Raw genomic sequence first — 72089 nt, 5'->3', positions numbered from 1 at the left:
TAGAGCTTTTCTTCTGAAATCTTTAGAATTATTTAAACACACAGAGAGGATCCTGACATAAGAGTAAAGTATGAAGATCACTGGAGGAAATACAGCAATGCTAAAAATAAAAAGTCCATATGTGTTATTAAGTGATGTTTCTTTACAGCTTAATTTCACAACTGAATAATTATCACAGTATATTCTGTTCAATTTAAATTTACACAGTTGAAGTTGGGATGCTAGAATAACACCGACACCAACTTCACAAGAAGGCAAAAACCATGATAAAAATAAGAGCTTTCTGACCGTGGTCATTTTTACAAGAGTTGCATATTGTAATGGTTTACAGATGGATACATATCTGTCATAAGCCATAGTCGATAACAGTGTGAACTCTGATGCAGCATATGTGTAAATACAAAATGCCTGAAATAAACACTCTTTATAAGACACAGTTTGTTTTTCAGACAGTAAATCAATGAGCAGTTTAGGATAGAGAGCTGTTGATCCAAGGAGAGCATTACAAAGCAATGCAGCAATCAAAATGTACATGGGCTCATGGAGACGTTTCGTTTTGAATATGACAGAAATGATAACAGTATTAAAGCAGATAATCATTATATAGACAGTGAGTGTAAATATAAAATAAAGATATCTGTAATGCTCTAATTCAACATGTCCTTCCAGTGTTAAATATGTAAAATTGGTAGAATAATCCATTAATTTCTGTAAAGTAATCCATGTGATTTAATGGTAGTCATTCAGAGAGCAGAGTGCAGATAAACCACAGTTGTGGTGAGGAAATGAACTTCACAGACTTTTATACTATCTCATCTAAACACATAGTCCTTAGTGATTTGCTGAGAGCAACTAAAAGAAAATTCCTGCCTCCTTCCTGACATTTGCTATCATAAATCTGGCTTATCAATAATGTCAATGGTTTACATTAGAAAACCCTTTTTTTTTTTTTTTTTAAGTCTTTTAATGTCCTTCTCCTAAAAACTGCAGACTTTTTGAATTCTAGTGTATGTCTTTCAGGAAACATTTTTAAAATGTAATTATCATCTTTATAATAATTGTATTAGTCTTTTTATTTTTTATTTTTTATTTTTAAATTGTGTCTTGCTTTTATGTTACATCATATTTATTTTTTTAATATACATTTAAATTTTTGGTCCAACAATATTCAAAGGTCAGTCTAACAGCTAAAACTCTCTTGTTTCTTTGCATGTAACTGAATACAATGCAAGTTTGCTGAAAAGTCAGAGGGGGCGGGTTTAACTGGCAGGTAACACTTAATAATCCTCACCTATGTCTTATTACTGCCAATCTACTTATGTGTGTTTCTTAGTGCTTTCAGAAACTACTGTACAGAGAGAAGGGGGGGAGAGAGAGGCTGGTATAGCTGGTGGAAAATGCAACACATGCAGAATCAGCAGGAACACTGAACCTGGATCCCTGATGCACCACAGCCTTCCCCAAATCGAGCAGGAACATACAGTGTGTCAGTGAGTATACAAGGAATTACACCTCAGGTATTGGTGGACTCAGGGTGTAACCAGGTCACCGCCTATCGAAGCCTGATTCACTGCAGGCATTGGGAGTTTCATGATTAGTGAAGGTGAGGCATGTGGGTGTGGGACAATGTGACACCTGGAAGCTGTGGCTCTTTGCAACATCTCAGCATGCAGTGCTGTGGAGGCACCCTATCTCCTGAGTCGGGAACCCTAAAGAGATCCTAACTGACCAGGGCTCTTCTTTTATGTCAGCAAACACTTTGCAAACTGTACAGATTATTAGAAATTAACTCGATTTACTCCAGCGTTTACCATCTGCAAACAGATGGGTTAGTCAAACAATTTAAATAAATGTTTAAAAATATGATTTGGAAGTTCATTCAGGATGATGCTCAGAATTTGGATAAGTGGCTCAAACTCCTGTTTTCTGCTATACGAGAGGTCCCCCAAGCCCTCAAATATACCACCTCAATCTCCTGAAACCGTAGAGAGAAGAGCATTCCTGTGGATCTGGCGATGGTGGTTCCAGTAAGGGAGGAGCTGGTACTAGAGGTAAATCTAAAAGGTGTGGCTGAATTCACCCTGGTTCCCTTATGGAGAACACATCTCGTTTACCCAAACACAAAAAAATGTGGTTTGGGATGAACTTAAAGCTATGCTCACCAAGGGAGTAATCAGTGAGTCCCACAGTGACTCTTGCAGTCCCGTGCCCAAGGATCAGTCCGTTTTTGTGTGTACTTTAGAAAAGTGAACACGGTTTCTAAATTTGATGCTTATCCAATACCACACATTGATGAACTTCTCGTTAAGTACAGCTTGCATTTATTCGACACTGGATTTAACCAAGGGGTATTGGCAGATTCCCTTGACTCCAATAAACCTGAGAAAAAAATGTCCTGTTCCACTCCATTTGGGTTACACCAATTTTCACCCTTCCATTTGGTTTGTTAGGAGCAACATCCAAACATTTCATGGACAGAATACTCCACCTGCACAATGTATATGCCAGTGCTTATCTAGATGACTGTGGCAGTGGGGGTGTGTTCAAGCATCAGCTGCGGACAGAGAGGAGGGTTGAACCAGCAGGTAAAGCGTGATGATTCTCACCTGTGTCCTATTACTGTTAGTCTATTATTTGTGTCTCTTTGTGCTTTCAGGGACACCCATAAGTGGTGAGAAAAAGACTCTCTCCATCTTGACCCATCCCGATGCCCTACTTCTGGTTGGAGTTCTCATCGGTTGAGTTCGCTCGCTGCTGCTGGGGCCCCATATGGACGGCCTGAAGAACTGTTTGGATTGCTGGGGATGGTGCCACCTGGGGGCTGTGGAGATGGCTTGGGGATCACATATGGGGAGCTGTACTGTAATGGCTTGGGACTGCGATTGCTGTAGTGGCTTTGGGGCTGCAGTTGCCACGAGCACCTTCGTACTCAGGACTCCATCAGTGGATGGTGGTAGGTTTTAACCAACCGGACTTCTTGTGAAAACTGATGAATTTACTGGTTGCACAATTGCACTATTTGTCCATATAGTACACAATAATAGAAGGGATTTATTTATAATCGCACTATCTGTTGCACCCAGATGAGGATGGGTTCCCTTTTGAGCCTGGTTCCTCTCAAGGTTTCTTCCTCATATTGTCCCGGAGTTTTTCCTTGCCACCCTCAGCAGCAGTGAGCAAACTCAACTGGTGAGAACTCCAACCAGAAGTAGGGCATCAGGATGGGTCAAGCAGTGAGGAGGAGCAGAAGGGGCATCAGGATGGGTCAAGCAGCGAGGAGGAGCAGAAGGGGTCAGGATCACTGGCATCTCAGAAATAGCATGTGTAGCTCGACAGAGACTGAGGGAGAGAGAGATGGAGAGAGAGTAAGAGATTGTTAGGTAAGCTTTGGTCCTCTAATGGTTAAGTCAATGTACTTTGCATGCAGAGTGCAAGCAGGGACTCCAGCAGGACTAGCTATGACAGCATAACTAAAAGGGAGAGCCAGAAGCTAACACGGACATGAGGGCACCCTGGGACATAAAGCTCCAGCCACTCCACCGTCGACAAACAGCAACATCCAGACAGTAAGGCATTACAATAATCCAACCTAGAGGTAACAAAAGCATGAACTAATTTTTCTGCATCATGTAGTGACATTACATTTCTGATCTTAGCAATCTTTCTGAGATGAAGGAATGCTATCCTTCATCTACATCTATATTATCTATATGAGCATCAAATTAAATACTAGAGTAAATAATCATGTTAAGGTCTTTTACTGCTGCACATGATGAAACAGAAAGGCCATCCAGAGTTATTATGTAATCAGAAAGTTTCCTTCTGGCTGCATGTGGTCCTAGTACAAGTACTTCTGTCTTGTCAGAATTAATTAAACTGATACATTTCATGAATGTTATTCTTATGAAAGTATGATCATAGCTGCTGTTACAACATTTTGTAAGATCTTGGAGATAAAGGGGAGGTTTGATATTGGTCTATAGTTGAACAGCTGATAGGGATCAAGTTTAGGTTTTTTTAATCAGGGGCTTGATAACTGCTAATTTAAATGATTTAGGTACATAGCCAGAGAGAGAGAGAGAGAGAGAAAGAAAGACACTACACAAATCCTGAACCTTATTGTCTCTCCCTTGCTGAGCTACATTCCACACTGAGTGACTCCTGTCTTTTTAGGAATGACTCAATTCCAAGTACCCATCTTCTTCACTTACAACAAACATGTTTTATTTACATATTTATTTATTTATTTATTTATTTATTTATTTATTTATTTATTTATTACATGTTAAACTGTAATGGTACCATGTGTCCATTGACTCTCTAGAGGAGTATGAGGATGAAATTTGGAACACGAGCTAATTTTCGAGCATAATCCCATAATTTGGGATTTTGTTGTTTTTGTTCATACGAATCTGGACTTCATGGTATGGTTAAATCCCAGCTGTCTCATCTAGTTCCCTAAAAAGTGCATTAAACCAATCAGGGGTGTCCACCATGTTTAAAACATCCTGTGAGTTTAAATTTAACCCTTTCTCCCTGTACACTGGGGCTCCATTCTGCTGGCTTAATGGAAATTGATTTAGTGGACATTTTCTGTCAGTATAAACAAAAGAATTATTTATCGCCACAGGTCTGTTATAAGATTATTCAGGACACTGTTGGGTTTCTGTGTGTAGAGTATCATGACTTTGTGTTTAGTTGCTGGTGAGCTGGGTGATGGGGAAAGAGGAAAGGTGTGAGCCCCCTGCTGGGCAAACAGTTCATACCTCTTCACAATAACAATTGTACAGAGACAAAACAGACAGCAAAACTAAAGCCTTTTTGGTAGTTAAAAAAACATGTATATAACTGCCACAATAATTTTATGATACTTAAACCTCGTAAGCTTGGTAAAAAAAAAGAAAAAAGAAATACTTATGAAAGATTGTAAATTCTTAAAGCCTTGAGTGTCTGTTTTCATATGAGCCATTAACCACTACTATGGAGTGTGACATCACAAATTAATTCAGTGCTGAACATGGGCATGCCCAAAACAGGCACAAATTCCTTTTTTTTTTTTTTTTGGCGTCTGGTAATATAAGTGGTCTGTTCTGAAGAAAACTAAAAACTGTAGTTTCAGGTTTGTCCAGTGGTGTTACACTGGAAAATCTCCTCATTTCCTCTCTTTAGTTTGTTAATGAAGTTAATGAGGTCATATAGTTTAAATGATGTTAATTACATGAATGTTAGAGGTTTACGGGTCTACATGGGGACTTTAGAGAAATGATTTCAGATTTTCATGATGACTGTTCTTCATCTTTATTTTAAAGGAAAATTAAAAGTTTGCTCACTCCTGACAGAGGAGTTCTTTTTAAAAAAGCATTCACCATAATTGTTGCCTGACATAGCAAAACAAACATAATGTTGAAAATGGTTTAATTCTACTGAAATCTGATTATGACTGTAATTATCATAGTTTGACTGGCAGTTCAATTGTCTTTACATTCAGCTCTGTGTATTTTAATGGCATAATAATCACCTGTTTATCCGAAGAGATTTTCATTGGTCAGCTTTTCAAGCAAGGTAACTCCTCTAGTGCTAGTTAGCAGGTTGCACACACCCCCACGAGACACTCGGGTTAGGGTTAGACACTGCGAGACACTGCGTCGAAACGCTATGGGACCTCCTTCAGCGTGACCACGCTCTGAATCACGTGTGTAATCAGTCCAATGGATGGGCGAGACATCACAGGCGGGGTGACATAGCGACCAGGAAGCCCAAAAGCACGCGCGGTGGATACAACAGCAGCTTCGAGAATGAAGCGGGCGCTCACAGGGATGCCAGAAGTATGGCCTTGAGATGCAGCGTCTCGTTCCCTCGCATGTCGAGGCCATAGAACCTGACGAAAATCAGGGGCACGGACCAACCCGCAGCGTTGCAGATGTCCTAGATAGGGACACCTGCCAGAAAGGCCTTGGAGGCCGCCACACTTCTAGTGGAGTGAGCCTTGACTCCCAAGGGCGAGGGGAGATCAGAGGACTCATAGGCCAGACGGATGGCATCCACGATCCACCGGCTGAGAGTCTACTTAGTAGCAGGGAGACATCGCTTAGGGGGACCATAGCACACAAACAAATGGTCCGCCTTTCTCCACAGGGCAGCTCTGTGGATGTATGCGTCCAGTGCTCGCACTGGACACATACAATTAAGCCTCTGTTGGTCGAGCTCCCAAAAGGGAGGAGGACAGAAGGCCTGGAGTACGACAGGCCATGGTGTAGAGGAGGGAACTTTAGGAACATACCCTGCTCAAGGGTAAAGAAATGCTTTGGCCAGACCGGGCGCAAAGTCTAAATAAGAGGGGGCCACTGAGAGGGCCTGTAGATCCCCAACTCTCTTGAGAGAGGAAGTTGCCAGAAAAAAGGATGCCTTTAAAATGAGATGATGATCAGATATCTTCTCTACAGGCTCGAAAGGAGGTTTACAGAAAGCCTCCAGCACCACAGCCAGGTCCCACGGAGGGACACGAGATCTTACTGGAGGCCTCAGCCTCAGCGCACCGTGGAGGAAATGTGTAACTAGGGGGTGTCTGCCCACAGACTGACAACCGAGGGCGGGGCTTCACGGAGACCTTCAAGGTGGAGTGGGTCAACCTTTTGGAGAGTCGGGCCTGCAGGAATTCCAGAACTGTACCAACAGGGCAGTTAACTGGGTCGAGCTGGCAGTCTCCACACCAAGAAGTTAAAAGTTTCCACTTCAAGGCATACAGTTTCCTCATTGAGGGAGCTCTGGATTGGAGAATGGTCTCAATAACCTTGGTTGAGAGACTGAAAGCTACGAGTTGTGCCCCCTAGAGGCCACAGCCACAGCTTCCACAATGTCAACAACGGGTGGAAACCCGCCTGTGAGAGGAGGTCCCTCCTGACAGGGATCGAGCATGGATGGCCGTTGAGAAGGGAAATCAGGTCCGAGAACCATATTCAGCCTGGCCAGAATGAGGCTACTAACCACAGGCGGACCCCGTCCCGGCACACTCTCCCCAGAACTCCTGGGAGCAAGCAATTGGGGGAAGGGCGCACAGACGAAGCCTCTGCCAATTATGTACCATGGTTTCTAGTCCGAAAGGAGCTGGATGAATCAGAGAGAACCAGAGGGGACACTGCAACATCCCCTGAGTTGCAACAGATTCACCTGAGCCTGGCCAAACATTCTCCATACCTGCCTCACCACCACGGGGTGAAGCCTCGTTCCCCAGGCCTCGGCCCTTGCCTCGACAGGATGTCCGCTCCCATACTGAGATGTCCAGGGGTCTAAACTGCTCTCAACGGGAGAAGTTTCCCCTAGAACCACACAAGGATCTGGTGTGCCAGCCTGTAAAGGGGGCGCGAACGCAGACCTCCCTGACGGTTGACATAAGAGACCACCTCTGTGTTGTCGGTGTGCACCAACACATGGCGATCTCTTTGGTCTGGGAGAAAGTGTTTCGATTCTCCAGGCAGCTGACGTGTCACGTGAAATGGCGGCCGCTCCACAGACCGATGGTCCTGAGCCACCACTGTAGGGGTCAGGTACAGCAGGCTAAATGGTATCACGTTTGCCATCAGACCCAGCAGTCTCTGGAACTACTTTACAGTGAGTGACCGGCCTTCTCTCACTCTCGTGACTGCTGTGAGGATCGACTCGATCCGAGCAGGAGACAGTCATGCCTGCATCATGGTCGAATCCCCACCACGTCCAGATAAGCAGTTCTCCGTACTAGAGAAAGCACACTTTTCTGGTGTTTAGTCTTAACCCCAGCTCTTTCATGTGGGTGAGAATGACATCCCGACACCAAACCGCCGCCTGCTCCGATTAAGCTAATATCAACCAATTGTTGATATAATTCAGTATGCGGATGCCCTGGAGTTGCGGGGTGAGAGTGCCAGGCCGAACGGAAGAACCTGATAGTGGTAAGCTTCGCCCCCAAAGCAAACCTCAGGAACTTCCTGTGTCAGGGAAGGATGGAAATATGGAAATATTCGTCTGTTAGATCGATCGTGACAAACCAGTCCTCGGACCCTGATCCGAGACATGACTTGATCGATGTGAGCATCCTGAATTCAATTCAATTCAATTCAATTTTATTTGTATAGCGCTTTTAACAATGGACATTGTCACAAAGCAGCTTTACAGAAATAAATGGATTCACAAAAATATATTGTAAATATTTAAATTTATCACTGTGAATTTATCCCTAATGAGCAAGCCAGTGGCGACGGTGGCAAGGAAAAACTCCCCGAGATGATATGAGGAAGAAACCTTGAGAGGAACCAGGCTCAAAAGGGAACCCATCCTCATCTGGGTGCAACGGATAGTGCAATTATAAATAAATCCCTTCTATTGTGTACTATATGGACAAATAGTGCAATTGTGCAACCAATAAATTCATCACAGTATTTGCAAGAGGTCCGGCTGGTTAAAATCTATCCACTGTCCACTGATGGAGTCCTGAGTACGAAGCTGCTCGTGGCAACTGCAGCCCCAAAGCCACTACAGCAATCGCAGTCCCAAGCCATTACAGTACAGCTCCCCATATGTGATCCCCAAGCCATCTCCACAGCCCCCAGGTGGCACCATCCCCAGCAATCCAAACAGTTCTTCAGGCAGTCCATATGGGGCCACCCCCAGCAGCAGCGAGCGAACTCAACCGATGAGAACTCCAACCAGAAGTAGGGCATCAGGATGGGTCAGGCAGCGAGGAGGAGCAGAAGGGGTCAGGATCACTGGCATCACTGGCATCTCAGAAGTAGCATGTGTAGCTCGACAGAGAGTGAGGGAGAGAGAGAGATGGAGAGAAAGGAAGAGATTGTTAGGTGAGCTTTTGTCCTCTAATGGTTAAGCACGATGTACTTTGCATGCAGAGTGCAAGCAGGGACTCCGGCAAGACTAGCTATGACAGCATAACTGAAAGGGAGAGCCAGAAGCTAACACAGACATGAGGGCACCCTGGGACATAAGGCAGCCAGCCACTCCACCGTCGACAAACCTGAGTGAACGTGTGAGAGTGGGGGGGCGACAGCATCCAAACATCCCATTTCACCACAACACTCTATGCCTGTCAAACCCTCCAGACCTGCCCCTGTACCTAAGAAAACTATTCACAAAAGGCTTGACTAAACAAATATGTTTTCAGCCTAGACTTAAACACTGAGACTGTGTCTGAGCCCCGAACACTAAGTGGAAGGCTGTTCCATAACTGTGGGGCTTTGTATGAGAAAGCTCTACCCCCAGCTGTAGCCCGCATTATTCGAGGTACCAACAAATAGCCTGCATCTTTTGATCTGAGTAGGCGTGACGGATCATAAAAGACCAAAAGTTCGCTCAGGTACTGTGGCGCGAGACCATTTAGTGCTTTATAGGTCAATAGTAGTATTTTATAATCAATACGAAATTTGATTGGGAGCCAATGCAGTGTGGATAAGATAGGAGTGATGTGGTCATATCTTCTGGTTCTAGTAAGGACTCTCGCTGCTGCATTCTGGACTAACTGGAGCTTGTTTATGCATCTACTGGAACATCCAGACAGTAAGGCATTACAATAATCCAACCTAGAGGTAACAAAAGCATGAACTAATTTTTCTGCATCGTGTAGTGACAATATATTTCTTATTTTAGCAATATTTCTGAGATGAAAGAAAGCAATCCTAGTTATGTTATCTACATGAGCTTCAAAAGAAAGACTAGAGTCGATAATCACACCAAGGTCTTTTACTGCTGCACGTGATGAAACAGAAAGGTCATCCAGAGTTATTATGTAATCAGAAAGCTTACTTCTAGCTGCATGTGGTCCTAGTACAAGTGCTTCTGTCTTGTCAGAATTAAGTAAGAGAAAGTTAATAAGCATCCAGTTTCTAATGTCTTTTACACATTCCTCAACTTTATTAAGCTGGTGTCTGTCATCTGGCTTTGCTGAAACATACAACTGTGTGTCATCAGCGTAACAGTGGAAGCTAATACCATGCTTACGAATAATTTTGCCCAGAGGTAGCATATATAAAGAAAAGAGCAGTGGGCCTAAAACAGAGCCTTGCGGAACACCAAACTTTACCTTAGCATGAGAAGAGAAGTCACCATTTACGTTTACAAACTGATAACGATCAGTCAAATAGGACCTGAGCCAGGAAAGGGCTGTTCCCTTAATGCCTACTACATTTTCTAGTCTATTGAGGAGAATAGCATGATCAATGGTATCAAAAGCTGCACTAAGGTCAAGCAGCACCAGCAAGGAGACACAACCCTGATCAGAGGCCAGTAGTAAGTCATTTACAACTTTTACCAGTGCTGTCTCTGTGCTATGATGAGGCCTAAATCCTGACTGATACATTTCATGAATGTTATTCCTATGTAAGTATGAGCATAGCTGCTGTGCTACAACCTTTTCAAGGACCTTGGAAATAAAGGGGAGGTTTGATATTGGCCTGTAGTTGGACAGTTGACAGGGATTGAGGTCAGGTTTTTTAATCAGGGGCTTGATAACTGCTAATTTAAAAGATTTAGGTACATAGCCAATGCTAAGGGAAGAATTGATTATCTTTAAAAGAGGTTTGATTGTTTCAGGAATTATCTCTTTGAGGAAACAAGTAGGTAAAGGATCTAGCATACAGGTTGATGATTTTGATGATGAAATTAGTGAAATTAGTTCAGTCTCTTCAAGGGGACTAAAGCGTTGTAGTTGTTTATCTAATATTATCATATTATCATCTACAGGGTTAGTTATAGAACTGTCCGGTTTTAAATTAATAGTCTGAATTTCTAGCCTGATCTTTTCAATTTTACCATTGAAAAAATTCATGAAGTCATCGCTGCTATATAATGATTGTGTGCGTGTTTCTATTGTGGTCTTATTCCTAGTTAATTTTGCTACAGTATTAAATAAGAATCTAGGATTATTTCTGTTATCTTCAATTAGGGTGGAGAGATACATTGATCTAGCAGCACTAAGAGCTTTCTTATAGCTCAATAGGCTCTCCTTCCATGCTATTTGAAATACTACCAAGTTAGTTTGATGCCATTTACGTTCTAGTTTTCGAGTGGTCTGTTTTAAAGTTCGTGTGTGATCGCTATACCAGGGTGCTAGCTTTTTCTCCCTAATTATTTTTCTTTTAAGTGGAGCTACCTTATCTAGTGAGTTGCAGAACGTTGATTCTAAACATTCAGTTGCCTGGTCAAGTTCTTCGGGATCAGACGGTGATCCAATCATGGTTGATAAATCTGGGAGATTACTGATAAAACTCTGTGCAGTTGTTGACGTGAACGTACGTTTGACACGGTGACGTGGCAAGGTGCATATACTATGATTAATACACATTTTAAATGAGATGAGGTAATGATCTGAGATAGCTTCAGACTGTGGACATGAGACTATATTTTCTATATTTAATCCGAATGTTAGTATTAAATCAAGAGTGTGACCACCACTATGGGTGGGTCCTATTACATTCTGATTAACCCCTACAGAATCTAGAATGGACACAACTGCTGTTCTCAGATGGTCATCTGGATTATCAAAATGAATATTAAAGTCTCCAACAATTAATGCCTTGTCTAAAGAAACAACCAGGTTAGAGATGAAATCCGCAAATTCACACAGGAATTCAGAATATGGCCCTGGGGGTCTGTAAATAATAATTACTGGAATCACCTGGGTAGACTTATTTTTAGTGGCTACGTATGTTATGTTAGAATAAAGAACTTCAAATGCGTTGAATTTATGACTAGGTTTTTGTGTGACGGCTAGATTATCATTATAAATGACTGCGACGCCTCCTCCTTTGCCAGTTAGACGGGGCTGATGTATGTAACTGTACCCGGGAGGACTAGCTTCATTTAATGCTACAAACTCGTTTGGTTTAATCCACGTTTCTGTTAAACACAGTACATCAAACTCCTGATCAGTAATGGTTTCATTAACAATAAGCGCTTTAGACGTAAGAGATCTAATATTCAACAGTCCTAGCTTCAGATCAACGGTGCTGGCTATGCATTCGGTATGGTTTAATTTTATGTTAATTAGATTACTAAAACAAACTGTCTGAGTATGTCTATAATTTTGTTTAGCTCGGGGAACAGACACAGTCTCAATACGGTGGAACCTAAACATGAACATCAGTGGCATGACTGAAAACCTGAACATCAGTGGCATGACTGAACGGTTCAAATGACACAATTCTAAAATGGGACGCAACCCTCCATCCTTCGTTGGAATGATGAAGCACCAGCTGTAGAACCTGGACTCCCTGTAACAAGGAGGGACCACCTCGATGGCCTCCTTTCTCAAGAGAGTGCTTACTACTTGTTCCATTACCAGAGCCTGGCTTTTTTTTTTTAAGGGGAAAGGATGCGGGGTATGAAAGATGCACATTTGCATCTGCTAGCATTCTACTTGTGAGCCCCTGGGCCCCACTGAGTGAGAAGAATGCCACAGAAACGAGGCGGTTGAGACCGGATTAATTCTGTAGCCTCTCTCTACAGTATGCAGGACCCATTGAGACACATCTGGCAGAAATTAGAATGTGTGAAACTCCACACAGGCAGTAAACCAAGCTCAGAATTGAACAAGACACCCTGGAGCCATGAAATGGCAAAGCTGCCCGCCTCTCCGAGTAGGATTCTATACCCACATTGCCAAGTAGTCTACTAAGGGAATCAACCTCTTGAGACTGACCTCTGGTGTAGTGAGAGCGGCTAGCCTGGTGCCCTGAAGCAGAGGACCGGCAGGGGACGGCCAAACTAGCTGCTCAGGAAGCCTCCGAAGAGGTAGCGAGCCTCCCAGTACCACGACATTACCAGGCAGAAACTGAGAGAGGCGCTAGCAGGAGACCGTTGCGCCCCGAAGCACCATGGGTGGCAGGGTTGGCAGACCGATCTCCTGAGGGCACTGAGGAGAGACGGTATACACCACTCTTCCCTAGAGGGGCCTGCCCTCAGAAGTCCTGGGCCCCAAGCATCAGGACTACCTAGTCGAGGTCTTCTTAGACTGCAGAACAGTCCGCAGATCTGGCCTTGGCCTAGAAGACCCCAGCTTAGAGCATCGCTGGGGCTCTCAGTCCCGATGCCGGGGAGCACGGGAGGCGACGCTCTGTCGTTGAGCCTCCTGGTACGAGGAGTTGGTACACAGAGGGGGCTGCCCCCGCCCGGCAGCCCTACGAGCTAGAGAGCAACGAGGGACGAACTGCTGAAACGCTGCCGCTTGTGCACGGGCTTCCTGATACCTGTCGACGACGGCAATGACGGCGTCGCCGAACAGGCCTGAAGGCGCAAGCGGGGCGTCCATAAGGAAGACCCTGTCCCTGTCTTTCATACCAGACAGGGTCAACCACAGATGCCTCTCCACCGCCACCAGTGCTGCCATGGACCAGCCGATAGCATGGGCGGTCTCCTTGGTGGCACGGAGAGACAAATCAGCGGCTCATCTGAGCTTGGCGACATCCTCAGATTTAATCTCCATGCCTTCGTCCAGCTTTCTCAGCAGAACAGCCTGGTAGGCCTGCAACACTGTCATGGTGTGCAGGCAAGTGCCAGCCTGGGCTGCTGCCGTGTACCCTTTGCCCACCAGCGCTGAAGTGGTCCACATCGGCTTGGAGGGCAATGTCGGAGCCTTCAGGGACGATGCCGAGCCAGGGGACAGATAGCTAGCCAGCGTCTGTTCAACCAGGGGCATCGCCCTGTAACCCTACTCACTCAGACCCGCCACATTAGCAAAATAGCTGGAGGTGGGACTGAAGATACAGGAGGAATAAGGCCTCCCCCACGACCTAGACACCTTGGTGTGGAGGTCGGGGAAGAAAGGTAGGCTCCGGCATGGAGGTGGTGGCTTACTCTGCAGAAAGCGTTCATCCAGCCTGCTTATCTGCGGCTCAGCCCGTTTCTCGGCGGGCCAGTCAATATTCAGCTGGGCCACAGCACAAGTAACCACCTCCAAGAGCTCCTCATACTGGGGAGATTGAGAGGGCGAATCCTCAACAACACCCTCCACGTCAACCTCCTCGGTGGAAGAGAGGAGGAGCATCGAGCCCTCTCCCTGGGGGGATGAAACTGCAGTGCGGGATTCCGATCCCAGACAGAGGACAGTGGATCTGGTGGGAGAGGGAGAAGATAGGGGCTGCCCCGTCTCCATTCCCTCCACCAAATCCAACTGCGATCCCCACGAGTGCAGCCGCCGCTCTGCCTCGGCAGAAGCGGGGCCAGCACCGCGAGGAACACTGGTGAAGGCTCCCTTCTCAAAAAGAGCCTTCCAGGAGCGGAGCACAAGCCGCAGCAAACACCCGCAATGCTCCGCTCCCAAGCAGACTACGCACAGACCATGTGTATCCCCATCCGTAATATAGCGCGGGCAGGGAGCCACACACGGCCTGAAACGCTGCCTGCTCTCACCCATATGTTTCGTCTTCGCGCTGGCTTTCGGCATGCCGCAGCGAAAGTAAAACAAGCAAACAGTATAAAAGGATTTCTATTGACACACAGAGCGCGTGCTGAATGAACGAAAGCTACCGCTGTATCCACCGCGCGTGTTTTTGGGCTTCCTGGTCGCTACGTCACCCTGCCCGTGACGTCTTGCCCATCCACTGGACTGATTACACACGTGATTCAGAGCATGGTCATGCTGAAGGCGTTCCCATAGCGTTTCGACGCAGCTCGAGTTCCTGAAGGGGAATGGTAGTGATGGGGACTAATGTATTTTAAAGGTGAAAAATTATTATAATACAGAAAATGTGGAAAGAAAAGAGCCTCTGACTCCTCATCAGTACATGCTATTAAACAAATATTCTAAATATGATTTCCTGTCTTTTCTTTTCTGTTTTTTCCTCTCTCAGCAGAAAGGGTTAGGGTTAGGTGCACATCCTTCTAAACAACACCATAATCGTTACCAATACATGCAAAATGTTTAGTATTAGAATAGTATAGAATTATTTTTTTTACTCTTTAAACTCTTAAACTTATTAACGCAGTTAGGAGTGGAAAAGTACGGGTATTGTGTCAAATCTTAGTCACTCAAAACTTATCAACACTTAAACATATGTAAGGATTCAAGAATAAATATAGAAAGAGTAGAAAGTAAATATTTTTATCTTCTAAAAAAAAATGTTCATCACCCGACTCCGCATGGTTTTTACATGACCAATACAGGGTGAGTCATCAATGAATTTTAATCATTTTGAATCATTTTCCCAGAAGTGATGAACTAAAGTTAAAAGGAGAATAATTTGTTTAATAATAATAATTTATTTTCTAGATATAGTGTATTGGTGGCTGTAACACTGGAACTGTTGAGTGGGTTGTGTTGTAGTGCCGTGGATAAGTTCTCCAAAACTGGATCTGCTTTATTTGTGGTTTGAAACATCTGACTAAACTGTCAGGTCTAAAATAAATTCAATTACTGTCCCATTGTTTGGGTTCTGGAGATGACATGCGGTTTTCCCGAAGTTCTGCAACACTTTCCAAGATCTCTTTCAGAGCAATTGAGAAACTGTAAAACAGTACAGAAGAGGGTATCAGCTGTCAGTGTACTTATAATGTTGCTTTACTGATGTGACAATGCCTGTTTTGATTGGTATTGTTCACTACACATGCACATTTACTCTAATTCCCCTATGCTGTAAAACATTTAAATCTTAGATAATATTTGGATTGTAGTAGAGTGTTGTTTAAATCTTAGATAACACTTATGATATTAGTATATCACTTCAAAAGAATAACTGTTGCCTCAATACTATAATTTTCCTCTCAATATTTTCTCAAAATTTTTTCTCAGTTACAGGCTTATATAGCTTTTATGACCAAACCATCAGAGCCACTGTTTATTATATGATGGTCAAAATGACAAAGAACGGCAAAAGTAAGGCTGTGACCATATGCTACGAACGATGGGCAGTTTGATCTTATGAATCTCACAAGAAAATTTTTTTAAAATTAAGAGTTGTGAAGATGAGATATATTACATAATAAATAAACAAATAATAAATACATAATAAGTAGTATTTTAAATTTAATTTTTTCATTATTTGTTAGTTTCAAAATCAGTAGATTAACAACAGTCTACTACAATCCAAAAGCATTTACTTTTGTTAAAATGTAATATAGAATAATATGAATCTCTGTTTCTAATGACAAATTGAAGAGAGAAAGAAGAGAACCTATATATTAAAAGAAAATTGTTCCCAATTTTTTCATGAAATCAATTTGCCGATGCTATTAAAAAATCTCCTTAAATTAAAAATTTTAATCCATATATAATGGAATTAATTGGGTCATTGTCAAAATAGTGTGATTTTCTGAACTACAAAATGTTTAATTTTTCAATTCATGTTTTACCCATAAAAGTTAATGATAAGTTTTTATTAACACCCTGACATTATTTTTAATCATATGGGGCAACTAGATTTTGTTCTTTATTATTTTGATTTTTATAACAAATGTGTTACATTTTGTCATTGGTGTTACAGCAATTAAAATTATCATTATTTGCTTATAAAATGTAATCTAAAAAATACAATGACACAGATCACATAATTTAGGAATTATTAATACTTATACAATGAAAAAAATTTATGTAAAGTTATTTTTTAAATATTCATGTATATAAGTCAATTCCAATGTATTTTTTAATAACATCAAATTTGTATTTCATATAAAACTGTGAGGAATTGAGAATAAATGTTTAAAATTATAATCTAGGTAACCTTATAAATTGGTTAATTTAAAATAAAGTCACTTTTTCTGATTTAATTAACAAAAGTATATTTTATGAGAAAATGTATATTTTTGTTTGATGACATTCAAAATTTTATCCAACAAGAGCAAATGCCATCAGTTTTTTCAATATTTCTCCCAATCAACCAACTTCACTTTGGGACTGTTGATTTTTTCCCCTTCACTCTGTAGATCTTTTTTTTTTAAATATTTTTCACATTGTTTACATCTTTTTTGGTATTTGTGTGCTTTGCTTTTCCACACTCCAGGTCTTGGGATCTGTTGCCTGTAAACGATAGAGAATATTTGATTATTTATTTCACAACTAAGATGCATAAAATTGTGAAAGTCTATTATAATTCCAGTATTTCAAGGAAAAATAATTAAGGAACTCCATAATATTGTAATACAACATTTGGAGCAATCTTATGTCTTTTCCTGAAGGATTTGTCTAGACAATGTGCAAAATGTCTTAAGAAATTTCATCAGTCAATGCTTTATACTGTTAAAGACAATATTTAAGACATTCCGTCATACAGTCTTTAATGAGGCCTAAGTGATTGACCTGAATGTGCTTTGTGGTTCTTCCATCAAGTGGGGTGTCACTACTGCCTTTAGTGTTTTAATCTTTTGTCTGTGCTTTGCCTGGTTCACCTTCCATGTCCTGCGCTACACTCTCTTGGCTCCTTTATTTTCTTTCTTTTTCCTGTTTATATGCCATGTATATATATTTGTTTTCTTTTTGAAGATAAGGTTCTCTACGAACATGATCTGCATCTTTTCTTTGCCTGTATAATCTCTGTCTCAGTATAATCTCTGCAGTCAACTTTGCCATAATGATTTATCATTAAATATAGTCACTGATGAATTCTCATAAAAGATTCATTTTCCAAGGTGTTGGCTATAGCATCTAGAAAACATACACCACTGATCAAACTGAAATCAATAAATTATACCATTCAATCATTGTTTTTCAATAGAAACCTTTTACATAAACATTAAACAGTGTTACACCAATGACGTGTAAATTGCCCCTGTGAAAAAAGTACATTTTAAAAGTAAATGAATTACTTTTTCAATTTGGAGGGAAAATCACCATGTCCACCCTTGAAGAACTGTTTCTTCCTCTGAACTTTTTGTATTTTCAAAATAAAGGTTTTTAGTACCCATAACACCAATGACATGAAATCAAGGGACAACAATTTTTTTTTTATTATTTATAGTATTAATTATTTATTTTGTTTTTATTTTGTACACATTTGTTAGACCTTGCACTAACACTTAACATAAGAAAAATATGAATTAAAAAATAAACAAATAAATAACTATAAATGTCATAGAAGGGGTGGAGTACATGACAGGGACATGGGATTTTTCAGGCATTTTAATTATAAAAACAAAAGTCTAAAACAAATGTAATATTAATTAATAAAGCATTGTGTTATATAATGATGCTTTAAAATGTTGTTTTTTTTTTATTGTACATGACTGAAATTCAAGGGACATGTTTGTCACCATATTTTGATAATGACCCAATTACAGGAGAAATAACCAAATTCTCAACTTACATGATCATGGTGAAGATCTATTACAATCAAATGTTATTAATAGTAATCTATAATTAATAATCATTCTGTTAAAACATAATAATATTATACTTAATAAAGTAGAGAACAATGTGTAAGAAAAAAATTATATATAAAATCTATAATCTATAAAAAATAATCTGTAAAAATCTATAAAAAACCTCATGCTCTCCTTTGACATGAAATCAGTGTCCTGACACAATTAAATATCCCCTGCAGTTTTAATCCATATATTATGGGATTAATTAGAGGAGTAATAACTAAGGGAATAACGGACATGATCATGGTGACGATGTGGGGAATTTGTTTTGATTCTATTCTGCTATTAAATATTTCAAAACCTGAAGTGACGGTGTAAGTGATTAAAATGAGAAGATGTGGTAAACAAGTCTGTAGAGATTTTCTTCTAAAATCTATAGAATTCTTTAAACAAACAGTGAGTATCCTAATATATGAGTAGATTATGAAAATTGCTGGTGGAAATGAAGACAAGCTGAAAATGAACAAACCATAAAAATTGTTTAAAGATATTTCACCACAGCTTAATTTAACAATTGAATAATTATCACAATATATTCTGTTCAATTTAAATTTACAGAGCTGAAGTCGGGATGTTAGTATAACAGCAATACCAAGTTCACAGCAAGGAAAAAAACATGATAAAAATATGAGCATTTTCGCAGTGTACATTTTTACAATCGTAGCATATTGTAATGGTTTACAGATGGACACATATCTGTCATAGGCCATAGCTGATAACAACATGAACTCTGACAATCCATATGTATAAAGAAGAAATGCTTGCAACAAACACACTTCATAAGTGGCAATTTGCTTTTCAGACAGTAAATCGGTGAGCAGTTTAGGATAAAAAGCAGTCGCTCCAACAAGGGCATTACTAAGCAAAGCAGCAATGAAAATATACATGGGTTCATGAAGACATTTGTTTCTGTATATAACAGAAATGATAACAGTATTAAAGCAGATAATCATTATGTACACTGTAAAAGTAATTATAAAATATATATATCTGTAATTCGGTAAATTCACATGTCCCTCTAGAGTGAAATATGTAATGTTAGAATAATCCATTAATTCCTGAAAAGTAATGCATGTGATTTTATGGTAGTCATGCAGAGCATACAGTGTAGATAAAGATAAACTACAGCTGTGGTAAGGAATTCAACTTCACTGATGTTTATATTTTCTCATCTGGACACATATTCCTTAGTGATTTGCTGAGAGCAGCTGGAAGAAAAGTCCCACCTCCTTCCTGACCTTCACCATTATAAATCTGGCCTATCAATAATATCTGTGATTTAAATGAGAAAAACATGCATTTTATAGTTTTAATGCCCTTCTCCTAAAACAATGCAGAGGATCCACATTCAAATACAGCTTGAATGTTATGACAGAGGCTGATGCTGAGACAGGCTCAGGAACTGTTCAATTCAATTCAATTCATTTTTATTTGTATAGCGCTTTTTACAAAGGTCATTGTCTCAAAGCAGCTTTACACAAACAAAAGTAAAGTGAAGTGTGTGTGTGCCGTCTCTGATGAGCAAGCAGGGCGACGGTGGCAAGGAAAAACTCCCTGAGATGGTGATAGGAAGAAACCTTGTGAGGAACCAGGCTCAACAGAGAACCCATCCTCATATGGGTTTACACTGTAGTGTGCGTGTGTGTGAGTACAATGTGTGTTGGTGTAGTCCATGGAAAACAGCTGAAGCCTTTTCGTGGCAGTATGAAGCATTGCCGGTGGACAGGTCCAGAGTGAAGGGGGGGAGGTCTGGATTACCAGCAGCTCAGGAGTGATGCTCATCTGGTCCAGAGCGTAGGGGGGTCTGGATCACCGGCAGCTCAGGAGTGTAGCTCGGCAGAAAGAGAAGGAAAGTGGTTAGGTACACTCACAGTCACCGTGTGGAGATAAAACTCAACATCCACGAGTCCCCCAGATCTACTCCTTGGATAAAAACACTAGTCGCTAAATGCTAGGTTAAATAAATGAGTCTTCAACTTTGACTTAAACACTGAGACCGTGTCTGCTTCACGTACATTAACTGGGAGGCTATTCCATAATTTTGGGGCTTGGTAAGAGAAAGCTCTGCCCCCTGCCGTGGTTTTGGCAATGCGTGGTACTGATAGACAGCCTGCATCCTTAGAGCGAAGTAGGCGCGGCGGAACGTAAGGTACTAACATATCGCTTAAATACTGCGGAGCGAGACCGTTTAATGCTTTATAGGTTAGGAGTAATATTTTAAAATCGATGCGGAATCTTACTGGGAGCCAGTGTAATGTAGATAAGACTGGCGTGATATGCTCATACTTCCTAGTCCTAGTAAGGACCCTTGCTGCTGCGTTCTAAACTATCTGAAGCTTATTTATGCATCTAGACGAACATCCAGATAGTAAAGCATTACAGTAATCTAATCTGGACATGATAAATGCATGGACTAGTTTTTCAGCATCACTTAGCGAAAGTATATTTCTAATCTTAGCGATATTTCTGAGGTGGAAAAATGCTAACCTGCTTACATTATCTACATGCGCCTCAAATGAGAGATTAGAGTCTATAATCACACTGAGATCTTTTACTGTTAGACTACTTGAAACAGAGAGACCATCTAAAGTAACAGTGTGATCTCTAAACTTACTTCTAGCGGCTTGTGGTCCCAGTACCAGAACCTCTGTTTTTTCTGGGTTTAGCAGGAGAAAGTTGCTTAGCATCCAGTCTCTTATGTCTATCGCACATGCCTCAACTTTCTTTAACTGGCTATTCTCATCTGGCCTAGCTGAGACGTATAACTGTGTGTCATCAGCATAACAATGGAAGCTAATATTATGTTTACGGATTATGTTACCTAAAGGGAGCATGTATAACGTGAAAAGCAGTGGGCCTAAGACCGAACCCTGCGGAACGCCATATTCTACTCGATAACGTGCTGAGTGGTCACCGTTTACATCTACAAACTGATAACGATCAGTTAAATAAGATCTAAACCAGTCGAGGGCTGAGCCCTTGATTCCTACGACCTTTTCCAGTCTGTGAAGAAGGATATTATGGTCGATAGTGTCGAACGCTGCGCTAAGGTCGAGTAAAATTAATAGACTAATGCAACCCCGATCAGAGGCTAATAGCAAGTCATTGACTACTTTAACTAATGCTGTCTCTGTGCTGTGGTGGGGCCTGAAACCTGACTGATAAAGTTCATAGATATTATTACTTTGTAGATATGAAATTAGCTGCTGCGCTACTACTTTCTCTAGTATTTTAGATAGAAAGGGAAGGTTTGAAATCGGCCTATAGTTAGTTAAGTCGTTAGGGTCAAGGTCTGGTTTCTTCACTAGTGGTTTAATAACAGCTAATTTAAGTGATTTTGGAACGTACCCATTGCTCAGTGAGGAGTTAATTATTTTAAGCAGGGGTTCAGTTACGGTTCCAACTATTTGCTTAAGAAGATGTGTTGGTACCGGATCTAATAGACAGGTTGATGATTTAGCAGAAGAGATGAGCGAGATTAAATCATTCTCTTCAAGAGGAGTAAAACTTTCTAAGCTCTGATCTATGGTTAGTCTATCCTCCCAGTCTATTGTATAATTTGGACTTTGGGCCTGTATCTTCTGCCTAATGTTTTTAATTTTGCTATCAAAGAATTTCATGAAATCGTTACTTTTGTATGTTGTTATTGTGGAGATTTCTGTCAATGTCTTATTCCTAGTTAATTCTGCTATGGTGTTAAATAAGAATTTAGGATTACTTTTATTATTTTCTATAAGCGTTGATAAGTAAGTGGACCTAGCTTGCCTTAGAGCTTTTTTATAGGCTAAAATACTGTCTTTCCATGCTATTTTAAATGCTAGGAGTTTGGTCTGGTGCCATTTACGCTCTAGCTTTCGGGCGTTCTGTTTTAGAGAGCGGGTGTGGTCGCTATACCACGGAGCGAGTTTCTTATCTTTAATTGTTTTTCTTCTAAGTGGGGCTACATTATCTAAGGTACAGCGGAATGTCGACTCTAAAAATTCTGTCGCCTGTTCGAGTTCTAAAGGGTCTGATGGTGACCCTATACTGGCGGATAATTCTGGTAGGTGATTAATAAAGCTCTGCTCGGTCGCAGGTGTTATTGTACGGCTAATTCGGTAGCGCGGTTCTGTGTGTACAATGCTACTGTGACGCACACAAAACGAAATCAGACTGTGATCTGATATTGCCTCAGACTGCGGGATTATCACTATATCGGTTATATTAACTCCAAAAGATAATATTAAGTCTAACGTATGACCTGCTTTATGTGTGGATCCTACAACACACTGATTGACTCCCAATGAGTCAAGTATGGATGTAAACGCTATCTTCAGCGGGTTGCCTATATTCTCAAAATGAATGATAAAGTCTCCGGTAATTAACGCTCGGTCCACAGAAATAACTAAGTTTGATAGGAAATCTGTAAATTCACTAAGAAATTCAGAGTACGGTCCTGGGGGTCTGTAGATAATAACTAACGGAAGGGACTGTGATGACTTATCATTAGCGACTGCACTTATGTTACTATAAAGTGCTTCAAATGAATTAAAGTTTTGTCCTAGTTTCTGTACGATGGTCAGATTATCCTTATGAATAACTGCGACGCCTCCTCCTCTACCGGTTAAACGAGGCTGATGTATGTAGCTATAAGCGGGCGGACTAGCTTCATTTAATGCAACATAATTGTTCTGCCTAATCCACGTTTCTGTTAAACATAACGCGTCATACTCCTGATCCGTGATCAGTTCATTAACTAAGAGCGTTTTAGACTCAAGAGATCTGATATTTATCAAACCTAGCTTTAGAGTAGAGGTGCAGGCTGCACTCTCAGTATTATTATCTAATGTAGGTATGTTTATTAAATTGCTAAAACAGACTTTAGTCTTTCTTAATTTTAATACAGCACGGGGAACAGACACAGTCTCAATGCTATGTACCCTAGGTGACGACTCTAGGCAGCTAGCAGGCGGTTGGGTTAAGCCAATTGTATCAGTCTGGTGAGTTGAACAGTAGCCATTATAATTGCAATCTAAGGTATGGCTTACCAGTCAGATGGTGCGTAGTGTCCTAGAGATGTTGTCCGAGAGGACCGCTGCTCCAACTCTGCTTGGGTGCAGGCCATCAGTGTGGTAGAGCCTAGGACGCTCCCAGAAAATATTCCAGTTATCAATAAAGGGTAATTTCTTGTTTTGACACCATGACTGTAACCATTCATTAAAAGCAAATAGCCTACTGAACCTCTCAATTCCTCGCTGGAACGTGGGAAGCGGTCCTGACACGATGATCCTCGTCGTGGGCGATGTGCTGCATACCTTCTCAATCAGGCTTCTGAAGTCCTTCTTCAGGATCTCCGTCTGCCTCAGCCTGGTGTCGTTCGTGCCAGCATGGAGGACCACAGCTCCGATGTTCTTCCCACTCCGGATCGCGGGTACCTGTGCAGCGACATCGAGAACACGAGCACCAGGAAAACAGCGAGTGCGCACCTTACCTTTAGCCGTGGTAGCATGGACGTGCCGGACGATGGAGTCTCCGATGATCACCGCGTCGCTTTCCGACTCGCGAAGTGGAGCGAAGCGGTTCCTGGTCGAGATCTCGAAAACGGGTAGCGGCGGAGGGGGAGAGGTCCTCGCCCGGGTCCTGGCTCGTGTCTTCCGCTGCTGCTGCATCCAGGCTCCGTGGTACCCCGGCGCCGGAGTGAACGAAACCTGGGCGGGCCGCGTCCTTGGTGCACTAGGCCTGGACAGAGAAATACGCGGAGTTGAGGTTTTGGGAGTGTTTGTTTCCCGCCGCGAATTTACCTGGGACAGGTGAGCGTCAGTCCGGGATGATTCCAGCGCAGCTTTCCGCTGTCGCAGCTGGGCCTGCTTCACCTGTAGGTCGCGGATCTGCTTCTCCACGGCCTCCAACTCCAGATCCACCGAGTGCAGCTCGGGTGTCTCCTCACCTGCACTCAAAGGCAGACACACAACCGACATGGTGTTTTAGAGCAGTAGTGTAACAGAAATAATCAGTGAGAAGCGTAAACAAACTTGTGGTAGCTGTGCTAATGGGCTAGCGATGCTAATGGGCTAACCGGCTAGAAGCGGGTGTTCTAGAACAAAATAAAATAAAACTAGTGTTATAAAAAGCGTTTTGAATGAGAATATTATAATATACTATCAGCTACTATAAATACTATAAAAAGCTTAAGAAATAGGACTAGATTAATATAAAAATCGAGAATTTTTTAGGTCAGCTTGGCGGAGCTCCTGAGGTAAGACACCAGATCACGAAATAGACCTCAGATATAACACTTTTGTGTTCAGTAACAAAATTAATTCTTTAAACAAAGCCAGATGGGTAGTAGTGGCTCAGTAGTTAAGGCATTGGGCTATTAATCAAAAGGTTTTGAGTTCAAATTCGGTATTACTAAGCTGCCACTGCTGGGTCCTTGACAAAGGCAATTTACCTTCAACTACTGATCTGTATTACACTTTGATTCAAGCAATCCCTCCACCGTTTGGTATTCCCCTCTGGGATTTCCCCTTGGAGCAGTCACCAGACGAGACCCTGAGGCATGCTTTTGAACAAGCGAGAGTAATTGATGGTCAGCAAATTCAGTCTAATGATGTGCTATCCCACCCAAATTTTGATGCAAATCAAGGAAGAGATGACCCAATTATTGGTACCGAAGAGTCGTAGGGGAAATGCTATTCCATGCTGCTCATCATAATCCCATGTCTGGGCATTTGGGTCAGGATAAAACACTAAACCATCCCATGGCCCATTTCTATTGGCCAGGCAGTTGTGGTGATGTTTGCAGGTGGTGTGCAGCATGTCGCGAATGTCAGCTGGTGAATCCACTGGTCACCCCAAAAGCACCATTTCACCCCCTTCCATTGATTGAGGTCCCCTTTGACAGAATTGGCATGGACCTCATCAGGCCATTAGAAAGGTCTGCACAGGGCATCGCTTTGTGTTAGTTTTACTGGACTAAGCAATACCCGGAAGCAATGGCTCTTCACAACAACTCAGCACTCTTCCGAGTTATCTCCTGAGTCAGGATCACGAAAGAGTTCCTGACTGACCAGGGCACTTATTTCATGTCATGCACCCTTCGCAAACTGTACAAATTATTAAGGATTAAATCGACTTGCGCCAGTGTTTACCACCTACAAAGGGATGGGCTGGTCAAACAGTTTCATTAAATGCTTAAAAATATAATTTCATTCACAATGATGCTCAGAATTTGTATAAGTGGCTCAAACCCCTGTCATTTGTAGAACGAGAGGTCCTGCAAGCCCCCACATGATTCTCCCCATTTGAATTAATGTATGGGCCCAAGCCTTGCGGTGTCTTAGATGTCATTAGGAAAAAAATCTTGGGAGGAGGAACTGTCTAACAGCAAAAATTAAATTCAGCATGTTCTATGGCTGAGAGCAAAACTCCACACCTTTAACCACCTATAACACAGGAACATTTGCATCAGGCCCAGGCCCTTAATTTTATTCACACTGCATTGGCTCCCAGTAAAATTTGCATTGATTATAATGCATTGGTTTACATTAATTTTATCCATCACACCTCTTTCTTTGTACCTAGAATAATCAACAGCAAGGGACAGAACTTTCTCTTACAAAGTTCTCCAGTTATGGAACAGCCTTCCAATTATTGTTAGGACTTAGACACTGTCTCAGTCTTTAAATTTAGGTTGTAATCCTATTTGTTTAGTCAAGCCTTTTGTGAATAGTTTTTTTTTCTTAGGGGTTTTCTGCTGGTGGTTTTGTTAAGAGCTTTTTTTATGTAAAGGCACAGATCTGCAGGGTTCATTGGCATAGGCTGTTTTGGTAAACTGAGATGTTTGGATACTGTCATGGTTTCACCTGAAAATCAATTAATGCTTAAATTCGATCCGCTTGTACTACAAGTGATGCCACTACTCCCTCTATTGGCAGGGTCAATATCAGTCCACTGAGCATTGCATGTAAGCATCTAAGTGACACAACAGAAAAGTGTTTGCCATATCGTCTGGAGATCGCAAGCTTGAATTCTGATGATGCCACAGCCATCCGTGGACAGGAGACCAAGAGAGCGAAACTGGCTGTGCTCTCAGTGTGGAAAGAATTCAGAATTTATTGTAACTTTAGGTTCCTTCCAACATCTCTACCCCTGACTGCAAATCATCTTTTTTTTTCTCCATCTACTTTGGACAGGGTATTTGAAATTTGGTCAAACCATGCCATTAAAACTCTACAATATTTATATGTGGCACTTTTCAGTATCTAGTACAAAAACTCTCAATCTCTAAAAGATTTTTTTTTTTTTTTATATTTACAAGTACTTACTTTTGCCCATGAAAAGAATCCATTATTCCCATACCTCCCAGAACCAGTCAATAGATTTTTGAAACCTCTCCTCTTAGCCAAGAATTACAGGGACAATTAGAACTTGATTGCAAAATTGAGGTTATAATTTGTTCTTTATCATAGTTACACCAAATCTAATTCATTAACATGCATCTCATACAATCACATACAGTGAACAATCGTTCTGTTGAAACTTAAAATATTACTGTTCTTGAAACTCAAATAAGAGTAAAGGAAGAATATATGTCTAAAAAGAAATTTGAGCCCTCTTTTTACAGGAAATCAGTCTCCTGATACTATTCAAAATCTCCTGCAGTTTTAATCCATATATTATGGGATTGAATAGAGGAGGAATGAGTAAATATTCAACTGACATGATCATGACAATAATGTGGGGAATATGTTTTGATTCTAGTCTGTTATTTATAATTTCAAAACAAATGTTGACAGAAAAAATAATGAAAATGAGAAGATGTGGTAAACAGGTCTGTAAAGCTTTTCTTCTGAAATCTTTAGAATTCTTTAAACACACAGAGAGGATCCTGATATATGAGTAGATTATGAAGATTACTGGAGGAAATACAGCAATGCTGAAAATAAAAAGTCCATATGTGTTATTAATAGATGTTTCTTTACAGCTTAATTTCACAATTGAATAATTATCACAGTATATTCTGTTCAATTTAAATTTACAGAGCTGAAGTCGGAATGTTAGTATAAGAGCAACACCAAGTTCACAGCAAGGAAAAACCCATGATAAAAATATGAGCATTTTCACAGTGTACATTTTTACAAGAGTTGCATATTGTAATGGTTTACAGATGGACACATATCTGTCATAGGCCATAGCTGATAACAGTGTGAACTCTGACAATACATATACATAAAGGAGAAATGCTTGCAACAAACACAATTCATAAGAGGCAATTTGCTTTTCAGACAGTAAATCGGTGAGCAATTTAGGATAAAGAGCAGTCGTTCCAAAGAGAGCATTAAAGAGCAAAGCAGCAATGAAAATATACATGGGTTCATGAAGACATTTGTTTCTGTATATAACAAAAATGATAACAGTATTAAAGCAGACAATCATTATGTACACTGTAAAAGTAATTGTAAAATATATATATCTGTAATTTTGTAAATTCACATGTCCATCTAGAGTGAAATATGTAATGTTAGAATAATCCATTAATTCCTGAAAAGTAATGCATGTGATTTTATGGTAGTCATTCAGAGCATACAGTGTAGATAAAGATAAACTACAGCTGTGGTAAGGAATTCAACTTCACTGATGTTTATATTTTCTCATCTGGACTATTCCTTAGTGATTTGCTGAGAGCAGTTGGAAGAAAAGTCCCACCTCCTTCCTGACCTTCACCATTATAAATCTGGCCTATCAATAATATCTGTGATTTAAATGAGAAAAACATGCATTTTATAGTTTTAATGCCCTTCTCCTAAAACAATGCAGAGGATCCACATTCAAATACAGCTTGAATGTTATGACAGAGGCTGATGCTGAGACAGGCTCAGGAACTGTTGTGTTCAGTAACAAAATTAATTCTTTAAACAAAGTCAGATGGGTAGTGGTGGCTCAGTAGTTAAGGCATTGGGCTATTAATCAAAAGGTTTTGAGTTCAAATTCGGTATTACTAAACTGCCACTGCTGGGTCCTTGACAAAGGCAATTTACCTTCAACAACTGATTTGTATTACACTTTGATTCAAGCAATCCCTCCACACTTTGGGATTCCCCTCTGGGATTTCCCCTTGGAGCAGTCACTAGACGAGACCCTGAGGCATGCTTTTGAACAAGCGAGAGTAATTGATGGTCAGCAAATTCAGTCTAATGATGTGCTATCCCAACCAAATTTTTAGGTTATATCTACTGATGCAAATCAAGGAAGAGATGACCCAATTGTTGGTACCGAAGAGTCGTAGGGGAAATGCTATTCCATGCTGCTCATCATAATCCCATGTCTGGGCATTTGGGTCAGGATAAAACACTAAACCATCCCATGGCCCATTTCTATTGGCCCGGGCAGTTGTGGTGATGTTTGCAGGTGGTGTGCAGCATGTTGCGAATGTCAGCTGGTGAATCCACTGGTCACCCCAAAAGCACCATTTCACCCCCTTCCATTGATTGAAGTCCCCTTTGACAGAATTGGCATGGACCTCATCAGGCCATTAGAAAGGACTGCACAAGGGCATCGCTTTGTGTTAGTTTTACTGGACTACGCAATACTTGGAAGCAATGGCTCTTCACAACATCTCAGCACTCTTCCGAGTTATCTCCTGAGTCAGGATCACGAAAGAGTTCCTGACTGACCAGGGCACTTATTTCATGTCATGCACCCTTCGCAAAAATTAAATTCATTATGTTCTAGGGCTGAGAGCAAAACTCCACACCTTAAACCACCTATAACACAGGAACATTTGCATCAGGCCCAGGCCCTTAATTTTATTCACACTGCATTGGCTCCAAGTAAAATTTGCATTGATTATAATGCATTGGTTTACATTAATTTTATCCATCACACTTGCAGGCTCTTTCTTTGTACCTAGAATAATCAACAGCAGGGGACAGAACTTTCTCTTACAAAGTTCTCCAGTTATGGAACAGCCTTCCAATTATTGTTCAGAACTTAGACACTGTCTCAGTCTTTAAATTTAGGTTGAAATCCTATTTGTTTAGTCAAGCCTTTTGTGAATAGTTTTTTTTTCTTAGGGGTTTTCTGCTGGTGGTTTTGTTAAGAGCTTTTTTTATGTAAAGGCACAGATCTGCAGGGTTCATTGGCATAGGCTGTTTTGGTAAACTGGGATGTTTGGAAATCAATTAATACTTAAATTCGATCCGCTTGTACTACAAGTGATGCCACTACTCCCTCTATTGGCAGGGTCAATATCAGTCCACTGAGCATTGCATGTAAGCATCTAAGTGACACATCAGAAAAGTGTTTGCCATATCGTCTGGAGATCGCAAGCTTGAATTCTGATGATGCCACAGCCATCCGTGGACAGGAGACCGAGAGAGCGAAACTGGCTGTGCTCTCAGTGTGGAAAGAATTCAGAATTTATTGTAACTTTAGGTTCCTTCCAACATCTCTACCCCTGACTGCAAATCATCTTTTTTTTCTCCATCTACTTTGGACAGGGTATTTGAAATTTGGTCAAACCATGCCATTAAAACTCTACAATATTTATATGTGGCACTTTTCAGTATCTAGTACAAAAACTCTCAATCTCTAAAAGATTTTTTTTTTTTTTAATATTTACAAGTACTTACTTTTGCCCATGAAAAGAATCCATTATTCCCATACCTCCCAGAACCAGTCAATAGATTTTTGAAACCTCTCCTCTTAGCCAAGAATTACAGGGACAATTAGAACTTGATTGCAAAATTGAGGTTATAATTTGTTCTTTATCATAGTTACACCAAATCTAATTCATTAACATGCATCTCATACAATCACATACAGTGAACAATCGTTCTGTTGAAACTTAAAATATTACTGTTCTTGAAACTCAAATAAGAGTAAAGGAAGAATATATGTCTAAAAAGAAATTTGAGCCCTCTTTTTACAGGAAATCAGTCTCCTGATACTATTCAAAATCTCCTGCAGTTTTAATCCATATATTATGGGATTGAATAGAGGAGGAATGAGTAAATATTCAACTGACATGATCATGACAATAATGTGGGGAATATGTTTTGATTCTAGTCTGTTATTTATAATTTCAAAACAAATGTTGACAGAAAAAATAATGAAAATGAGAAGATGTGGTAAACAGGTCTGTAAAGCTTTTCTTCTGAAATCTTTAGAATTCTTTAAACACACAGAGAGGATCCTGATATATGAGTAGATTATGAAGATTACTGGAGGAAATACAGTAATGCTGAAAATGAAAAGTCCATATATGTTATTAAGAGATGTTCCTGTACAACTCAATTTCACAATTGAATAATTATCACAGTATATTCTGTTCAATTTAAATTTACACAGCTGAAGTCGGGATGTTAGTAGAACAGTTATACCAATTGTACAGCAAGGCAAAAACCATGACAGAACTATGAGCTTTCTGACAATGTGCATTTTTACAAGAGCTGCATAATGTAATGGTTTACAGATGGACACATATCTGTCATAGGCCATAGCTGATAACAGCGCAAACTCTGCTGAACCATATGTGTACATGCAAAATGCCTGAAATATACATGCTTCATAAGAAGTGATTTGTTTTTCAGACAGTAAATCAGCGAGTAGTTTAGGATAAAGAGCAGTCGTTCCAAAGAGAGCATTAAAGAGCAAAGCAGCAATGAAAATATACATGGGCTCATGTAAGTGTTTGTTTTTGTATATAACGGAAATGATAACCGTATTAAAGCAAATTATCATTATATAGACAGTGAGAGTAAATATAAAATAAACATATCTGTAATGCTCCAAACCCACATGTCCCTCCAGAGTGAAATAGGTAACACTGGTAGAATTATCCATTAGAATTATCCATTATCCACTCATTTCTGAAAATGAATCCAAGTGATGTTAAAGCAGTCATTCATAATGTAGATATTGGAGGTGTGTTGAGGAAATCATCACATTTATACTCTTTCTGTGACGCATATTCCTATGTGACAGTAACTAGCTAAAGACTCACCCTCCTTCCTGACCATTGCTGTAATCTGATTTATGATATAATGTAATATGATTCATGAGGAAATACTTGTTTTATGCAGTTTTTAATGGTCTTACCCTGAAAATCAATCACAAAAAAACTCCATAATAATAACACATTTGAATAAAATTTTAAATACTTTATTTTAAATATTTCATCATACATACTGTATAATGTAATATAAATAATATGATTAGTTGTGAGTGGTATGATCCTACAGTGGGTACCCCACAGCTTCACAGTTCCAGGGTATGAACACTGATTCTGATCGCAGGATACTTCCTCTGGTGAGTTTCATTTGTTCTCCTAGTGTCCATCTTGGTTTTTTCTGGGTTCTCTGGTTTTCTACCACCTCCCAATACATGGCAGTAGGTGGAAAATTGCTATGCAAAATTGCCCCCTAGGTGTGAATGAGTGTGTAAAATTGTGTATGCAGGGTACCCTGCAATGAACTGCAATGAGCATTTTTTGATGATAGTGATGATATTTTTCCTCCATTACAGGAGCTCTATGCACTGGATTCTGGTATACCATTAATGATGAAAACCATATACATATATAAAAATTGGCTTTAATTGATATTGAAAGACTATTTGTTGTCCATCCTTAGGCCCTATGTTTGCTCTGTTTGGAACAGCCAAAGACAGGTGGAGAGCTGAAGACAGTTACAGTACGTGAAAACCTGTCCTGGTTTTAAATTTGCCTTTCTCTGCGCTTTTTTAATTAAAAGAAGGTTATGAAGCTGAAGATGAATGATGCCTGAGGAAGGAAAAACAGGATAAACATGAAAAATTTGACATTTCTTTTCAATGCAGAGGTCTATGCCTAGGATGGTGGAAGAGCATGTCACAGAAAGAGATCCTCCTAGCAATCATTTTGTGCAACTGCAACCCCTGTCTTTTAAGCATTTTGAGTGGCAGTGTAACAAGTGTGGCAAAGCAGAGCACAAAGCAGTGTGGCAAAGAGAAGTGACATCATTTTTTAAATTAAATTAAATGTATTTGCAACCTATTGTTACTTATTTGTTTATGCCATTTTAACTGTAATTGCATAAGTATTCACTGTTGCTGTAACAACCCTAAAGTAGTTCTGGTGCAACTGGTCACCATCAGAAGTCATGCAATTATTTGACTGGATTCATCTTGTGTGCAATTAAAGTGTCAAGTGATCTTAATATAAAAACACCTGTTCCTGACATAACCCATAGTTCTTAGACAACTGGTCAATTTTTTTTTAATTAAGGGTTTGATAACTGCTAGTTTAAAAAAAAAATAGATATATAGCCAGTGCTAAGGGAGGAGTGGATTATTTTTAATAGGTTCAATTGCTGCTGGTATTATCTTTTTGGATTATCTAAATGGATTGGAGTAAAATATTCTAATCGCTGTACTGATGTGGGTAAATTGTTATCCACTTAGTTAATCTGATCAAATAGTTTGACTTTAAGTTAATAATTTTTTGTCTAATATACTTAAATTTGTCATTGAAAAAAATATTAAGCCATTGCTACTGTTTGGTATCTGTGCTTCTATGGTTGTCTTGTTCCTAGTTAGCTTTGATACTGTATTAAAAAAGAACATAGGATTATTTTTGTTATCTTCTATTAGGGTGGAGAAATATGTTCACCTAGCAGCAGTAAAACAAGTCAAGTCAAATCAAGTGGCTTTATTGTCATTTCGACCATTTCGAAAACAACACGGAATCACATGAGACTACACATTACTACATAAAGTGCACTTGCAAATGTGTGCAAACACCACAAGGCAGTACAATAACTACTAAAACTGGACAATAGGCACAATTCAATTCAATTTTATTTGTGTAGAGCATAAAAGTGCAATTGTGCAACCAGGAAATTCATCACAGTTTTCACATGAAGTCTGGTTTGTTGAAGTTATCAACTGTTCAATGATGGAGATTTGAAAACCATGAAGATGGCTTTGGACCATCACAGTTTTCGCAAGAAGTCCGGTTGGTTAAATCTATCAACTATCCACTAATGGAGTCCTGAGTACGAAGGTGCTCGTGGCAACTGCATCCCCAAAGCGACTACAGCAATCGCAGTCCCAAGCCATTACAGTACAGCTCCCCATATGTGATCCCCAAGCCATCTCCACACCCCTAATCCCCAGCGATCCAAATGATATTAAGGCTGTCCATATGGGGCCCCAACAGCAGCGTGCGAACTCAACCGATAAGAACTCCAACCAGAAGTAGGGCATCAGGATGGGTCAGGCAGGTCAGGGGAGCAGAAGGGGTCAGGATCACTGGCATTTTAGAAGTAGCATGTGTAGCTCGACAGAGAGTGAGGGAGAGAGAGAGATGGAGAGAGAGGGAAAGATTGTTAGGTAAGCTTTTGTCCTGTAATGGTTAAGGACAATGTACTTTGCATGCACAGTGCAAGCAGGGACTCCGGCAAGACTAGCTATGACAGCATAACTAAAAGGGAGAGCCAGAAGCTAACACAGACATGAGGGCATCATGGGACATAAAGCAGCCAGCCACTCCACCATCAACAAACCCGAGTGAACGTGTGAGAGTGTTGGGGGGGGGCATCCAAACATCCCAGTTCACCACGACACTCTATGCCTGTGAACCCTCCAGACCTGCCCCTGTACCTAAGAAAACTATTCACTAAAGGCTTGACTAAACAAATATGTTTTCAGCCGAGACTTAAACACTGAGACTGTGTCTGAGCCCCGAACACTAAGTGGAAGGCTGTTCCATAACTGTGGGGCTTTGTAAGAGAAAGCTCTACCCCCAGCTGTAGCCTTCACTATTCAAGGTACCAACAAATAGCCTACACCTTTTGATCGAAGTGAGCGTAGCGGTTCATAAAAGACCAAAAATTTGCTCAGGTACTGTGGCGCGAGACCATTTAGTGCTTTATAGGTCAATAGTAGTTTTTTTATAATCAATATGAAATTTGATTGGGAGCCAGTGCAGTGTGGATAAGATAGGGGTGATGTGGTCATATCTTCTGATTCTAGTAAGGACTCTCGCTGCTGAATTCTGGACTAACTGGAACTTGTTTATGCATCTACTGGAACATCCAGACAGTAAGGCATTACAATAATCCCACCTAGAGGTAACAAAATGCATGAAGTATTTTTTCTGCATTGTGTAGTGACAATATATTTTTTATTTTAGCAATATTTCTGAGATGAAAGAAAGCAATCCTAGTGATATTATCTACATGAGCTTCAAAAGAAAGACTAAAGTCGATAATCACACCGGGGTCTTTTACTGCTGCACATGATGAAACAGAAAGGCCATCCAGAGTTATTATGTAATCAGAAAGCTTACTTCTAGCTGCATGTGGTCCTAGTACAAGTACTTCTGTCTTGTCAGAATTAAGTAAGAGAAAGTTAATAAATATCCAGTTTCTAATGTCTTTTACACATTCCTCAACTTTATTAAGCTGGTGTCTGTCATCTGGCTTTGCTGAAACATACAACTGTGTGTCATCAGCGTAACAGTGGAAGCTAATACCATGCTTACGAATAATTTTGCCCAAAGGTAGCATATATAGAGAAAAGAGCAGTGGGCCTAAAACGGATCAGTCAAATAAGACCTGATCCAGGAAAGGGCTATTCCCTTAATGCCTACTACATTTTCTAGTCTATCAAGGAGAATAGCATGATCAATGGTATCAAAAGCTGCACTAAGGTCAAGCAGCACAAGCAAGGAGACACAACCCTGATCAGAGGCCAGTAGTAAGTCATTTACAACTTTTACCAGCGCTGTCTCTGTGCTATGATGAGGCCTAAATCCTGACTGATACATTTCATGAATTTTATTCCTATGTAAGTATGAGCATAGCTGCTGTGCTACAACCTTTTCTAGGACCTTGGAGATAAAGGGGAGATTTGATATTGGCCTATAGTTAGACAGCTGACAGGGGTCAAGGTCAGGTTTTTTAATCAGGGGCTTGATAACTGCTAATTTAAAAGATTTAGGTACATAGCCAATGCTAAGGGAAGAATTGATTATCTTTAAAAGAGGTTTGATTGTTTCAGGAATTATCTGTTTGCGTGTTTCTTTTGTGGTCTTATTTCTAGTTAATTTTGCTAATGTATTAAATAAGAATCTAGGATTATTTCTGTTATCTTCAATTAGGGTGGAGAGATAGCTCAAAAGGCTCTCCTTCCATGCTATTTGAAATACTACCGTTTTAGTTTGACGCCATTTACGTTCTAGTTTTCGAGTGGTCTGTTTTAAAGTTTGTGTGTGATCGCTATACCAGGGTGCTAGCTTTTTCTCCCTAATTATTTTTCTTTTAAGTGGAGCTACCTTATCTAGCGAGTTGCAGAACGTTGATTCTAAGCATTCAGTTGCCTGGTCAAGTTCTTTGGGATCAGACGGTGGTCCAAACATGGTTGATAAATCTGGGAGATTACTGATAAAACTCTGTGCAGTTGCTTACGTGAAAGTACGTTTGACCTGGTGACGTGGCAAGGTGTGTATATTATGTTTAAGACACGTAATGATCTGAGATAGCTTCAGACTGGGGAAATCAGAATATATTTTCTATATTTAATCCAAATGTTAGTATTAAATCAAGAATGTGACCACCACTATGGGTGGGTCCTATTACATTCTGATTGACCCCTACAGAATCTAGAATGGACACAACTGCTGTTCTTAGAGGGTCTTCTGGATTATCAAAATGAATATTAAAGTCTCCAACAATTAATGCTTTGTCTAAAGAAACAACCAGGTTAGAGTTGAAATCTGCAAATTCACATAGGAAATCTGATTATGGCCCTGGGGGTCTCTAAATAATAATGACTGGAATCACCTGGGCAGACTTATTTTTAGTGGCTACGTATGTTATGTTAGTATAAAGAACTTCAAATGCGCTGAAGTTATGACTAGGTTTTCATGTGATGCCTAGATTATCATTATAGATGACTGCGACGCCTCCTCCTCTGACAGTTAGATGCGGCTGATGTATGTAACTGTACCCAGGAGGACTAGCTTCATTTAATGCTACAAACCCGTTTGGTTTAATCCACGTTTCTATTAAACACAGTACATCAAACTCCTGATCAGTAATGGTTTCATTACCAATAAGCGCTTTAGACATAAGAGATCTAATATTCAACAGTCCTTCAGATCAATGGCTACGCATTCAGTTTGATTTAGTTTTATGTTAATTAGGTTACTAAAACAAACTGAGTATGTCTATAATTTTGTTTAGCTCGGGGAACAGACACAGTCTCAATACAGTGGAACCTGAGTGATGACTCAGTGCAGCTAGCAGACGGTCGGTTTAGCCTGCTTGTCTGCTCCCTGGCCTTGGCCCTGGATTGTCACTGATTAACTAGGCCTGTTCTGAGACTACAGTATGTGCTATGCTGCAAGAAATGAGAGCAGCACCTTCCCGAGTGGGATGGACACCATCCCACCCTAAAAGGCCAGCCTTGCCCTCAAAACTACTCCAATTATCTTTTAAAGCCCACATTGTTTTCGGAGCACCACCTGTACATCCAGCAGTTCAGTTCATAACCTGCTGTAAGCTACATCGCTACGCCGCATTGGGATGGGGCCAGAGCATATTACAGCATCAGACATCGCTTTCGCTAATTTACACACCTCTACAATGTTACTCTTAGTAATTTCAGACTGACAAAGGTGTATATCATTAGCTCCTACATGAATAACTATCTTTGAGAACCTGTGCTTGCCTAAGACCCTAAGATTACCTGCTATGGCCGGCGCCCTGGCTCCCGGTATACACCTAACTAAAGCTGCTGGTGCCCCTAAATGCCTAGCTAATTTCACGTGCCGCAAGATAGAGTCACCTATAACCAGAGCTATTTCAGGTTTCTCAGCAGGTGCTTCACTGAGGAGAGCAAATCTGTTTGACATGTGAAGCGGAGAGAAGTGGTGCTCCTGTGGGCGAGCCTTAGCGTTAGCTTTGGCTTTGCGATTATGCCGCCAAGTCATCACCCATTCGCCCCGCTGTGAGGGCTCTAATGCCGAAGTTGGGGGATTACAAACTCCATGTAAGGCATCCAGACTTTCCCCTACAGAAACTACATTGCTTTCACTCTCACTAACCCTCTCTAGAGTCTGGATGCGCACCTCTAATGCTGCAATCTTCTCCGTCAGAGACCTAATTAACATGCACTTATCACAAATAAAGCTATTACTAATGACGGAGGAAGACTAAACATCCTGCACTCAACACACTGAACAAGCTGAATGTTTGATATGTTGTTTAACGCACCTTAGTCGAAGATTTATGATATTATTTTAGACGGTGTGGACCTGGTGTGGATGACCTCCGCTCGCTGTCTTGACCATGAATTCCTTAGGCCTGCAATTGCTACAAACAGATTTGCACTCAAGTTTCCATCACTGAACAGTTCATAACTTCAACAAAATAGACTTCACATTTAAAACTATAATGAATTCATAATTGACTGGTGCTCATTCATATATTTCTCATAAGCTGATTGGTTCCTGTTTACACATTTGTACTTTTTGACTATAAATTACACAGAAGAAAGTAGAAGTAGAAGGAAATTATTTACAATTACACTATCTGGTGTAAGCCCGTTGAGGATGGGTTCCCTTTTGAGTCTTCCTCTCAAGGTTTCCTCCTCATTTTGTCTCAGGGAGTTTTTCCTTGCCACCATCACCTCTGGCTTGCTCATGAGGGACACATTTATAAATTTTAAATTTATATCCTGAATTTATATATTGCTGTAAAGCTGCTCTGTGACAATGACCATTGTTAAAAGTGCTATACAAATAAAATTTAACTGAATCGAATTGAGATGGCTTAGGAAACCAGTGTGGTGCCTGGTCAGGACAGGAGTCAAGAGTATAAAACTTGACAAATAATAAAACTAGCACCATTTTTCTGTGAAAATAAAAAGTAAAATAAACTGGTTTTTAGTTTAACAATTTAATTTAACAATTTAATTTCTGGGTGCCAGAAATGGTGTGAGAGGCAGTGGAAGTGCAGTAAGCGAACTGGCATTTGTGCTAACCTAAAGGCTAACCCTAGCCATCTGGCTCTACCAGCCATTCTCCTCTCCAGTGTTTGCTCCCTCGACAATAAACTCTACTTCCTCAGACTATAGCTAACTACTCAGTGTGAATGCAAGGACTGTTGTGTATTTGTTCTTATGGAAACATGGCTCAACATTCAGCAGACAGCATTCTGGACACAGCGATTCGGCTAGCTAGGCTAACTGCACATAGGACCAACAGGATAGCAGCAGTGGTCTGTGTGTTTACACGAACAACGAATGGTGCAGGAATGCTGTTGTGATCTCGAGTTACTGTTCGTTGCTGGTGGAATTTATGACTGTGAAATGCTGGCCATACTACCTCCCCAGAGAGTTTACCACCGTACTCATTGTTGCGGTGTACATTCAACCTGGTTCTAAAGCAAGGAAAATGCTAAGTGAACACTACAGGGCCATCAGTAACTTACAGACAGTGTACCCCAATGGGTTTTTCATTGTAGCTGGGGACTGTAACCATGCAAATCTGAAATCAATGCTGCCAAAATTCCACCAGCATATTCATTTCGTGACCCGTGGCACAAACAATTTAGACCTTGTTTACACCAACATTTGCAGTGTGTACAAGGCTGCACCCCTCTCCCACCTCAGCTGCTGGGACCACATCTCTGTTATGCTAATCCCAGCATACAGACCACTTCTGAAACATGCAAAACTGGTTCTGAAACAGGTGAGAACCTGGTCTGAGTGAGCTATCTCAGCACTTCAGGACTGTTTTGAGTACACAGACTGGAATATGTTCAGAGAGGCTGCTTGGAGGAATAAAAACCATTAGTGACTGGCTTCATCGGCAACTGCACAGATGATGCAATGACTGCTGATGTGCACTTGCTGCTGAAAACCCGAGACACAGCCTTCAGGTCTGATGACAAGGCTGCCCTCCGCACAGCATGGGCCAATATGTCTTGGGCTATCAGAGAGATGAACTATGCAAAAAGAATCCCTGATCAATTCAGAAACACCAAGACCACAAGGCCTTTGTGGCAAGGCATTCAGGTCATCACGAATGACAAAGCTACACCATTTGTCTGTGATGGTGACGCCTCACTCCCAGATGCACTGAAAGATTTCTATGCATGGTATGAAGCACAGAACAGTATGCCAGAGGGGGAGACCACCCCGACTCCCATTGACCCACATACTTTGTCTGTCTGCAGTAGATGTCAGGAAGGCTCTGTCCAGAGTTAACCCGTGGAAAGCTGCAGGTCCTGACATCATACCTGGCTGGGTGCTCAGGGAATGTGCTAATCAGCTTGCAGATGTCCTTACAGATATCTTCAACATTTCCTTGAGCCAAGCAGTTGTCTTGTGTGCTTCAAGATGACCACCATCATCTCTTTGCCGAATAAAATCTGTGTCCTGCCTGAATGACTAACAGCCCATTGCACTCGCACATATCATTGTGAAGTGCTTTGAACAGCTAGTCACGAAACACACAAAGAGCAGTCTTACCACTACACTGGACTCATTTCAATACACCTACCGCCCCAACCACTCAACAGAGGACGCCTGATACCACCTTCCTCTGATCCACCTAGACAAAAACACTATGTAAGGATGCTGTTCATAGACTAAGTTTAGCATTCAACACAACCATCCCACAACAAAGCTAAGCCTGCTGGGTCCAACCACCTTCCTCTGCAAATGGATCCTGGACTTTTTGACTGGGAGGCCCCAGTCTGTCAGGATTGGCAACTCTACCTCCAGCAACACCACACTGAACACTGGCGCTACCTAGGGCTGCGTGCTCAGTCCACTGCTGTTCACACTGCTGACACATGACTGTGCTACAAGATCATCTGGGTTTCTCTACCTCATACAACAACCACTGGATCTGCAAAACCACCAGTATTGTGGACGACCCCTCTCACCCATCCCATGTATTCTTCACCCTCCTGCCATCCAGCAGAAGGTACAGGAGCTGACTCCGCAACAGTTGTTTCCCGGAGGCAGTCAGATTACTCAACACACTGCTGCCCCCCAACTCTCACCTGGGCTAATCAAACACCTAACCCAGTATGACTAAATTCAATTCAATTCAATTTTATTTGTGTAGAGATTTTAACAATGGACATTGTCACAAAGCAGCTTTACAGAAATAAATACATTCAGGATAAAAAATGATGAGTCTGTACTACATGGATGACTCTGTACTATATGTTGTACTACATACTACATGGCTCTGATAACTGTATATTCAATTCAATTCAATTAATTTTATTTGTATAGCGCTTTTAACAATGGACATTGTCACAAAGCAGCTTTACAGAAATAAATGGATTCACAAAAAAAAATATATTATAAATATGTGAATTTATCCCTAATGAGCAAGCCAGAGGTGACGGTGGTGAGGAAAAACTCCCTGAGATGATATGAGGAAGAAACCTTGAGAGGAACCAGGCTCAAAAGGGAACCCATCCTCATCTGGGTGCAACGGATAGTGCGATTATAAATAAATCCCTTCTATTATTGTGTACTATATGGACAAATAGTGCAATTGTGCAACCAATAAATTCATCACAGTTTTTGCAAGAAGTTAAAATCTATCCACTGTCCACTGATGGAGTCCTGAGTACGAAGGTGTTTGTGGCAACCGCAGCCACAAAGCTACTACAGCAATCGTAGTCCCAAGCCATTAAAGTACAGCTCCCCATATGTGATCCCCAAGCCATCTCCTCAGCCCCCAGGTGGGACTATCCCCAGCAAACCAAATGGTTCTTCAGACCGTCCATATGGGGCCCCAGCAGCAGCGAGCGAACTCAACCGATGAGAACACCAACCAGAAGTAGGGCATCAGGATGGGTCAGGCAGCGAGGAGGAGCAGAAGGGGTCAGGATCACTGGCATCTCAGAAGTAGCATGTGTAGCTCGACAGAGAGTGAGGGGGAGAGAGAGAGATGGAGAGAGAGATATGAACAAACAGTGCAATTGTGTAGCTAGGAAATCGATTACGGTTTTCACATGAAATCTGTTAAATGCCACTGCACACCTCATTTTACAAAGATGCATCAGACACTTTATGGAATGCTAAACCTATTACTGCTACCCTACCAATAGTTTACACTTTACAGCCCATGTTCTGTGTATTTATTTTCCTGTGTATTATTGTCCTGCACTCTTCTCACTCTTATTTGCACATTATGTAGACTTGCATACTGTTATGTGTTGTACGATGGTCTTGGAGAAACAACATTTCGTTCCAATGTATACAAGCTATCCAGAGGAATGACAATAAAAACCCACTTGACTTGACTAAACAGATTTAGCTTGATGAAGCTTGATAAATAGTGCAATCCCTTCAGTAAAAATGAGAGGATCTAAAATTTAGGGTTCCCAGTAATCTGTGATTTGCAAAGGAGCGAGGTGGAGCAACACCCTCTGTGAAGTTGGGAGGGAGACCTACAACTTTGGCGTTGCATCTAGTCCTGTCTTGCATTTGGATGCACACCTTTAATGCTGCAGTCTTTTCCAAGTGCTAACTAATATTTAAAACTTTTTTTTATTTTCCCCTGATTTTCTCCCTAATTAAGTCTTGGACAATTCCCACCCATATCATACGACAAGTACTCATTGGGGAGGGCAAAGGTTAAGTGCTGTCTGCCTCATTCTGCATGAATGAGCTCACAGACAATTGGCTAAGTTCACTGTCATTGCCACCCAGAGAGCACAGCTAATTTTGCTCCTTTGGACTCCCAGCCATGATTGTCTGTGTCATCATCAGGATTGGAAATCTTGATATTTGGACAATAGGGTGAACTTTTTTCTGTTGCACCACTTCGGAGCCCAATGCATTCTTTTATTGAAAATTATGGCTGGGGAGGTGGTACGGGGCCATCAAGATCAGGTCCACGTCAGGGGGACATTGAGAAACGGAGGAGCTCTACTCTTCTTCTCTTGGTGGGGATTTCCCCCAAGGATTTCCCCTTGGAGCAGTCGTGCGATGAAAGCCTCAGGTACGCCTTCGACGAAGTGAAAGTAATCGATGGTTAGTGAATTCAGCCTAATGCTGTGCTCTCCCACCCCTATTTTTTGATTATTAATGAAAGGTTATATCGAGTGACCCAGAACACTCAAACACAAGAGGAGTTGACCCAGTTGTTGGTTCCAAAGAGCCACCAGGAATTATTATTCCAGGTGGCTCACCATAATCCGATGGTGGGGCACTTAGGATAGGATAAAACACTGGACCGTCTCATGGCCCGCTTCCATTTGCTGGGCATTTGTGGCAATGTTTGCAGGTGGTGCGTGGCATGTCGTGAACGTCAGCTGGTGAATCCAGACATCTAAAAAGCACCTTTGCGCCTGTTCCCATTAATTGAGGTCCCCTTTGAAAGAATTGGCATGGACCTCATTGGGCCATTAGATCGAACTGCACGAGGGCAACGCTTTGTGTTGGTTCAAGTGAACTATGCAACACAATACCCAATACACAATACAAGAATAACTGGCAGAGGAGGAGGCGTCGCAGTTATTTATAATGATAATCTAGCCGTCACACAAAAACCTAGTCATAAATTCAACGCATTTGAAGTTCTTTATTCTAACATAACATACGTAGCCACTAAAAATAAGTCTACCCAGGTGATTCCAGTAATTATTATTTACAGACCCCCAGGGCCATATTCGGAATTCCTGTGTGAATTTGCGGATTTCATCTCTAACCTGGTTGTTTCTTTAGACAAGGCATTAATTGTTGGGGACTTTAATTTTCATTTTGATAATCCAGAAGACCCTCTAAGAACAGCAGTTGTGTCCATTCTAGATTCTGTAGGGGTCAATCAGAATGTAATAGGACCCACCCATAGTGGTGGTCACACTCTTGATTTAATACTAACATTTGGATTAAATATAGAAAATATATTCTGATTTCCCCAGTCTGATGCTATCTCAGATCATTACCTCGTCTCATTTAAAATGTGTATTAATCATAGTATATGCACCTTGCCACGTCACCATGTCAAACGTACGTTCACGTCAACAACTGCACAGAGTTTTATCAGTAATCTCCCAGATTTGTAAACCATGATTGGATCACCGTCTGATCCCGAAGAACTTGACCAGGCAACTGAATGTTTAGAATCAACGTTCTGCAACTCGCTAGATAATGCTTCATAGTGCCACGAAAACGCTTCAGCTGTTTTCCATGGACTACACCAACACACATTGTACTCACACACACGCACACTACAGTGTAAACCCATATGAGGATGGGTTCTCTGTTGAGCCTGGTTCCTCTCAAGGTTTCTTCCTATCACCATCTCAGGGAGTTTTTCCTTGCCACCGTCGCCCTGCTTGCTCATCAGAGACATCACACACACACTTCACTTTACTTTTGTTTGTGTAAAGCTGCTTTGAGACAATGAGCTTTGTAAAAAAGTGCTATACAAATAAAAATGAATTGAATTGAATTGAATAAGGTAGCTCCACTTAAAAGAAAAATAATTAGGGAGAAAAAGCTAGCACCCTGGTATAGCGATCACACACGAACTTTAAAACAGACCACTCGAAAACTAGAACGCAAAGGGCGTCAAACTAACTTGGTAGTATTACAAATAGCATGGAAGGAGAGCCTTTTGAGCTATAAGAAAGCTCTTAGTGCTGCTAGATCAATGTATCTCTCCACCCTAATTGAAGATAACAGAAATAATGCTAGATTCTTATTTAATACTGTAGCAAAATTAACTAGGAATAAGACCACAATAGAAACACGCACACAATCATTATATAGCAGCGATGACTTCATGAATTTTTTCAACCACAAAATAGAAAATATCAGGCAAGAAATTCAGACTATTAATTTAAAACCGGACAGTTCTATAACTAACCCTGTAGATGATAATATGATAATATTAGATAAACAACTACAACGCTTTACTCCCCTTGAAGACACTGAACAAATTTCACTAATTTCATCATCAAAATCATCAACCTGTATACTAGATCCTTTACCTACTTGTTTCCTCAAACAGATAATTCCTAAAGCAATCAAACCTCTTTTAAAGATAATCAATTCTTCCCTTAGCATTGGCCATGTACCTATATCTTTTAAATTAGCAGTTATCCCCTTTATCTCCAAGGTCCTAGAAAAGGTTGTAGCACAGCAGCTATGCTCATACTTACATAGGAATAACATTCATGAAATGTATCAGTCAGGATTTAGGCCTCATCATAGCACAGAGACAGTGCTGGTAAAAGTTGTAAATGACTTACTACTGGCCTCTGATCAGGGTTGTGTCTCCTTGCTTGTGCTGCTTGACCTTAGTGCAGCTTTTGATACCATTGATCATGCTATTCTCCTCGATAGACTAGAAAATGTAGTAGGCATTAAGGGAACAGCCCTCTCCTGGCTCAGGTCTTATTTGACTGATCGTTATCAGTTTGTAAACGTAAATGGTGACTTCTCTTTTCATACTAAGGTAAAGTTTGGTGTCTCGCAAGGCTCTGTTTTAGGCCCACTGCTCTTTTCTCTATATATGCTACCTCTGGGTAAAATTATCCGTAAGCATGGTATTAGCTTCCACTGTTACGCTGATGACATACAGTTGTATGTTTCAGCAAAGCCAGATGACAGACACCAGCTTAATAAAGTTGAGGAATGTGTAAAAAACTGGATGCTTATTAACTTTCTCTTATTTAATTCTGACAAGACAGAAGTACTTGTACTAGGACCACATGCAGCTAGAAGTAAGCTTTCTGATTACATAATAACTCTGGATGGCCTTTCTGTTTCATCATGTGCAGCAGTAAAAGACCCCGGTGTGATTATCGACTTTAGTCTTTCTTTTGAAGCTCATGTAGATAATATAACTAGGATAGCTTTCTTTCATCTCAGAAATATTGCTAAAATAAGAAATATATTGTCACTACACGATGCAGAAAAATTAGTTCATGCTTTTGTTACCTCTAAACCAGAAGATATGACCACATCACCCCTATCTTATCCACACTGCATTGGCTCCCAATCAAATTTCATATTGGTTATAAAATACTACTATTGACCTATAAAGCACTAAATGGCCACAGTACCTGAGCGAACTTTTGGTCTTTTATGATCCGTCACGCCTACTCAGATCAAAAGGTGCAGGCTATTTGTTGGTACCTCAAATAATGCTGGCTACAGCAGGGGGTAGAGCTTTCTCTTACAAAGCCCCACAGTTATGGAACAGCCTTCCACTTAGTGTTCGGGGCTCAGACACAGTCTCAGTGTTTAAGTCGAGGCTGAAAACATATTTGTTTAGTCAAGCCTTTAGTGAATAGTTTTCTTAGGTACAGGGGCAGGTCTGGAGGGTTCACAGGCATAGAGTGTTGTGGTGAACTGGGATGTTTGGATGCTGCCGCCCCCCCACTCTCTCACGTTCACTCAGGTTTGTCGACGGTGGAGTGGCTGGCTGCCTTATGTCCCAGGGTGCCCTCATGTCTGTGTTAGCTTCTGGCTCTCTCTTTTAGTTATGCTGTCATAGCTAGTCTTCCCGGAGTCCCTGCTTGCACTCTGCATGCAAAGTACATCATGCTTAACCATTAGAGGACAAAAGCTTATCTAACAATCTCTTCCTTTCTCTCCATCTCTCTCTCTCCTTCACTCTCTGTCGAGCTACACATGCTACTTCTGAGATGCCAGTGATGCCAGTGATCTTGACCCCTTCTGCTCCTCCTCACTGCCTGACCCATCCTGATGCCCTACTTCTGGTTGGAGTTCTCATCGGTTGAGTTCGGTCGCTGCTGCTGGGGCCCCATATGGATTGCCTGAAGAACTGTTTGGATTGCTGGGGATGGTCCCACCTGGGGGCTGTGGAGATGGCATGGGGATCACATATGGGGAGCTGTACTGTAATGGCTTGGGACTGCGATTGCTGTAGTGGCTTTGGGGCCGCAGTTGCCACGAGCAGCTTCGTACTCAGGACTCCATCAGTGGACAGTAGATAGATTTTAACCAGCCGGACTTCTTGCGAAAACTGTGATGAATTTATTGGTTACACAATTGCACTATTTGTCCATATAGTACACAATAATAGAAGGGATTTATTTATAATTGCACTATCCGTTGCACCCAGATGAGGATGGGTTCCCTTTTGAGCCTGGTTCCTCTCAAGGTTTCTTCCTCATATCATCTCGGGGAGTTTTTCCTTGCCACCGTTGCCACTGGCTTGCTCATTAGGGATAAATTCACAGTGATAAATTCAAATATTTACAATATATTTTTGTGAATCCATTTATTTCTGTAAAGCTGCTTTGTGACAATGTCCATTGTTAAAAGCGCTATACAAATAAAATTGAATTGAAGAATAACAATAGTTCTTGTGTCTGCAGCTGCCCCTATCGTCTGCCCGAACACAAGAGAAATGTGGTTCAGGATGAACTCAAGGCTATGCTCAACATGGGAGTAATTGAGGAGTCCTACCGTGACTGGAGCAGCCCAGTGGTTTTGGTTCCCAAGGCCGATGGGACTGTCCGTTTTTGTGTGTACTTTAGAAAAGTCAACGCGGTGTCTAAATTCGACGCATACCCAATGCCTCTCATTGACGACCTGCTCGATGGGTTAGGTGCAGCTCACTTTTATTCGACACTGGATTTGACAAGGGGATATTGGCAGATTCCCTTGACTCCAATGTCCCACGAAAAAAACGGCCTCGTCCACTCTGTTTGGGTTACACCATTTTGTGACACTTCCTTTTGGGTTGTTCGGGGCCCCCGCGACGTTCCAGCGACTCATGGAGATAATCCTCCGTCCACACGCTGCTTATGCCGCTACTTATTTGGATGACATTATGGCCAGGTGCGTCCCCAAATTGATAAGCAGCGATTGCGGCCTGCCCAAGACCCAAGACCAAAAAGGAAGTGAGACGGATGTCACCAGCCCGGAGTACAGCACGATAGAAAAGGAGTGTCTGGCCATCAAGTGGGCGGACCTCACCCTCTGATACTGATCTGTTAGGACGGGCCTTCACATTCTGTTCAGACCACGCTCTGCTCCAGTGGCTCCACCGCATGAAGGATGCTAATGCGTGGAGCACTCGTTGGTACTTCGGCCATTTAAGTTCGAGGTAGTCCATGGGCCGGGGGCACAGATGGCTGTGGTGGATTTCTGTGGCGGCAGGCCAGATGGCTCCCTGGCCTGAGTCGGGCAGTGGGGATATGTGGAAGTGGGGGTGTGGTCAAATTTGTGAATGGAGGGCGGAGCCGAAGAAGGTGAGTGGTAAGGAATGCACATCTGCGCGGAATTTGACTAACAAGTATTCTGAGTTGCAGTGAGCTGCATCCTGTTTCTTCATTTTTGCTACAAGCAGTTTCTAGAATCTTGTGTCTTCTTAATAAGTGACTGTACATGTAACAGTCTCTGAGAAATGGTTTATAACTGCTAGCAATTTGTCTTTATTTTTTTAATTCAATTCAGTTCAATTTTATTTGTATAGTGCTTCTAACAATGGACATTGTGACAAAGCAGCTTTACATCAATAAATACATTCCAATTAAATTAAAGAAAAAAAAACTGTAAATATGTGAATTTATTCCTAATGAGCAAACCAGAGGCAACTCCCTGAGACGATATGAGGAAGAAACCTGGGTGACACCAGATAGCGCGATTATAAATCATTTCCTTCAATAACTGTGTACTACATGGACAAATAGTGCAGTTGTGTAACCAGTAAATGGTCTTTCAAATGAAGTCTGGTTTGTTGAACCTATCCACTGTCCACTGATGGAGTCCTGATTACAAAACTGCTCATGGCAAAGCCACCACAGCAATCGCAGTCCCAGACCATCACAGTACAACTCCCTATATGAGATCACCAAGCCATTTCCACAGCCCCCAAGTGGTACCATCCTCAGCAGTCCCAATGATCTTCAGGCTTCCATGTGGGCCCCCAGCAGCAGTGAGCAATCTCAACCGATGAGACCTCCAAGTAGAAGTAGGGCATCATGATGGATCAGGCAGGTCCAGAGAGCAGAAGGGGTCAGGATCATTGGTATCTCAGGAATAGCATGTGTAGCTCGACAGAGAGAGAGAGAGAGAGAGAGAGAGAGAGGGAGGGATAGAGAAGGAGAGAGAGGAAGAGATTGTTAGGTAAGTTTTTGTCCCATAATGATTAAGAACAACATGTTGGGAAAAAATAAAGGATTTGTTGCTTTTTTGCATGAACAAGAAAAGTGGCCCATTTTAAATTTTCATTGCAGGAGGCACTGTGTGCTGCTCAATCATGTGGAGGACAGCTTTGAGAGGTCATGTCACTAGTTGTTCATGTTGTCAGCTTTATTGTTGCCTGAGCTTTGCATGATTGACAGTTTAACTCTCTGTTGGATGAAATTGGCAGCAATTACCCAGAATTGCTCTTGTGCAGCAATGTGCATTGGCCTGTCAAAAGGAAAGGTCCTCCACTACTTTGTTGCCTGTCTGAAAATTGTGGGCTTTTCTGGAAATTAAAGACGTCATTCATCCTGAGCTCACAGACATTGAGTGGCTGCTGAAATTTTATTGTCTAGTGGACATTGAGCTGGTTCAGATAATCAGTAATGTTAAAATGCAAGGTATCGGAAACAGTCTTGTCCCTACAATAGTCTGTGCATTACTCATGCAAGCAGTCATTCTCACAACCTAACAATATTAAAACCAATCTGCGCTCACATCTAACTGATGGAAGCCTGAATGTCTGCATGAAGCTAAATATCACTAGCTATGACCCAGACTACAAAGCACTAAGCAAAACCATGCAGCACCAGAAGTCACTTTAATGGTAAGTAGTGTTCAATTTACTCTTAGTTAGTGGAGAAAGTGAGTGGTAAGGATTACACACCTGTGCAGAATTTGGCTAATGAGTATTCATAGAGAGATGAGAGCCTCGAGAGGGTGAGAGAGCTGAGCTGCAAAGAGCCATGTGTCTGTGCGAGTGAAATAAAACCAGTGAAAATAAAACCAATGTCCAAATAGTAATGGCCAATAAATGGCCCTTTTTGAGCTGTTCCAAGCCTGCCTCCCATCTCCTCATTTCCCTCTGAACTCAGAAGAAGTGTGACACAGTGACATCATCAACAAACTCCACAGGGCAGGCATGAAAATCCACTGTTTGAAGAAGACTTCAAAAGCAGAAATATAGAGACTATACCACAAGCAATCCATTCATCAGCAGTAAGAATCAGAACGTCTGATATGAAGTCACAAAGAAAGAAAGGATCTGCTCATAACCCAAAATGTACGAGCCCATGGGCCAAGCATGGTGGAGGTAGTGTCATGGCTTGGGCTTGCATGGCTGCTTCTGAATCAGGCTTGCTAATCTTTACTGATGATGTAATTTATGATGTCAGATGTCTACAGAAACATTCTGTCTGCCAATTTACAGAGAATCCAATCTAATTGGGAGGAACTTCATCATGCAGAAAGTCAATGACCCAAAACACACTGAAACACAACAAAGAACTTCATCAGGGGAAAAAGTGGAAGGGTTTAGACTGGCCAAGTCTAAATAAACAACAACTGCAAGCCTGGAAAAGCGGCACAAAAGAAGAATGCAACAGTTTGATGATGTCAGTGGGACGCCGGCTTGATGCAGTTATTGCAAGCATTGGATGTGCAACCAAATATTAAGTATTATTTACTTTAAGACTCTCTGTTTCAATACTTTTGTTTACCTAAAAATTGTGTGGTCTGGCACAAAAAGTTCTATAAGTTGTTTAACACATCTAGATGTAAATATCAGGAAATGAAACCTGAAATTGATCTATTATCTCATATTCTTCTTTTGGTCTCAAACCCAAATGTCTTCCTTGTGTAGTAAAAAAATAAAAAATAAAAAAGTAGCCTTGCTGTTCCAATACTTTTGGAGAGAACTGTATAAAGCTTAGTCAGAATTGAGGAATTAGGATTGTATAAATTTTTCCATGTAGCTTGCTCATATTGTGAAAGAATATCTATGACATGCTAGAGTTTTCAGGAAGAGAAAGAAAAACCTGTTAGGTTTTTCTGATTCTTATACAGGTTATATACTTTTTTTTATATAGTTTTTTAAATTAAATGGCAGGTAACTGATAGAATATTGTTTATTAACCTGTTATATGTTTGTAGCCTATTACGATTTCTCAGAATAATCACTGCATTAGACTGTGCACACACATCACTATTAGCGCATCCTTGTGGGTGCATAAAACTACAGTCCCCAAAGTATTGGAACAGTAAGGCTAATTCATATGTTTTTGCTATACACTGAAGACATTTGGTTTAACAGGTTTAACATCAAAAGATGATTATGAGATGAGAAATTTCAACTTTAATTTCCTGATAATTATATCTAGATGTGTTAATCCTCTAATAACAAGTAAACAGACCATTTTAAAACAGAGTTTAAAACTAACTGATACCTATTTACATTAGAAAAATCAAATATATAACTCAATTCACCCTGTGAACCTAAGATTGATTTATTGATTAATGATCTCTAATTTAACAGACCTACATGGGTCATGTGTTGAAACACAAGGTAAACAGGACTTTTGATACATATGCAAAATTTATCTTAGGAAACACCAACACTTTCACATATACATGTGGAAAACTGCATGTATGTAAACTGAAGGTATATGGAAGCATTTATAAATCAGAACCCACCATGATGTTCAAATTCAGACAAAAACTAAACACAGTTAAAATGCACTTGTTTTATTTCTACATACTGAAGAAATCAGTGCTTTTTTGGTGAATTAAAATAGACATTAATTTATATTTTTCTTTTCAATGTGTTTCTGCATGACGGTCACATTAAGAAGTAAATTATGTATGCCTACATGGAAAATATGTTCCATTAATTTCAGCATTTTATAATAATAAAATATATATAATATAATAATAATAATAATAATAATAATAATAATTCTATTCAAAACAAGAAATTCTACACTTAAAAAGAAACCCCTGTCCTCTTTTTCCATGAAAACATTCTCTTGATGTTTTTCAAAATCTCTTGCAGTTTTAATCCATATATTATGGGATTGAATAAAGGAGGAATGAGTAAATATTCAACTGACAGGATCATGGCAATAATGTGGGGAATTTGATTTGTTTCTAGTCTGTTATTTATAATTTCAAAACAAATGTTCACAGAAAAATTAATGAAAATGAGAAGATGTGGTAAACAGGTCTGTAGAGCTTTTCTTCTGAAATCTTTAGAATTCTTTAAACACACAGCAAGTATTCGGAAATACGAATAGATTATGAAGATCATTGGTGGAAATACAGCAATGCAGAAAGCAAAAAGTCCATATATGTTGTTCACAGATGTTTCTCTACAACTTAATTTAATAATGGAGTAACCACCACAATATATTCTGTTTAATTTAAATTTACACAGCGGAAGTTGGGCTGCTAGTATAACAGATATACCAATTTCACAGCTTGGCAAAAACCATGATAAAAATAAGAGCTTTCTGACAGTGGTCATTTTTACAATAGTTGCATATTGTAATGGTTTACAGATGGACACATATCTGTCATAGGCCATAGCTGATAACAGCGCAAACTCTGCTGAAGCATATGTGTACATGCAAAATGCCTGAAGCAAGCACACTTCATAAGACACAATTTGTTTGTCAGCCAGTAAATCAGTGAGCAGTTTAGGATAAAGAGAAGTCGCTCCAAAGAGAGCATTACAAAGCAAAGCAGCAATGAACATGTACATGGGCTCATGGAGACGTTTGTTCATGAATATGACAAAAATGACAACAGTATTAAATACAATGATAGATATGTACACAGTGAGAGTGATTAAAAAATAAACATATCTATAATTCTGTAAATCCACATGTCCCTCTAGTGTTAAATATGTAACATTAGTAAAGTCCATTAATTTCTAAAATTGAAAAAAAAAAAAATTCTATCATTATTTAGATGAAAATATTTTGCAACTGTGGTGAGAAAAAGAGCAGTGCATATTTATGCTCTGGACACATACTCCTTAGGGACTTTCTGATACTAAGCACCATAAAAGTCCCACCCTCTTTCCTTAACAATAATAATAATAATAATAATAATAATAACTACAGTTAGATTTCTCTCCACTCTAATCAAAGGCAGCACAAATAATCCTAATTCTTATTTATTACAGTAGCAAGTTAAATAGGAATAAAACCACCACAGAAGCACAAATACCAACATGACTTCATGAGCTTTTTTAAAATCACAAAATTGAAAATATTAAACAGACATTTCAAATTATTAACTTCAAGTTTGACAATTCGATAACTATGTAGAGAACAATATAACTATATTAGTAGAATGATTAGAGTATTTTACTCCAATCCAACAAACCTAATTAATTTAACTAATTTTCTCTTTAATCATCAACTTGTGTACTGGATTACCTACCTACATATTCCTTAAACAAATTTTAAACTTATACATTCCTTTATTAGATTGTATAAGGTATTTGTCTTGATGTTCTCTTTTGCACTGCAGTTGTACTTGTCTATCCTGATGAATTGATATCAGTAATGTACAGAGAGATTGACTTGTGCAATAACCTGAGGAGGACCATAATGGCAGTACAAATCAGCCATTAAGTATAGTAGCAGTTTAAGTTTATTTTGATTAAAACCAGAAAGTGTCTGATGTGTTAACCTGAGAAGGGTGATAACAATAGTGCAATACAGTACAGTAGCTTAGAATGATGCTCATAATTGTAACTACATTATTCTATATAACTAGATATAGTAAACATAATAAATAAAAGATGGCTATAATGTACAGGTAAAAATGACAAGCACAAAATCCAGGAGAGGACAATGGTAATGGTGGGAAAGTATAAGAAGAACAAAATGATGAACACAGTGTTTTGGCACCTTGTTTAATGTCTGGTTATTTGAGTGTTTGTGGTTAATGTTGCCACCTGGATGTTTTTTTCTTTTTTTCTTTCTGGAAATCAGTACCTGCCAACCGGTATCCAGTTTTTAGAACACTGCACAGAATTATTTGAAGTGATAGTAAAATGCAGTTCTGCGGTGTGTTTAACAGCACACAAAAGATGGAGGGCTAAACATACAGCCTCACTGGTTTGATTCAAGAGGACAAGACTCTGCTCATTCTCATGTGTGCTTAATCTCAGAATCAGATTCTCTTTAATAGCCAGTATGATTTACATGCAGGAATGAGGCGATGGTGGTGAGGAAAAACTCCCTGACATGATATGAGGAAGAAATCCTGAGAGGAACGAGACTCAAAAGGAAACCCATCCTCATCTGGGTGACACCGGATATTGTGATTATAAATAATTCCCTTCTATAACTGTGTACTACATGGTCAGAAAGTGCAAATGTGTAACCACAAAAATTCATTATAGTTTTCATGTGAAGTCTATTTTGTTGAAGTTATCAACTGTTCACTGATGGAGACTTGAGTGCAAAACTGTTCGTGGGAATTGCAGTCCAAAGCCATCTTCATGGTTTCTAAGTGGTACTACCCACAGTAATCTCATATAACTTTAGGGTGTCTGTTTGGAGTTATCCAAAGCAGCTGTGATTGGTTTCCAAGAGATGAGAACTCCAACCAGAAGTAGGGCATCAGGATGGATCAGGCAGATCCGGAGAGCAGAAGGGTCAGGATCACTGGTATCTCAGGAGTATCATGTGTAGCTCGAAAGAGAGAGAGAGACAGTGAGGGAGAGAGAGGGAGAGATTATTAGGTATGTTTATTGTCATGTAATGGTTAAGGACAATGTACTTTGCATGCAGAGTGCAAGCAGGGACTCAAGCAGGACTAGCTATGACAGCATAACTAAAAGGGAGAGCCAGAAGCTAACACAGACATCAGGGCCCCCGGGACATAAGGCAGCAGCCACTCCACCGTCGACAAACCTGAGTGAATGCGTGAGAGTGGAGGAGCGACAGCATCCAAACATCCCAGTTCTCCACAACACTCTATGCCTGTGAACCCTCCAGACCTGCCCTTGTACTTAAAAAAAATTATTCACAAAAGGCTTGACTAAAAGATGTTTTCAGCCTCGACTTAAACACTGAGACTGTGTCTGAGCTGAACTGGAAGGCTGTTCCATAACTGTGGGGCTTTGTAAGAGAAAGCTCTACATTATAGCTCTTATCTTAACAATATTTCTGAGATGAAAGAAAGCTATCCTAGTAATATTATCTACATGACCTTCAAATGAAAGACTGGAGTCCATAATCACACTAAGGTCTTTTACTGCTGCACATGATGAAACAGAAAGCTTGCTTCTAGCTGCATGTGGTCCTAGTACAAGTACTTCTGTCTTGTCAGAATTAAGCGGAAGGAAATTAATAAGCTATGGTATAATAATTCTATGGTTGTCTTGTTCCTAGTTAGCTTTGATACTGTATTAAAAGAGAACATAGGATTATTTTTGTTATCTTCTATTAGGGTGGAGAGATATGTTCACCTAGCAGCAGTAAAACAAGTCAAGTCAAGTCAAGTGGCTTTATTGTCATTTCAACCATATACAGCTAGTACAGTACACAGTGAAACGAAACAATGTTCCTCCAGGACCATGATGCTACATAAAACAACACGGAATCACATGAGATTACACATTACTACATAAAGTGCACTTGCAAATGTGTACAAACAGCACAAGGCAGTACAATAACTACTAAAACTGGACAATAGGCACAATTCAATTCAATTTTATTTGTATAACGCATAAAAATGCAATTGTGCAACCAGGAAATTCATCACAGTTTTCACATGAAGTCTGGTTTGTTGAAGTTATCAACTGTTCAATGATGGAGACTTGAAAACCATGAAGATGGCTTTGGACCATCACAGTTTTCGCAAGAAGTCCGGTTGGTTAAATCTATCAACTATCCACTAATGGAGTCCTGAGTACGAAGGTGCTCGTGGCAACTGCATCCCCAAAGCCACTACAGCAATTGCAGTCCCAAGCCATTACAGTACAGCTCTCCATATGAGATCCCCAAGCCATCTCCACAGCCCCCATCCCCAGCGATCCAAATGATCAAATGGGCTTTGTAAGAGAAAGCTCTACCCCCTGCTGTAGCCTTCACTATTTGAGGTACCAAAAAATAGCCTGCAACAATAAGGCATTATAATAACCCAACCTAGAGGTAACAAAAGCATGAACTAATTTTTCTGCATCATGTAGTGACATTATATTTCTTACCTTATCAATATTTCTGAGATGAAAGAAAGCTATCCTAGTAATATTATCTACAAGACTGGAGTCCATAATCACACGAAGGTCTTTTACTGCTGCACATAAACAGAAACAGAAAGCTTGCTTCTAGCTGCATGTGGTCCTAGTACAAGTACTTCTGTCTTGTCAGAATTAAGCAGAAGGAAATTAATAAGCATCCAGCATCTAATGTCCTTTACACATTCCACAACTTTACTAAGCTGGTGTCTGTCATCTGGCTTTGCTGAAACGTACAACTGTGTGTCATTAGCATAACAGTGGAAGCTAATACCATGTTCATGAATAATTTTACCCAAAGGTAGCACATATAAAGAAAAGAGCAGTGGGCCTAAAACAGAGCCTTGCAGAACACCAAACTTTACCTTAGTATGCATAGAGAAGTCACCATTTACTTCTACAAACTGATAACGATCGGTCAAATAAGACCTGAGCCAGGAGAGGGCCGTTCCTGTAACACCTACTACATTTTCTAGTCTATTGAGGAGAATAGCATGACACAAGCAAGAAGACACAACCCTGATCAGAGGCCAGTATGTGGTAATTTACCACTTTAACCAGTGCTGTCTCTATGCTATGATGAGGCCCAAATCCTGACTGATACACTTCATGAATGTTATTCAAATGTTAAATAATTGAATGGCTTCTGGAAAGAAGCTTCGTTGTTGACATGATGTGTGGGTATCTGCCTATGGCAGAAGGGCGAAAAGGTAGCTGCCAGGATTGGTATTGTCTAAACAGATCTTTTGGGCTCTCTGCTTAGCTCTGGAGGAATACAGGCTCTTGTTACATGGGAGCTTGTGACCAATGGTCCCCTCAGCAGAGCAAGTGACCCATTGTATTCTGGACTTGGAGAGAGCAGAGGCAGATGGAATTAGATGGAGATGGAGATAGTGAGGAGGCTCTCTAAGGTGGCTGAGTAAAAGTTGACCAGTATTGACTGAGATGTTGAACTAAGTTGTCTCAGAAACAATAGCCTTTGTGGGACTTTCCTGACAGTGGTATGAATGTGGTTGTCCCACTTCAGGGTGTTGGTGATGGTGGTTCTCAGGAACTTAACTGACACTACTATTTTAATTGCAGCACTGTTTAGCTCCAGGGTAAGGCAAGCTGGTGATTTTTTTCAGAAATCAATGATCATGTCCACTGTGTTCAATGCATTTAGCTGTAGATTGTTGCGCTCCATCATGAAACAAGGTTTGCTGGCTCTCTCCTGTACATGGACTCATCATTGTTGGAGATGAGACTCACCATGGTTGTGTCATCTGCAAACTTTGGCTCATTGGATGAGCAGCTATTTTTATAAAGTGAAAACAATAGTGGTGAGAGAACATAACCATGAGGTGCACCTGTGCTGATGGTTAAAGGGACAGACATGTGTTCTTACTGTCTCCTCTTAAGGCCAGCAATGATTTCTTTCTTAGGGATGGGAATGATGTTGTAAATTTAAGACAATCAGGAACTCTACAGGATTGTAGTGATTCATTGAAGATGTCCGTGAAGACATGAAGACAGCTGGTGGGGGGGGGGGGGGGGGGGGACTTGCTGGATCCATCTTGCTAGATGAAGACTTCAGAAACACAGGGCTCACAGAGGCAGAGTAAGGTTGAATTTGTGAAAAGTTTATTAACAGGCAAATCAAGGTCAAGACAGTCAAGGTTGTTACCAACATACTGACAGAAATACAAATCAAAAACACAATTCAATACACAATTCAAGGCAAAAGGGTCAAAATACCAGATATCAGAAATCTCTTCAAGTCCAGAGGGCTAGACAAAGGCAAAAACATGGCAAAGCAAGGTCATACACAAAAGATCAATCAAAAAACATCACGGCTTAGAACTCACATGAATGACTGACAAAATGTAAGGCATCTATTGATTCACATCTATTGAAACATCCATGTGGTCAGTGAAGTGAGTGGAAATAACCATAGTGAGTGAAGTGAGTGAAATAACCAAAGAAGTAGTTCATAGTTTGGGGGAGTTTGCCCTTCGTTGTCCAACAAACCTCAGATACTAATAACTTGCAACAGTACATCATCCACACTGACTGTTAGCAGTACCTGTAGAAAGTAGGTCAAAAAGAACACCCCAGAGCTGCTGCCTCAGCCCCCTGATGTATAGTCTGTTAATCTATGATTGCATAGCCAGATACAGTGGCAACAATATCATTGAGTTCATGGATGACCACAGTGATCGGACTCAACAATAATGAGTCTCTCAGGTCGAGGGAGATTCCCCTTCAGGAACTCGAGCTGCGTCACGAAACGCTATGGGAACGCCCCCGCGTGACCGCGCTCTGAATCACGTGTCTAATCCGTCCAATGGATGGGCGAGACGTCACGGGCGGGGTGACGTAGCGCCCCGGAAGCATAAAAGCCCGAGCGGCGAGCCCCGTGTTAGCTTCCTGTTTTCAGCAAGCGTTCTATGTTTATTGTCTGTCTTTTTTCCGTCTTGTTTGTGTTTTATCGGCGGCATGCCTAAAGCCAAAGATAAGACAAAGGGCGAGAGCGGGCAGCGCTTCAGGCTGTGTGTTCCTCCCTGTCCGCGATATGTTACGGGCGGGGATACACACAGTCTGTGCGTTGCCTGTTTGGGAGCGGAGCACGCTCAGTCGGCTCTCGAGGGAGCCGGCTGCGCACATTGCGAGTGTTTACCGCTGCGCACTCTCCGCTCCCGCTGGGCTCTCTTTGAGGAGGGAGCCCTCACTAGCGTGCCTCGCGGTGCCGGCCCAACTTCTGCCGAGGCAGAGCGGCGGTTGCGCTCATGGGGCTCGCAGATGGACCTGGCGGAGGGAATGGAGACGGGCCCGTCCCTTTCTCCTTCCTCACCCTCCAGGTCCACTGTCCCCTCCCTGGGCTCGGAAGCACGCTCTGTGGTTTCTTCCCCCCGGGGAGCGGACTCGGCACTCCACCTATCGTCCTCCGAGGAGGTTGATGTGGAGAGCGTCGACCCTGAGCCGCAGTCTCCTCAATACGGGGAGCTGCTCGAGGTGGTTACGCGGGCAGTCGCCAAGCTTAACATTGACTGGCCCGCTGAGTCACGGCCTGAGCCTCAGGGCTCTAGACTGGATGAGCGTTTTCTACACAGTAGGCCGCCACCTCCGCCCCGGAGCCTGCCCTTTTTTCCGGACCTCCACACTGAGGTGTCGAGGTCCTGGAATAGGCCATTTTCAGCCCGGTTGTTCAGCCCCACATCTTCCCATTACGCTAATGTGGTGGGGCTGGACTACTCCGGTTACAGGGCGATGCCCAGGGTTGAACAGACGCTAGCCAGCTATCTGTCCCCTGCTGCTGCATCGTCCCTGAAGGCTCCGGCATTGCCTACCAAGCCGCTGCGGACCACCTCAGCGCTGGTAGGCAAGGCGTACACGGCAGCAGGTCAGGCCGGTGCGTGTCTGCACACCATGGCGGTGTTACAGGTGTACCAGGCCGACCTGCTTAAAGAGCTGGATGAGCAGGGGGAGAGTGCGTCTGAGCAGGTAGCTGAGCTCAGGTGGGCCGCTGATCTGTCCCTCCGCGCCACCAAGGAGACCGCCCGTGCTATCGGTCGGTCTATGGCAGTCCTGGTGGCGGCGGAGAGGCATCTCTGGCTGACCCTGTCCGATATGAAAGAGAAGGACAGGGTTGTGCTCATGGACGCCCCGCTTACTCCCTCGGGCCTGTTTGGCGACGCGGTAGACTCCGTCGTCGAGAGATACCAGCAGGCCCGTGCTCAGGCGGCGGCGTTCCAGCGGTTCCTCCCCCGTCGCTCTCTAGCTCGTGGGGCTGCTGGGCGGGGGCAGCCCCCTCCGTGTACGGCCCCCTCCTACAGGGAGGCCCAAAAATGGAGCAGGAGTCGCGACGACGCCTCATCTCACGGTGCCCAGGTCCCCCCAGTGCCCTCAGGAGGTCGATCTGCCAACCCTGCCACCTATGGTGCTTCAGGGCGCAGCGGTCTCCGGCGAGCGCCTCTCCCAGTTCTCGCCCGGCAACGTAGCGGGTCTGGGAGGCTCGTGGCCTCTCCTGAGGCCTTCGCAGTGGTTAGCTCATTTCCCCCATGTCGGTTTGCCGCCTCAGGGCACCCAGCTAACCGCTTCTATTACACCAGAGGTCAGTCTCGAGAGACTGATTCCCTTAGTGAGCTTTCTGGCAGCGTGGAAACTTCTGCCGAATGTGTCTCATTGGGTCCTGCGTACTGTAGAAAGAGGCTACCGAATTCAGTTCGGCTCGCCTCCACCTCGTTTTTCTGGGGTTCTTTCCACTGTGGTGGGTCCCGAGCAGGCTCTGGTATTGGAGCAGGAAGTACATACTCTCCTGAGGAAGGAGGCCATCGAGGTGGTCCCTCCTCATGACAGAGAGTCAGGGTTCTACAGCCGGTACTTCATTGTTCCCAAGAAGGGGGGAGGGCTGCGTCCCATTTTGGACTTGCGGCAATTGAACCTCTCAGTCGCTCGACTGAAGTTCAGGATGCTTACGGTCACTCAGGTCGTGTCTCAGATCAGGTCCGAGGACTGGTTCGTCACGATCGACCTACAAGATGCGTATTTCCACATCTCCATCCTTCCCCCGCACAGGAAGTTCCTGAGGTTCGCTTTCGGGGGCGAAGCTTACCAGTATCGGGATCTTCCCTTTGGCCTAGCACTCTCACCCTGCACCTTCATGAAGTGCGTGGATGCTGCCCTGGCTCCTATGCGACTACAGGGCATCCGCATACTGAACTATATCGACGACTGGTTGATTTTAGCTCATTCAGAGCAGATGGCGGCTCGGCATCGAGATGCCGTTCTCGCCCATATGAAGGAACTGGGGTTAAGACTAAACGCCGAGAAAGGCGTGCTTTCTCCAGCTCAGAGAACCGCTTATCTAGGCCTCGTGTGGGATTCGACCACGATGCAGGCACGTTTGTCTCCTGCTCAGATAGAGTTGGTCCTCACAGCGGTCGCGAGAGTGAAAGTAGGCCGGTCACTCACTGTAAAGCAGTTTCAGAGACTGCTGGGCCTATTGGCAGCTGCGTCCAACGTGATACCTTTTGGCCTGCTGCACGAGACCCCTACAGTGGTGGCTCAAGACCAGGGGGTTTTTCCGAAACAGAGGAAACCCGCTCCGCATGATCAAGGTCACGCCGCGATGCCGCCGTGCCTTAGCTGTGTGGAGAGAACCTGGGTTCTTGTCTCAGGGCCCGGTCCTGAGAGCTCCTGGCCGCCGCGTAGCGCTAGCGATGGATGCGTCCCTCATCGGATGGGGAGCGGTCATGAGTGGCCGTCCTGCCCGTGGTCTGTGGAGCGGCCGCCATCTCACTTGGCACATCAACTGCCTGGAGATGCTGGCCGTGTTTCTGGCTCTGAAACACTTTCTCCCAGACCTAAGAGGCCGCCACGTGTTGGTGCGCACCGACAACACGACGGTGGTCTCTTACATCAACCGCCAGGGAGGTCTGCGTTCGCGCCCCCTTTACAGGCTGGCGTGCCAGATCCTTGTGTGGTCCCAAGGGAAGCTCCTCTCATTGAGAGCAGCCTACATCTCTGGTTATCTCAACGTGGGAGCGGACGCCCTGTCGAGGCAGGGGCCGGTGCAGAATTCGCCTACTGTTAGTAGCCCCGTTCTGGCCGGGCCAAGTATGGTTCTTGGACCTGATTTCCCTCCTAGACAGCTCCCCATGGGAGATTCCGATCAGGAGGGATCTCCTCTCACAGGCGGGGGGCCATCTTCACCCCCGCCCGGAGCTGTGGAAGCTGTGGGTGTGGCCTCTGAGGGGGCACAACTCCGCGCTTCCGGTCTCTCAACCGAGGTTATGGAGACCATCCTCCAGTCCAGAGCTCCCTCTACGAGGAAACTGTACGCCCTGAAGTGGAAACTTTTCACTTCCTGGTGCGGAGACCGCCGGCTTGACCCTGTTCACTGCCCAGTTGGTACAGTGCTGGAGTTCTTGCAGGCCCGCCTCTCCGCGGGGCTGACCCACTCCACCCTGAAGGTGTACGTGGCAGCTATTGCGACCTGCCATGCCCCTCTCGATGGCCAGTCAGTGGGCAGACACCCCTGGGTGACACGTTTCCTCCGCGATGCGCTGAGGATCAGACCTCCAGCTCGATCTCGGGTCCCCTCGTGGGACCTGGCCGTGGTTTTAGAGGCTCTCTGCAAACCCCCCTTCGAGCCCATAGAGGAGGTTTCGGACCGTCTTCTGACGTTAAAAACTACCTTTCTCTTGTCAATTTCCTCTCTTAGGAGAGTGGGGGATCTTCAGGCCCTCTCGGTGGCCCCTTCCTATTTAGACTTTGCGCCTGGTTTGGCCAAAGCATTCTTGTACCCCCGAGCGGGGTACGTACCGAAAGTCCCCTCCTCGGCACCACGGCCGGTCGTGCTGCGGGCTTTCTGTCCTCCTCCCTTCAGGGAGCCCGACCATCGGAAGCTCAATTGTACGTGTCCAGTGCGAGCACTGGACGCGTACGTCCACAGAACTGCCCTGTGGAGAAAGGCGGACCAGTTGCTTGTGTGCTTTGGTCCCCCTAAGAGGGGTTTTCCTGCTTCTAAGCAGACCCTCAGCCAGTGGATTGTAGAATCCATTTCTCTGGCTTACGAGTCCTCTGGTCTCCCCAGTCCCCTGGGGGTCAAGGCTCACTCTACCCGAGCGGTGGCGGCCTCTAAGGCCTTTCTGGCAGGTGTGTCCTTACAGGACATCTGCAACGCGGCGGGATGGTCCACGCCCCTGACCTTTGCCAGGTTTTATGACCTAGATGCGCGAGCCACTCCCGGCTCCTCTGTCCTTGTGCCTTAGGCTTGCCTCCTCCTGGCCGTTTCGTGACGCAGCTCGAGTTCCTGAAGGGGAACGTCTCCAGGTTACGTATGTAACCATGGTTCCCCGAGGGAACGAGACGCTGCATCTCGGTGCCACACTTCCGGCGTCCCTGCGGCGCTTGCTTCATTTTCCAGTAAGCTAACGCGGGGCTCGCCGCTCGGGCTTTTATGCTTCCGGGTCGCTACGTCACCCCGCCCGTGACGTCTCGCCCATCCATTGGACAGATTAGACACGTGATTCAGAGCGCGGTCACACGGGGGCGTTCCCATAGCGTTTCGTGACGCAGCGTCTTGTTCCATGTTTACATACGTAACCTTTTCGTTTACGTTTCGGGGAACCATGTTTACATACGTAACCTGGAGACATTTTGTGTAATTTTCCTCTAGGGGCACTTTAATTCACAAATTCATAAAACTGCTCATAACTTTTTAACCACTTAAACTGCAATCATGATTCTTCTTTCTCTTGATTCTTTGGAAGGTGGATGTAACATATTCATGATTGACCTAACAGGATGATAACATTTTTTTTCTTTTTACTTTTTTTTGCAGTAAACAGGAATTCTATTGCTACAGACACAACACTTTTCTAAGGAAACACCACAACATTTTTGCACATGCAGTACTCTTAAGCATCCTAAATTTTTTTAAATACAAATTTTGTCTTATATTTTTTTTTAATGACTTCTGCATTATTGGTTCAGTAATTTAAAAAAAATAGATTTTCAAATATTACTTTTCCAGCCAAAAAATAAAATATTATTTCAGTAAAGAGAGTAGCATGTTACATAAAGAACCAATTTTCAGACAAAAACTTAACGAAGGCTTTCATAAAACAGAAGCAAGTGCTAGATGCTTAGAAAAACTTACCACCCTGTTTTCTTATAAAACTGCAAAAAAAGTGTACATTTTTAAAGGCAAAGGGTTGTTACACCAAATACTGATTACTAGTTTAATAATTAGTTTTTGTGTGTGTATATAACATCTTTGCTTTACAACATTTGCTTACATGTTCCTAAGTTTTTTGCACAGTAATGTACATGTAGATGTTCAAATTCAAATAAAAAAAAAAAAAAAAACATAATTAAAATGTATCTCCAGTTTTATTTCTACATACTATAGATTATAATTTCAACAATAACAAATAAAATGTAATTTGATAACAGTTTTCAGTTTTAACATTTAACACTAATTAATGTCATTTTGGATTAACTTTAAAATGCAATTGTCAGATTGTATGTAATTTCCTTACTGTGGCATAATAATAGTTTTTAATTGTACTAGTCATGTCAACACATAATCTGTGCACGAAGTAAAATGACAAATGTGAAATCTGTTCTCATTATAAAAACTTCACAAAATGACAGAAGTTTATTATTATTATTAAAAGATAAAAGTTAATTATTATAAAATCAGTGCTATTTCAGTCAATTAAACTTTGTGATATGTGATGCTGATGAGGTTCACAATTAAGAATAGAATTTTACATGACCATATACAAATTTCCTTTTTTTTAGTTTCAGCATTACAGTCCAAATTAGGAAGATTTCACATTTTCTGCCCTTTGTTTGTTATGCCTTATTGGTGACACATGTAATATTATTGCAAAAATATAATACAAACAGTTTGCTTCATTGCATTCTGAAAACTGCCACTAATAATAATAATAATAATAATAATAATAATAGTCGTAGTATTTCAAAGCAAGGCAAGCTACACCTAAAAAGAAACACCAGTCCTCTTTTTCCATGAAATCAGTCTCTTGATGCTTTTCAAAATCTCCTGCAGTTTTAATCCATATATTATGGGATTGAATAAAGGAGGAATAAGTAAAAATTCAACTGACATGATCATGGCAATAATGTGGGGAATTTGATGTGATTCTAGTCTGTTATTTATCATTTCAAAACAAATGTTAACAGAAAAAATGATGACAATGAGCATATGTGGTAAACATGTCTGGAGGGCTTTTCTTCTGAAATCTTTAGAATTCTTTAAACACACAGCAAGTATCCTGATATATGAGAAGATTATGAAGATCAATGGTGGAAATACAGCAATGATGAAAATAAAAAGTCCATAAAAGTTATTAAGAGCTATTTCTCTACAACTTAATTTGATAATTGAGTAACCATCACAGTATATTCTATTCAATTTAAATTTACACAATGGAAGTTGGGATATTAGTACAGTCCCTATACCAATTTCACAACAAGGCCAAAACCATGAAAAACATAAGAGCTTTCTGACAGTGGACATTTTTACAATATTTGAGTAATGTAATGGTTTACAGATGGACACATATCTGTCATAGGCCATAGCTGATAACAGCACGAACTCTGATGCACCATATGCGTAAACAAAAAAAGCCTGAAATAAACAGCTGTGGTAAGAAGTGATTTGTTTTTCAGACAGTAAATCAATGAGCAGTTTAGGATAAAGAGAAGTCGCTCCAAAGAGAGCATTACAAAGCAAAGCAGCAATAAATATGTACATGGGCTCATGGAGATGTTTGTTCATGAATATGACAAAAATTACAACAGTATTAAATACAATGATTGATATGTACACTGTGAGAGTAATTAAAAAATAAACATATCTGTAATTCTGTAAATCCACATGTCCATCAAGTGTTAAATATGTAACATTAGTAAAATCCATTAATTATAAAAAAAATCCATCATAATTTAAATGAAGAAATTTTACAACTATGTTGAGACAAAATACAGTGCACATTTATACTATCTCATCTGGCCACATATTCCTTAGTGACTTTCTGTCAGTAACTCACATAAACGTCCCACCCTCTTTTCTGACTACTACTACTACTACTACTACTACTACTAATAATAATAATAATAAAAACTTAGATTACCATTAGCACTGCATATCTGTCCACCCGAATTCCAGACCACAAAAATAATCCTAGATTCTTAATTAATACAGTAGCAAAGCTAACTAGTAATATGAATACAACATAAGCACAAATACCAACAGCATCTAGTAGCAATGACTGAGTTTCATTTTTTCATGACAGCATATTATGGGAGAGAACACAGATTATTATGCATGCTCTTGTCCTGTAATGATTTAAGAAATGTACATTGTTTGCAGAGTCTAATCAGGGACTCAGGCAAGACCAGCTATGACAGGATAACTAAGAGGGAGAGCCAGATGGTAGCAGAAACCATAGTTCCTGTTGCCGTTTTCAAATCATTTACCAGGAGTTTCTTGCCTGTGTCAGAGTATAAACTATACTTTTTTTTAATCAACAATTTTTCTTTTGTTGTATTTTTCACTTTGCCCTTCTGCCACATGTTCATTTTCTCAAAGAAAATGTTTGTTTTTTTTGCCTAAAGACAGCAAACAGACTCTATCCATGTCAGATCTCAACAAAGCTCAACAATGCTTTGACTAAGGTATGTTTATCATGACAAACATTCAGCTTGTTCAGTGAGTTGAGTGCAGGATGTTTAGTCATTCTTTCTCCATCATTAGTAATATGTAACCCAGGTTACCAACACTCAACTGAGCTGGGAGTAGTTATTTTCATGAGTTCTGAAGCTGCCAGTAAGAGCATTTTGTATATTGAAGAATTGACCAATCACAAGTGAGAGTGTTGTATAGCACATTTTTTTCCTTTCTGGAATTCGCACGCGGTTAGCGCGTGCTCTCTCTCTCTTGCTTCGGTGGAACAGAAGTGAGCGGAGCCGTTTCAGGTCTTTCCGATTAAAATGTAAGAATTTGATTAATCAGGTAGAAATATTTGATTAAAAACCTAGTGATATTCGCCCAGAGACGTTATATCGAGACTAGAAGCAAAGTTGATGTAAAAAAGAGACTTAAATCGGTTTGGTAGCACGCGATTGCCGAGAGGACGCCTCGTTTAACACATGTGGCGTGTTATCCAATAATTAAAAGTGTTTCACACAGAAGCAAAAAATCATTTTCGATTGGAAATTAATTTCATGACTTATGAGTGAAAGACCGAGTGGAAACTGAGTTCTTTGGAGCTACAAGGAATTAAAACGGTCAAGTTCATCTGTGGTCTTGGTGAGTTAACAATGTTATTTTATGTGTTAATCTGTGTGAAAGGTTCATATAAGTGAAATGTGAAAAAAGATGCTGTATTTGAGTTCATTTATGAATTGTGAATGTATGTTGCAAGACCACATGTGATAAATTTATGCTTATGCGTTTATTTGTAAGATGAGATCGTCATTTTGTTGCTTTGTTAAACGTTGTGATATGTGTGTATTCTGAAAATGATATTAATGACGGTTTTGTGACCTTGTTATTCAAGGTCAGGTTTTTTTTTTGTTGTTGTTGTTGTTCCTTTTTTTTCTACTTCTGATTCGGTTTTATCGTGGCCCTGTCGAGTGTGTGCTGCAAGCTCTAAGTTGACGCTGTATGGAGATCGATGCTTCACGAAATGGAGTTTCTGGATTCCCGGATTTCGTCCAAACTCCTGTGTTCGCGGAGGGAGTGAGGACTGGCGAGCCGCACGGAGTTCTCAACAAGTGCTACTGAATGACATTTACCTTGCTGTTGCCGAACTGGACGGTAGGAAAAGTGAACTAGCAGCACAAACAGAGCGTTTCACTGTTCTCTTTAGGGACGATCTAATAGGAGAGACTGAGTGACGAACAATTTCATTGTCGTTAACTGAATTCAGCCACATTCACAAGGTTGTAAATGAACCTCAAGTACTGAATTACAAGACTCTTGAAAATTGAGCTTTGAATTGATATTTGAATTTATTTAGGTTTATCTGAGTTTCTTCCTAATTGTGGTTTTCTTCTAATTTGGTCAAGTGTATTTGTTTTCCCATTTGAGTTTTTTTTTTGAGTTTTCATTTGAAGTCCTTGAGATCTATAAAGAAAAAAAGAGAGAGTTATTGTCAAAACAACTTGCACTGAACTAGTTTTTTTTTCCTTTTCTTTGTTTGAGAAAGTTACCCATTGTATTTTATTTATTTATTTATTTATTTTTTCCTCATTCCTCTGATTTGGTGCGTTTCAATTGCTCAAACAATTGCTTTTGACAAATAACACTGAGTTGAATATCTTACCGTGTCTGAGTGATTCATTGTTGTTGTTGAGCTCCTTATTCTCCGTAGGCGAACCTGAACTTCTGAAAAGCTGGTCCATATTCAGAACCCATCGTGTCTGCAGTACTTGGTGCGGTGGGTTACAAATAGCTTTATTTGTGATAAGTATTAGTTAGCTCTCTGACAGAGAAGATTGCAGCATTAGAGGTGCGCATCAGACTCTAGAGAGGGTTAGTGAGTGAGAGCAGCGCAGTTTCTGTAGGGGAAAGTCTGGATACTTTAGGTGGAGTTAGCAATCCCCCAACTCTGCCATTAGAGCCCTCTGGGGCGAATGGGTGATGACTTGGTGGCATAATCTCAAACCAAAGCTAACACTAAGGCTCGCCCATGGGAGCACCATTCCTCTCCACTTCACATGTCAAACAGATTTGCTCTCCTCAGTGAAGCACGCACTGAGAAACCTGAAAAGAGCTCTGGTTATAGGAAATTAGAGATCTTATGGCATATAAAGATCTTATGGCATGTGAAATTGGCTAGGCCTTTAGGTGCATCAGCATTCTTTAGTTAGGTGTATACCGGGAGCCAGAGCACCGGACATAGCAGGTAATCTTAGAAGTAATCATATCAAAAGCGTTTGCCCTATTGTCAGGAGATCACAAGTTTGAATACTGATGCCACAGTCATCCTTGGACAGGAGTCTAGGGAGCAAAATTGGTCATACTCTCTGGTTGGAAGGAATAGCATACTTTCTATACCCTGTTAACCAGTCTGATGCTAATCAATTGTCGGCAACTGTGAGCTCATGTTTTTAGAAGAGTACAGACAGTGGTTTTCCCTGAATATGTTATGCTGACCTTGGACACAGCATGATTGAAAATATGTGGTTGGCTAACTTCACGTGTCTTGGAGGATGCATGTGATAGCCCTCACCTTCCCTGGTTGGTAGTTGTCATCTGATAGAAGACAGCTGGCTAATGGATGAGAAACAGCAGATGAACAAAGTGTGAGAAAATGGGGGCAAAAAAAAGTTTAATCATAACCCCTTAACATATCCCCACTGCACTGGCTCCCAGTACACTGAAAACCCTAATAAGTTGACTGTAATCAATTGAGTGAGTAAACTCATTCCCTCAATATAATTGAGTAATGGGGTCTACCAAAATTTGTATATTTAAGTTCACTTAACTTGGTGCTTATATAGACTGTACTTAAATAGTTAAATTCACTTAACTTGATGTTCATTTCAAGTATTTAAGTTAACTCAACTTACCAATTGATTTGCTTTATTTACTAAAGAAATTGAAAGACTAAGTTCTTATAACTTTTGACTATTTAAGCTTTGTTTATGCAATCTTACTGAACAGAAATAAAACATATTGAACAGCATATTGACTGTATTGAATGGTTCACAATTTTAGAGAAACACTATTCTGTAATGGAAGTGGAATTGGGTCACAACCACACTGTACCACATTGTACAGGTGGTAACAATAGTACCAATGTCCCACATTAATTACTGCACTATATAAATGGCAGAACTGTGCATTGTACAAACATGTTAAACTTTAAACTTTTTATCTTTCATTAATAGATAATGGAGTAAACCTGAAATTCCTGAAATCTGAAAAAAAAAACATAGGGTCTCACAATTATGTAAAGTATGTAAATGTGAATGGTAAGAATGTTGACTCAAAGTCTGCAACAATGAGACTTAACCATTTTTCTTAACCGAAAAGCTGGTTTGCCAAAGACTGTACTTTAGGTTTGAGGGCATTCTTCCCCACATACACACTGTATGAAATCAAACATGTTTGCAAGTGATTTTGGGTAATTCAGGTCTAATGCATAAATGAGACCAAAACGAAGGTGCATCACTTATTGGAGGTCCTGCATGTTGTACATCACTATGTTGTACATCACCACGCCTTCAAGTATTATCCCAATAGAGGAAGAAGTCACATGCAGGGAGTTGGGGGGATTGAAGAACATTATCCTCAAATAAAATCCCCACTGGCACATCAAGGAAAGAGTTGCGATCATAAGACACCTAGTGAAGACACACTTATAAATAGTGTTGTAGTCATGCATCAAGAGCTGACTGTCAGTGTGTGTTTATAAGAACAGTCTATCAAAAACACAAATCAAATGTGTTGATAAAAATTGTTGTAAGCGGCATACTACCAAGGTTAATACAAAGCAAAATTATCTTGACAAGCATACATGTGAATTTATGTAAATATACATGCTTCTTGCATTAGTTCTCTTGCTGCTAGGCAGAACTCCTTACATGGCCAGTCACATCAAAGAAAGACCAAAGTGAGTTATTTTAATGAATCATGATTTTGAGTTCATAATACTTGAAATGTTACGTTTATGTATTAAGTAATGTTTAGTCATGATTACTTGACTGTTTAAGTAAAGACGACATTAGGGTTTACAGTATAGAATTTGACATTGATGGATTTGACATCATCATCAATACCTCAGAATACCTGAGCTAACTTTTATCTATTTATTAAGGCCCTCCATGTCTGCTTCAATCAGAAGGTGCAGTCTCTTTATCAGTATCTAGAATAATGAAGACTACAGCAGTGGGCAGATTTTTTTCCTTTAAAGCCCCCAGTTATGAAACCTTCCAATTAGTGTTTGGGACCCAGATTAGTGTTTTGGGTCTTCAAGCCTAGGTTGACTTATATTTGTTTAGTCAAGATTTTGTTAAGTATCTTTTCTCTTAGGTAAAGGTGCAGATCTGGGGGGTTCATGAGCATAGAGCATTTTGGTAAACTGAGATGTTTTGATACTGCCCCCTTCCACTCTCATGTGTTCACTCAGGTTTGTTGACGATGGAGTGGTGGGGTGCTTATTGGAAGGGCATTTTATTTATATAGGACTTTTAACAATGGATGTTGTCACAAACAGCTTTACAGATATCTTTATATATTCATGATTTTGGTGATTGGGGAGATTGAGGATTAGGATGGTCAGATATTCTGCTTTGCCTAACCAGTGTCTCCATTCTTCTAATTTTAATTGCTAATAGTTCCCCGTGTCCTCGATCAGAATTTCTTTTGGCTAACCTCAACTTCCTGAATAATAGGCACATGAGTGCAGTTTAGAGGCATTAGTGTAGTATTGTGAAAGAAATGCTCCTATTCCATTCTCTGAAACATTAAATTCCAAATTTAGTGATGGATCTGGGTGATGTAGATTAAGCACACTTGTTAATCAGTCCAGTCCTTTAATCTCTGAAAGGCCTGAAATGATTCCTCTTTCCAATGGAGATTCTTTGGTTTATCTCGATGTCAGCAGTGCTATAGAGCTGAAACCCGCAATGAACCAACTGTAGAAATTGGTGAATCCCAGAACCCTTTAACCTTGGCAGAAATGGTTCACATGTCCTCCTTCTAGGGATGAGAAAATCAAAGTATCATCCATATAGACCATTGCAGATTGAGGTACTCCCAGAAACCTGGAACAAGCAATAGACATTTAGCAAACTACAGTATAAGACATTACAAGACATTCTTCATGTCCAGAAATGGTTATGAAGGCTATTTTTACACACTCTCTTTCTCATACAGAATAGCTTTATGTATTTGATGGTTACTTTTGCTTTTGTTTATTATTTTCTCCAGTCCTCTAGTTTGATTTTTTTCTTTACTATCATCAAGTAAAAGTACAGCAAATAAACTTGATTCACAATGTAAAGTTGTTCATGTATGAAGTTTTGAGAACTGGAAGAGGTTTTCGTATACACATTATGCGCAACCAGGGACAATAATTGAAGTCCTTCCAAAGCTGCAGGTGTGCACTGTTATCTGTTGGGTCACTGTTGCTAAACTCATGATTACATATCTGTTTCCAAAACGAGCTTGGACCCTGTGTGCCTGACCTCTCTCCTATTCCAGTTTTTATCAGTAATATAGAGAGTGCATCAAATACAGTAAAGCTGTGTAATCTGCAGTATGTAAAATGAGTCAGAGCTCTTGGAATCAAGCACACAGCTTGTTACGTTAACTCTTCTCAATATCAGAAATAATAATAATATCATACAAATCATATACTATCATACAGAATAATATACAGAATAATATCATACAAATAAGTCATTTTAAGCAATAATTTTATTTTAGCTCAGATGTGATTTTATTCTTTTAACAGAAACTTCAGAACAAGTTCAGACACATTTGTTTTAGGAAAAGCTTTAAAGATGACCACACAGGCACACTTTTCATGAACAAAATGTCTACCTTACCATGAAAAACATAAAAAAAAACATCAAAACAAATCTAGCATCTGCTGATGCTCTACTGGATAATTTTACTTCTAAAATTGTCAGTGTTATGGATGTGATTTCACCAACTAAATTTAAAACCATGTCATGCAAGCAGAAAGCACCATGAAGCACCAACTCCAGAGGAGCGAATGCAGAAAGCCTGAACCCAGATGGCAAACAACCAAACTTCAAATTCACAATGAAATATACAGATAGACTGCATGTTTACAATATACTAATATGCAAAGCTAATGAGTATATTTTTTTGTTGTTAATAACATTAACAATAACTGAAATCTGTTCACCACCACCAAACTATTGATTTGACAGTTGAGGCAATGAGGCTGCATCCATCACTGCATAGAGTTAAAATAGTTGACTCTACCCTAACATAATCCTAACTCTAATAACTCTGAAATTTTAATTGAAACAGTGAGGCAGCTCAAATCATCTA

General features: G+C 41.2%; 7 protein-coding genes, 1 long non-coding RNA gene and 1 pseudogene across 9 annotated transcripts in view; 1 reads left to right on the top strand and 8 right to left on the bottom strand.

Annotated features, from left to right (window-relative positions):
• The window catches only part of LOC113529058 (putative gustatory receptor clone PTE03), a 945-nt gene extending 243 nt beyond the window's left edge, over positions 1-702 (bottom strand). The window contains exon 1 of the mRNA XM_026918013.1: positions 1-702. This exon is cut by the window's left edge and continues 243 nt beyond it. Within this exon, the coding sequence (XP_026773814.1) occupies positions 1-702 (702 nt within the window).
• A 17750-nt stretch (positions 703-18452) lies between these two features.
• LOC113529059 (putative gustatory receptor clone PTE03) lies at positions 18453-19395 on the bottom strand. Its single transcript, XM_053228663.1, has one exon. The coding sequence runs from the start codon at positions 19380-19382 to the stop codon at positions 18453-18455; it is 930 nt and encodes a 309-aa protein (XP_053084638.1). The 5' UTR covers positions 19383-19395.
• A 32-nt stretch (positions 19396-19427) lies between these two features.
• On the bottom strand, positions 19428-24571 carry LOC128317269 (uncharacterized). The gene is made up of 2 exons (XM_053228661.1): positions 23358-24571; positions 19428-20162 (listed from the first exon to the last, which is right to left on the bottom strand). Exon 1 carries the CDS (start codon positions 24285-24287, stop codon positions 23361-23363), a length of 927 nt encoding a protein of 308 aa, XP_053084636.1. The 5' UTR covers positions 24288-24571; the 3' UTR covers positions 19428-20162; positions 23358-23360.
• A 2321-nt stretch (positions 24572-26892) lies between these two features.
• On the bottom strand, positions 26893-27846 carry LOC113529060 (putative gustatory receptor clone PTE03). The gene has a single exon (XM_026918015.2). It carries the CDS (start codon positions 27844-27846, stop codon positions 26905-26907), a length of 942 nt encoding a protein of 313 aa, XP_026773816.1. The 3' UTR covers positions 26893-26904.
• A 2289-nt stretch (positions 27847-30135) lies between these two features.
• On the bottom strand, positions 30136-31155 carry LOC113529061 (putative gustatory receptor clone PTE03). The gene has a single exon (XM_026918016.3). It carries the CDS (start codon positions 31153-31155, stop codon positions 30211-30213), a length of 945 nt encoding a protein of 314 aa, XP_026773817.3. The 3' UTR covers positions 30136-30210.
• Positions 31156-33913: 2758 nt separating this feature from the next.
• Positions 33914-38836, bottom strand: LOC128317271 (uncharacterized; annotated as a pseudogene).
• Positions 38837-51259: 12423 nt separating this feature from the next.
• Positions 51260-52201, bottom strand: LOC113529062 (putative gustatory receptor clone PTE03). Its single transcript, XM_026918017.1, has one exon. It carries the CDS (start codon positions 52199-52201, stop codon positions 51260-51262), a length of 942 nt encoding a protein of 313 aa, XP_026773818.1.
• An 11827-nt stretch (positions 52202-64028) lies between these two features.
• On the bottom strand, positions 64029-64970 carry LOC113529056 (olfactory receptor 6N2-like). The gene has a single exon (XM_053228706.1). It carries the CDS (start codon positions 64968-64970, stop codon positions 64029-64031), a length of 942 nt encoding a protein of 313 aa, XP_053084681.1.
• Positions 64971-65828: 858 nt separating this feature from the next.
• Positions 65829-67376, top strand: LOC128317255 (uncharacterized). Of its 2 annotated transcripts, none has more exons than XR_008300800.1 (2): positions 65829-66362; positions 66690-67376. It is a non-coding gene; the product is annotated as an uncharacterized LOC128317255 (long non-coding RNA). The 2 variants fall into 2 exon arrangements; XR_008300799.1 differs by having other exon boundaries at positions 66613-67376.
• The last annotated feature ends 4713 nt before the right edge of the window (positions 67377-72089 follow it).

This window comes from Pangasianodon hypophthalmus, chromosome 23 (assembly GCF_027358585.1).
Source record: "Pangasianodon hypophthalmus isolate fPanHyp1 chromosome 23, fPanHyp1.pri, whole genome shotgun sequence".
Lineage (NCBI taxonomy): Eukaryota > Metazoa > Chordata > Actinopteri > Siluriformes > Pangasiidae > Pangasianodon > Pangasianodon hypophthalmus.
The sequence above is the reverse complement of the archived record's forward strand: the minus strand, read 5'-3'. Positions and strand labels throughout refer to the sequence as shown.

What these genes read in the sequence shown, in the direction of transcription:
- LOC113529059 (XM_053228663.1), bottom strand. Translation starts at nt 19,382, where the DNA reads ATGGATTATTCTAACATTACATATTTCACTCTAGAGGGACATGTGAAT.
- LOC128317269 (XM_053228661.1), bottom strand. Translation starts at nt 24,287, where the DNA reads ATGTCGGTTGTGTGTCTGCCTTTGAGTGCAGGTGAGGAGACACCCGAG.
- LOC113529060 (XM_026918015.2), bottom strand. Translation starts at nt 27,846, where the DNA reads ATGGATTATTCTAACATTACATATTTCACTCTAGATGGACATGTGAAT.
- LOC113529061 (XM_026918016.3), bottom strand. Translation starts at nt 31,155, where the DNA reads ATGGATAATTCTACCAGTGTTACCTATTTCACTCTGGAGGGACATGTG.
- LOC113529062 (XM_026918017.1), bottom strand. Translation starts at nt 52,201, where the DNA reads ATGGACTTTACTAATGTTACATATTTAACACTAGAGGGACATGTGGAT.
- LOC113529056 (XM_053228706.1), bottom strand. Translation starts at nt 64,970, where the DNA reads ATGGATTTTACTAATGTTACATATTTAACACTTGATGGACATGTGGAT.